The sequence below is a fragment of the Pempheris klunzingeri genome, chromosome 22, assembly GCF_042242105.1.
Source record: "Pempheris klunzingeri isolate RE-2024b chromosome 22, fPemKlu1.hap1, whole genome shotgun sequence".
Lineage (NCBI taxonomy): Eukaryota > Metazoa > Chordata > Actinopteri > Acropomatiformes > Pempheridae > Pempheris > Pempheris klunzingeri.
Window position 1 is genome coordinate 16,318,947 of NC_092033.1, and position 72,089 is coordinate 16,391,035.

The 72,089-nt window shown below is 43.6% G+C and overlaps 1 protein-coding gene across 1 annotated transcript; it reads left to right on the plus strand.

The window, feature by feature from the left end:
* The first annotated feature begins 213 nt into the window (after nucleotides 1-213).
* lmo3 (LIM domain only 3) lies at nucleotides 214-42,389 on the plus strand. Its single transcript, XM_070853966.1, has 4 exons — nucleotides 214-238; nucleotides 3,614-3,827; nucleotides 33,672-33,797; nucleotides 42,284-42,389. The coding sequence occupies exons 1-4, from the start codon at nucleotides 214-216 to the stop codon at nucleotides 42,387-42,389; spliced, it is 471 nt and encodes a 156-aa protein (XP_070710067.1).
* Nucleotides 42,390-72,089: the final 29,700 nt, after the last annotated feature.

Genomic DNA, 72,089 nt, shown 5'->3' on the forward strand with positions numbered 1-72,089 from the left:
GACGGCAGCGAACAGCTCGCTCTCGCTCCTCCGCCTGCGATTTGTTGCCCGGTGTTTCCCCCCTTTCTTTTCATTCCACTCTGGTCGCCGTGCTGGATTGTTGTTCCCCCCTCTAACAAAGCCCGATCCCAGCCTGCCTGCAGACAGCTGCTCTCCGGACCAGGCGGCTCCGGGTTGGATGGTGGTGCCTCGGCTGCTTCAGCGGTTCAACAAATGCAGAAAAGGGAGAAAAGTTTCGGTAAGATGCTTACTTTGCGCTTCGGCATTGTGTGAAGGGCACGTTTCGTGTGTGTTTAGTCTGCTCTGCGACGGCAAGTTACAGCATCTCTGCGTCGAAGGCGACGTGTCCAGATCTGACCTGCTGCCGCTCCAAAACCCGATCCACGATCCGCGCTGTTCACTGATAACCTTTCGTTCACACATTACGCAGATATGCTCTGATGTTACGTTGGTGATCATACAGCTGATATGTGCACCCGTTCACCACGGCTCCGGGCTCTGTTGTGTGCTTGTGGGAGCTGCATGGCAAATTGAGTCTCCGTGTTAAATCCGTTATTGGCCTTTACCAGCACTCCGCTGCCATGGCAACAGTAATTAAACTGATAGGGTGAAATGTCAGCATCTCGCCTGCCGAACAGCTGGGACTGAAATAGCAGACTATTCCCCGCTCCATCCCGTCCTCCGTCATCCTCCACCCGCTCCGGGCCGGGGACGCGCAGCGGCGGCCGCCTGGAAGCCCAGAGAGTGGAGAGGAGGAAAGGGAGGATACGAGCCAGCGCGCAAACAAAACAGATATCATTAGGGCTCCGAGCAGCTGTGGTTTCCCTTCCATTATGGAAAATGAAGCTTTTGTTCGGCACCACCCCCCCCTCCCTCCCACCCCCCGGCAATCGGAAGAGCGAAGTGGTCAAATTCCTGCCTTGCTTCTCCCCCGAGTTGATTGCACAGTAACAAGGGGAGTCGAAACTCTTCCGTCTTTTGGCTTGGTAATGAGTAGCGGGGACTTTGTAGTGTTAACGAGGTTGGACGGATCAGTGCCGCTGAACAGGCGCAGCGGAGAGCAGCCGGCCGAGCAGCCGCGCGCCCCGCTCTCCAAATCCAGCCAATTAACAAATCAACAGCCCCAACGCACTGGAACAAATGAGCTGAGCTGCTCGGCGCAGTTCAACCTGTTCGAAGCTGTCTGCAAATGATTTCTTACTTAAGAGACACAAGTTTGGGGGCGAAGAGAATGATCTTTGTGTGTAGTGACAGATTTTTTTTTTTTTTTTTTTCCCCAATTCAGGGGCCAAGGCAGTGCTTTTGCATGCTTGAAGCTTATTTCATACAACTCAGGTGCAGTTCTCCTTCTCTGAAAACACTTGAAAAGACATTCTTTCCTAATTACCTCTCAAGGTTTTATCAGTGGACCGCATTTTAAACCGCAACACGCACAGACTTGAAACCTGAACTAGGTCCATCCCAGTGAACACCAGGTCTGGGTTAGTGTTGTGTGGTCAGCACAGACACTCTTGAGATCACTCTGCAGTGAAGTTACAACTACACACACACACACACACACACACAACAATAATACATGGCACTACTGAGATGGAACAACATTTAAATTCCAGTGACTTCCAGGAAAGAAGAAAAAACACCTCCAAAGTAAAACGCCACAGATTCCTTTTAACAGTAATACTGAATAGTAAATGAATGGTGGAAGAGCTAGAATATTAAAGAATGTGTGTTTTCATATGCAGGCGTGATACAGATTGAACGATCAGTGATTTGATTCACCTGGACTGACATGTTTGAAGAAAAATGGTAAAAAGAAAGTTACAAAACTACATCTGAAGACACACCGAGTGTGTGTGTGTGTGTGTGTGTGTGTGTGTGTGTGTGTGGTGAATGGGGGACAAAGGGGAGTGGGGGTGTGCCTCTCTTCAGGGAATGGTAGGAGAATACTAATTCCAGCCTGGTGCGAGGCCACATTGCCCCCCTCACCTCCCCTCCCTCCCTCCCTCCCCACCTCTCTCCCCTCAATGGGCCAACAAAGGCTCTCCACAGTCAGCTCAGGCCAAACAATGCAAAGCTCCTCGCCTGTAGCCACGCCCCTTCAAACACAGAGGAGGTCAACGTGGAGAGAGAGAGAGAAAAAAAAAGTGTCCAGGAAGAAATGTGAAACTGTGGCTTTGTGTCTGTGTGGGCTGCTGCCGGTCTGTTCCTGCTGGTCTGTAGCGATCGTACTGGTCAGAGCACCGAACCTGCAGCCTGCACTCACTCGGTCCCTCTGGCTTTCTTCTTCTTTGTCACCATCAGCAGCCCGCTGCTGTTTTCAAGGACCAAGTCCATTTCTTCACCTCTGTTTAAACAGGATTTTTGTCCTCACCGTTTCTTTACTACGGGCGCCTGTTTTCTCCGAGTAACAATGAAACGACCTGCAGCCACTTTGGTTTAGCTGTCAGTGACGTGATAGGAAGCTTTCAAATAAACAGCAAACTGCTGAAGTTGAGTATAAACATCGGATGTGACTAATGAGTGACGATTATAAGGCGAAACAAAATATGGGACCAAAATTTGGTCTTTCCACGAGCGTTAAACACACAGCACAGCTTCTCTCCAGCACACTGCGTTATACTGTACCGCCGAGGACATTTACATCTGCATTTTGACTTTGGTTGAAGCTCACACCGACTGTTCTGTGTATTTAACCTGAATGTATTTAGCCCGAACTGTGTTGCAAATTCATACCACATATAACTGTAACTCCATTTCCTCCAAATTTGCTTTTCTTTTTTTTAAACTGCACCACGTTTTAGTGTGCCGAAAATCAGTGTGCACAATTGTGAGTGCACTTTAGTACCATGGACTTCACACTTCCTGCTCACACACACTACTATGTGACTTGTGAACGCCACTTAAACTTTTTTGTTAAAAATGGGCGTTCTTTTGTTTGTGTTTTAAGATCTTTCTGTCACAAATGTGTTACTTACTTGTGTCCATTTTCCAGCACGAACACATCACTCTCACACACACACACACACACACTCGAAGCCTTCAGAGAACTGTGTAGTCTGGAACTGGGACACAGCTCTACATAGTCTAACAGTCGAAGATTTGAATCTGTGTTTTCGTACATATGAAAAGATGACATTTATTTTCACTCTCCAGTATGTTGTATGGTGCCTAATTTGTTATTTTTCCTTTTTTGACAGTTTAGATTTATAACATGTTCTAGTGTATAAATTCTCATTTTCACTCGTCTTATGTAATTCTAGCGTTATTTGTCTTTTTTTTTGTCAAATACATGAATATTGTTCTCATACTCCTGCTTAAAGGTGAAAACCAGTGAGAAACTGTATGTTGCTGTCCTCGACTATTCAGCTGAGGTGTTATCTGGCACCATTTCACTTTTCTTCTCTTTTCTCTCGGAACAAAACTTGTTAAAAATCGTCATACGGCCCTTTTACTGCGTTGCACACGAGCATTTAGCTTCTTGTTGTCCCTGAATGTTTGTGTGTTTCTTTCTTTCGCCATAAGGGCGTCACCATTGAGGAGACGTCTGCCTCTTCTTCAGGCGGTTCGCCGGTGTTGGACGAGTGTTTGAAGCTTCTCTCTGTGCTTCTCCCAGGTATACAAATGCTCTCCGTCCAGCCGGACACCAAGCCAAAAGGCTGTGCCGGCTGCAACCGGAAGATCAAGGACCGCTACCTGCTGAAGGCCCTCGATAAGTACTGGCACGAGGACTGCCTCAAGTGTGCCTGCTGTGACTGCAGGTTGGGCGAGGTGGGCTCCACGCTCTACACCAAAGCCAACCTCATCCTGTGCCGGAGAGACTACCTACGGTAAGAAAGACAGCCGACATCTTCACAGCGTCTGCGCGACGTTCAGCAAACACTAAACTCCATCAGACAGCTCATAGTGTGGTCACAGCGTCCACGGAAGTGTTCGCTCACTGAAATCCACTTCACACACATTCAGAGTCCAGCTTGATTTCTACTTCTGCTCTGCTGAATGGAGCACAACCTGATTTTTATTTACACAAGCGCTTCCTTTGGCCTTTGGCCTGTGACCCTGCAAAATTTGGCAAATTTGCTATCTAAATTACGGTATGACATTTGTTTACTATTTCCAAATTCTTTATTTGTTCCATTGAGTGTATATTTTGTTGTTATCTTTTTGTTAGTTTATTTTCAGTGGGGTTTTTTGAACAGTGGGACAAACATCAACGTAACTGTCTTAGCAGTCTATTGTGACCCCATTTCCATACATAGTTTTTTTTTTTTACTGTTGTCCATTTATTTGCCCCTCAAAGTCCCTACTTAGCTTCAAACATGGTTACTTTATTCCAGGATAACCAGGGCAGAAACATTTAGCGTGAATGGTTGAAATCAAGATTTATATGGACTATAAGCGCTATTTATGCTACACATGTGAAATTTAGGTTTGTCTCGGAAAATCCAACTTTAAATGTGACAGCTCGTTGACAGAACATTAAGCCAACTAATCAGCAAAATCTGTGACGTGTTTTTTTTTTTTTTTTTGATAGTGAGAGCAGCTACGATCCCCCCCGACAGCACCATAAGTAGCACATCACACAAAGAGCAACAAACATTTAGTTTTATGCAGCTTTCACTCCAGTCGAGCCGTGTCATTGAAATTTCTGACTTCAAGGGTTCACGTCAAGAATGTGAAAGTATTCACACTCACAATCAATACATAGCATAGGAAGCTTTTTCAATTTACAGTAGTCGTGATAACAAACTCTTCACAGCCTATTTGGGGAGACAGGGACATAACCAAACTGATGCTCCACTAGCAAAATCCAAGGTGTCGTTACAGCCTATCAAGAAGATTCAGCTGCTGCTAAGGAACAGCGCTGTGGGTATGTTGATTGACAGCTAGATGCACCAATCGGCTGAAGCACAACCGTGGCTCACTGTGCAGTGGGTGGAAGTGCAGCGTTCTAATGGGACTGATTCATTGGATTAATTCAGGTTCATACACATTTGTGCGCACGAAGCAGCCGTTATCAGTGCCGTTATAGGCCAGCAGACATAGTAGGTATACTCAGGTTGGTACAATCCATGATCTAACCCAGGGAAGCCACACTGCTCATTTAAATTACATGGTTGGGACCGACCACTCCTTTAAAACTAAACTAGTCTGTAATGTTTTCGCTTTCCTAAACGAGTCATTCAACGAATCCAAATTGAATTTTTTTGCATTTATAAAAGCCCTTTCAGTTAAAACATGTGAGCAGTTTATATGGTCAAAGGTCTTCTAGAAAAACATTTCAAAAAAGAGCACCTTTAACAATCGTTTTTAGCACGACTGGTAAAGCCGGAGATTGTTTCCAGGCAGCGAGTACGAGATCGCTCGTCTCCTCAGAGCTGCCGGTGTGGTGGCGGTCGCACCGAGGCCTGCTGAGAGACAAACAGCCACGGGCTGCTTTAAAGTTGTTTGCATATGAAATGAGTTTGTAGTTTTTGGAGGCGTGACACACGTAAAAAAAAGCTTTGCTCTGACACGGAGAACACATGAAAAGGACTCGTTCTGCTGGAGAAAGGTTTGAGACATCCAGAACTTGACGTGACGAGATAAGAGTTGTCTTCTCCACTGTTTTTCAGTGTAAGTACACTGCAGTTTGGTAGTGACGAACATGTCTGTATTAGAAAGGGGTGGCAGATCGTTCTTGTATGGTGTTGTTGCTGACGCAGGATCATTTAGAATCTTTCTTGCCTTGATGTTAAAAATGTGACTATTCGTGTTTAATTTTTTATATCGATATTCACCAGAGCAGGAAATGTTCCAGACGAATTTCCTGATCGTGTCCACGTCTCCGCTGTCCACGGCCTTCACTGCAGCACGGCATTCTGGGAACATGTACCGTGTACTGTAGCTAATGTATGTCAGATTGTGGGTGTGTGCGCGTTGTGCGCCCGCTGCAGGCCCCGGCACACTTCATTTCATTTCAACATTGGTGATGAGAGAGTCCCCGTTAGGTGCTGAAGGCTTTGAGGAGAAGCTGCTGTGCCACAGAATAGCCAAAAAAACGTTCTGAGCCTTACTCTGGGATTATCAGCCCTCTCTCACTGAGAGACTCGGCCTGATGATTCACACTAGCTGAGTGTGCAGTCGGGTGTTGGTGGAACATCATTTGAAACACTTTTCATTATTAAGTAAGCTACGTTTCCATCTACCTGTTTTAAGCACTTTTTACTCAGAGAAACACGATCGAAAAAAAAGGCGAGAAATGCAGCAACAGCTGCAGCTGAGTTGGAAGCACGGCTCATCCATTAATCAGAAAGCTGGTGGTTTGATACCTGGATCCCCCCCTGTACACATGGTGATGTGTTTTGGAGCAAAATACTGTATCTCCAAATTGTTCCCAGTGTGTGTGTGTGTGTGTGTGTGTGAGAGGGTTAAAGAATAAGTTGTTTTGGAATGAAGTGACTACCTAAAGCCACGTCAGGTGGAAGGTGGAGAAGGAAAGCCACAGTTGCAGGTGCTCTCTGTGTAACGTGTGAATGGAGCCACCAGCCTTTGGGCCCGAGAGGTCAGGGGTCAGACTTTGAAGTGGCTGTTTACAACGAGATCCACGATATCGTTGTTGAGTAGTCTGGGGCTCAGGTCAGACGTTAAGATGATACTAAAGGGTCTTCCCATTGTGAGCGCGATCGAATAGTTATTCATGTTATACTTTTCTTCCCACGATGTACAGCTGCGCTGAGCGTACTCTGGGAGTCAATGTAAGGTTATGGTAGAACTAGTGAAGCACTTCAGATATTCGACGGCAAGGTAACTCTGCCCTTAGATTTCCTCTAGTGGTTTGCAGGAATGTTTAGTATTATGTCATATATGATAACTGTGTGGTAGAATGTCAGCGTGAGTCTGCAGGAAGCTCCAGAAAGCAGTTGAAGCAGTTTTTTTATTCATCTTTTTTTCGTGTTGCAGATTTTAATTAGTTCCTCAGTTTCCACCAGCCAAAAGTGGCTAATACATTTCTTCACGGAAGCTTCAGTCAGCACCACAGCTGACCCAGGTGCCAGTCTGACGTGACACCCTGACACAGAGACAGTGTAACAGGGTTTTAATGTTTTGATTGCAGTGTTCAGTTTTAAAGAGAAAAATGGGGGTTTTGAAGGGAATTTGGAATCTAATTGATGTAAACTATCTTACAGCAGGGTAATGGAGTTTTTTTTTGGACAACGTTTTAACGTCTGCACTGCCTTTGGACAGAGATCAAACATTTACCTCCTCCCAGTGACAAAGCTCAACTTAAACCTGCTGTTACATTGGCCGACATGTTGCCACGCCGCTTACCATGAACACACATATTGTAGTTCTGACTCTGTCGCACAAACACTGTCCTGCTGTCCCCATACACTCCAGAAGGCACCAAATGTGTATTAATCCACCACTGGAATTAGGTCCCATATAAATGCACTCTGTCTTGCTGTTTGAATAAAACTTGATTCAAAACTACTGCAGCCAGTTTTAGGAAACCTGTATTAGGACTTAAAGACTTTGGTCTTCAGTAGGAACCAGTGGACTTATTGAGGTGAATTGCTGGTTTGGGTCTTGTCATGTGATTTATTGGAGGACTGGATATGGTAGTACTGTAGTGTCCCACAAGCTGCAGATACATACATTCTTTATTCTTATTCTGATTCAAATCGGTCCGACTGAGGATTTCGGGGCGGTCGCTTATGTAGAATGTGATCTAACAGAGCGTGTGTGACAATAATACCTCATCATGCGTCCGTCTTTTGTTGGTGGGGTCAAATGCACTTTTGCTGTTCTGTGATTTAGCCTCATTCATCTTCTTCTACATTTCAGTCTTGGCTTTTTGGAATTGTTTGAGTGGGTCCAGTTCAGCTTGAAATCACTTTGGGCCTGTTTATGCTGACTTAGGTGTTCATGTTGAGCATTTGTATTCTTTCTGGGCTTTCATCATCGGGGAAATTTGGCTCCATGTAAACGTGGCTAATCTGATGTCTCATGCTAATATAACCACACCTGAAGCCGAGTGCAAAGCTCACTGCAAAAGCGCCGGTCCACCCAGTGGCGTGTGCCCACAGGACTCTCTCCTGCCCTGGCGGCTGCTGCTGTGTGGCAACGCTACAGAACCAAAACTGTATCATCAGTGAATCAGGTGATGTGGACAGTGTTTGCCCAACACCAATGCATACAGGAGCAGTGCGGCCGGGCCGAGCGTCTCTGAACAGGCGTGCAGGGTAAGAGGGAGACCAATTCCAACATGTTATTCTTTCATCTTCAAAGTTCAAGGTGACTGAATTGATTTGACGCTCGCTATCACGCGAGTGGCCTGCCCGCGAATGCGCCCTGACATCTCCTCACTGCTGGCTAATGAATGGCAAATACAGCAAACCGCAGCACTCCACATCTGATCTGCAGAGCAACAAAGAAAGCCAGCCTCCATCACTGAGGCAATCAATGACTGCAACATCACAAAGCAATGCAATTTTACACACACACACACACACACACTCATACACACTTCCTTACTCAAAAACCTCAAATATATTATTTCTACTTATGTTTATCGCAGTGAGTCAGACCAGGTTAGCGACAGGAGAGGGGAAAAAAATAAGGATGACTTCACATTTGGTCCATTTTTGTATTCCACCAGCTTTAGAATTAAATTATATCACTACACACCCCCACACCCTTCTCCAAGTCAATCCTTTTCTGCTTAGCAGGGTGGCATGTTATTAGGCCTGACATAACCAGGGTTAATAGAATTCTTCAGGGGTCTACAACCATGAGCAATGTGATCCCACCAGCAGAGAAATAATAATCCTCTATCGCAACACATGCACGAAAAAAAACAAATATGGGGAGAAAAAAAAAACTTCACCTGTCCCAGTGTGATCAAATATGATGTACAGAGAGGAATTTGTGTGTGTGTGTGTGTGTGTGTGTGTGTAACCAAGCCATCCCTTCATAAACCTGCGACTGCAAACATAATTACAGGTATTATCTCCTAGAGCTTGATTTGTGCTTTGCTCTCTGTGAATATGGAGAAATGCAGCAAGAACATTTTATAAACAAATGATCCCTTTGAAACCAAAGCCTCTATTGATGATACTGGTAATAGCGCGACGCCACTGTTTATGCTGATGTGTGATTTTGCACAGCGCGGAGCGATAATGTTTGAAAGCCCAAAGGAGGGAGGAGAGCAGACAGACTGACACATTTAAGTTAAAAAATGCTGAGAAAATGAAGATTGCAGCGCAGCGGCCTGCTGAGTGCCACCGCACACACACACACACACACACACACACACACACACACAACAACCAGCGCCGGCTCCAAGGCCGGGTGCAGGCGTGAAAAAGCTGTTGGGCATCAGTTAATGGAAAACTGTAAATTCCAGGCATCCATTTTAAAGACAGCACCAGGAGAACACTTATTTATTTATCTATCTATTCATTCATTTTTTTAATCCAACTTCAATTTTCCTCTACAGTGGTTTTACTAAGATTGTAAATGCAAGCAAACTCACAGAGCCGTCAACATGGCTGGATTTATTAACGTTTTGGAAAGCTGGCTATCAGCGAGAGATAACCAACATGTAGAGCATGGTTCAGTGTAATAACTTACATTTCTTCCTCCTTCAGAATCAACTTTGTAGTCCGCGGCTACCTTGTATAACTATGTATGTAAATGTAAATGAAAAAAATGTATCTTCTTCATCTCGCATCGGGCTCGTGACGCACTGTCAGTTTGTCTGTCGGCGTCAGACGCGACTGTGACATCAAGTCAAGCTCTTATCTCCGGGGACCGGCAGGGGAGCGAAAAAAAAAGGCTCTGAGACTCATCTATTCTTTTCAGAAATCTCATTTAGATATATTCTTTCTTATGAACATGTGTCACGCCTTTAATAAGAAAAAGTAGCCGCTCGGTGTGTGATTACTCACAAAGTGGAAAAACAGAGTCCTCCTCAGGTCAGACGCTCACGTGATCCAGAGTCTGGGTTGTGCCGCCGCCTCTGAATTGTGCGCATCTAATAAACTAATTCATTTATTTTCTAATGTGCTGGCTCATGCTGCTTCACTGTGAGCTGACATTAACGTGCACATGCTGTCTATTATTCTTCTGTAACATTTTCGGCCTGTGTGTATTTTTAATATTTCCCTTGTTAAATGGGCCTAATGAGCATTCAGGCTGAAATCATTTAGTGTGAATTTGGACCAGATGTAGCTGACTATAGTAGCAACGTCCACCCGCTGTGTGTGTGTGTGTGTGTGTGTGTGTGTGTGGAGTTTGTTTGTGTGTGTTTGCTTAGAATCTGACTGATCTCAGAACTCACCAGGAGCTCCAATTCCTCGTGTTATTCCGCTCCACGCCCCTCTCACCTTTTTGTTAAAGTTGAACACTTTCGGTGCACATGGATGCAGCTCTGCCTCAACTTGTGCTACCCGGAGCAAATTCACCTCCGCTCGCTTCTTTTCATCGGCCTCACAGTGTGCGAACCGTCTCTGAATTAGAACGCTCCTTTAAAGTAATGCAGCCATTTTTCCAGAGTTTCAGTCGCTCGCTGTCTAAAGACTTTTAACGATCTTCTTCCTTCTTGAAGAACAGAGATTGTGGTCTGCGTGACCTCCCGCCACACTGGTAGTTTATTTTTATTTCATTTCATTTATGTCATTTTCAACTTGTGCCACTCAAACGCGCATTTAAAGGAATATAGATAATGAATCATGAGTCATTAGAGACAGTGACGAATCAAATCAAAGTGTTTTACACTGCCATAGCTTATTACACCTAACCTTTTTACAGCAATCATCGATACCTTTAGATTTAGACATAGAGTATATATAAATATATATGCATTTTACATGCATTCATATTTTTACAAATATGTATTTTTTCCAGTGTCTAAATCTAAAGGTATCTGTACACACACACACACACACACACACACACACACACACAACTGGTGTTCATACCTCTGTTTTATAATGAACATTTTATTTTAGAAGCAAAGTTAAAAATGTCCATGGACACTTCCCCGACCACTCCTGCACCATAACTCACTCCTGCTTCCATAAGCAGCGCCTATATATGTGAAATGCATCATTCATGGAGCCACTCGTGATCGACCTGAATCCAAAGCGAAGACGGACGCTAAGGAAGGACTAAACTACAAAATAGATAAACAAATACATCAAATCTGCCTCCGCAAAAGAGCCGACAGCCAGACTGAGCAATAAAGCGATATTCAAAATGAAGATCAAGCGACAGACGCAGCGTAGTTCTACCTAAATCGCACAGAGCAGATTGCAGCCGACTCCCAGCTAGATCAGTCATTATTAAGGCGTCAGTGGACGGCAAACAGCTCCACAAAGAGCTGAACGCATGTGATTTCAGAGTAGCCACTGCACAACATCCCGCTAACTTGAGGATAGCCATGCTCCTGGGAGATTTGCAGGAGGCTCGGTGTAGTTTGTCATCAGCTCTCTCCTCCCTGATTCTCTGCAGGCTGAAAGATTCAGGCCAGCTCCTCTTTCTCTAATGACTAGCGCAGATGTTCAGCTGTTCTCCCAACTAACACTGAAGGGCACAAGGACATCCTCAGCCAGGCCGTTGGTCAATGACACCGGAGCGTACTTTTCCTCAGCTGCTCTGCTCTCGCTGCAGTGTAGTTTCTGCTCAGAGAGTAGTGTTGTACATCTTTTAGTCAATACTTTACATTACTGCTTTTTTGTTTTTGTTCTCCCGACACTTAAAGCCCACGCTCGCCAGGAATAATGACGATATTAATAAGTTACTAAGAAAAAATTGCAGACATGATGTTCATTGATGAAAATCCAGACTCTGAATGGAAATCAGTGGCTACAAAAACCACTTTAAATATCTGAACTGCTCTCAGCGCCTCGGAATATGATTGGCAGCACTGTAAAATACACATGATTTATAAATGGACCTAACCATGCTAAACAACGGGCTGTTTGAGGGGTACATCAGCCCACTGCAGGGCAGGACTGTTCAGAAGTCAGCGATTGGCTCACAACATTTGCACAGAATCCCAAGCTTGAGAAAGAACACGTTTGAGCCACCAGCACAGTCAAGGGTGTCAGGAAACAGGGTTTTTCTCCTTAATACCATGAAACTAACAACATAAAGCTGGAATCTGGGACTTTTACATATAAATGAATGTTCGTTAGGAGCAAGTCTAAAACCCTCAGGTAAATCTCTCTGTATTTCACAGTATACCAGCTTAAGTCTTGTGTCTGGTAGCGATGACTGGTTTGCCAGAGCTGAAGGGGGAAGCAACCTAAAAAAAAAAAAAAGTTTCTGATGCTCCAGAAGAAGAAACTCCGCATTCAGAAGAAAGATAACAGTGATTGATGGTGAGGGTCTGTATTTATAGGTCATAAGCATGCGTCGACAGTGGTTGACTGCCAGAAGGCAAAAGTTCCGCGCTGCAGGTTTAAACTTAAGTTGAGTCTGAGATGAGACCAATTTTGGGGCCTCAACAATCTTGAGTCAAAATCAAAACTGAGACAACAAAGCGAAGCCCATGCAGTCATCTTCATACTGTCGTAGGAGTGAGTCGGTGAGCTCATACCTTGTTTCAGTTGTGCACGAAACAACACGTCTAATATGAGGACGTTGTTCCGTGGCAGAAATAGACAAATAGCCAAAATCAGAAACTACCAGTCACTGGTATAGAATTATGGAAAAGCAAGGATGGAACGGCAGCAGGCGGAGTGTTGTGAAGGACAACTGATTAATTTAGTTGGCTGCTCAGTTTTGGTGCATCCTCCTCAGTCCCCTGTTTGAGGCCTGTGAGGTTAACTTTAGACTTTGTGTGACATCAAAGATAATGTTTCTTTCTCTCTCCCATGACTGCACCTGTGCTGTAATTGTTTTTTTTTTATTTTTGGAGGAGAACGGGAAGGGTTTTTTTTTTTTTTTTTGTTGAAGGATGTGGTTATCTAAAAGGTTACAGTGCCTGCTGTGCCAGTGAATGCCACCATCATTACTTACTCTGTCCTTGTGCCTTGCAACGTTTGTTTTTCTTTGGTGTGACAGCAGCAGAACAGCGCTCTGCTAAGTTTAAATCTAAAAGTCAAGTCAGTCACATACTAACAGACCAACAGGCTTCAACTCCTTCGCTTATTTGATTTCTCAAATTAAGTGCATTTCCCGTTTTCAGTCGCCGTCATTAATTAGAAGCTGCCGCAGATTTACCCCGAGGTTAAGTTTTAAACTGATCTGCAGAGGTCCTCGTCTTTAACTCAAAAGATTCCCCCTTTGGACAAAATAATTTTTTGAGGCCTCAAAAGGAAGCAGCGTTCAATTTTGTTGAATCCCTTGAGCACTTGAGTGGAGAATTTGCCAGGAATGCGTCGGTTCATTCAGGCCCCAGATTGAATCCTGTCTCTGCTGCTTGTTATAACAATGGAGCACTCTGCATGCACAAAGGGCCTCTCCCGCTCAAGCTTTTAATGGGACTTATAGGTGGAGAATGCAGCACTCAGTCTGTCAGCCTTGCCACTTTACCTTCTTATTCCTTCATCTTTCTCCATCACACACACACACACACACACACCTCTCCATCTCCCTCTTAAGTCTCAGCCCTCTTGGCCCTCTTTGATGCTGCTAATCAGGCTCTCCATCACTTTAGAGGGGCCATAGATGATTACCTGATTCTAATTACATACAAGGGGGAAACTTTGTTTGATGTCTTTTGTGTGTTTCTCCCTCTGGCTTCCTATAGCACCCCCCTCCTCCCCTCCCCACACACACACACACACACACACCCTTCTCCTCTATCCATCTCCCCACCACCCCTCCCACCACCCTGGAGACTCCCCTGTATGAGGCTAGACATACAAGCAGCGAGCGCACCTCAGCGCTACAAGGTGAACTATTCCCCGGCACGTGTTATTATTAATAACTGCCAGAGAGAGGGGTCACCCAAGACAACTCCTTGAAAAGAACCCCAGGCGAGGCAAGTAGGCCGCAGCTGGGTGTGTTGTAAAACAATACCCCCCTTCCCCCTTAGGAGACGCGCTGCTTAAAACAAGAATAATGCATGGGGGAGAGGGGGGAGAGCCGCACAGCCACATTTTCCGGCCCTGAAAAATTAAGATGTCACCACCTGGCGCTTTTAAGCATACCTTTACCACTGAGCTGAAGGTATTAGAATATGAATAGGTCGGGGCTATAACTTTCAACGCCCTTTCTCTCCATCTCCTCCTCTGCATCCCTGCTTTGTCATTAAACTTCTGATGGCAGCGTTAAATTGAAATGGCTGGTGAGTGCAGAGCCACCGGGAGGAGCAGAGATGAAAATGGGAGAAATGCTAATCACCAGTCAAATTATGGGACATCTCTACTTAGTGGATTCATGGGGTTTTATAGCCATTTTGGCTGTGCGGCACAATAGTGCAGTTTTGGTGAAAATACAGTGGTTTATTAAGTGATAAAGGTTTGAAAGCGTGGTCTAAATGTTTCCAGTTATGAGTAAATACAACATGGATTTCTTATTCATTCAAAGCAAGACAGTATTTTGCACCCAGAAATTGCTTTACAGCGTGGCTCATACCAAAGTACAGTATCTGAATTCTACATGTTCCTGTTTCTTTTAGATATTTCTTTTGACAGAGGGAAATATGTGACTGCAATTTCCCCCCTCTAACCTCTTCATGAGGTTTCTTTAGGCCTCACTCAGTTTGCATGCATCAAAAATCCAGCTTTAACGTCCCCGCCACAATTCACCCCTCCATCTCTCCAAATGAAATTGGTTTTGGTGGGGTCAAGGTTCACAGTGCGGTCTATGTTGTGATTTGATCTGATCTCTGCTGAGGGATAGAATGGGGTAATTCTCTCCGTGCAGCTATCAGACCAGTAGCACTGCATTTTCATGCCTCAGTACAAAGGCCTAAAATTGCTGCATGACTTTCTCCTGTTTGTTTTGGGGATTTGAAGAGAAGTGAGATGTGTCCTGCTGCAGTGATTCCTCCCACACGGTCAGCGAGAGGAGAGTCTGATGGTTCAGGCTGTTACAGTGAGAGGGATGATCTCAAAGACAGTCACAGGAGGAAAACTCCCACATTATTTATTCTCTTAACTCTTAGATCTCTGAGAATGGAAGTTGATTTGGATTTTCAACCATTTGTTAACACGGCTCAGCGTGTACGCAGAGTAGTGATGTAAACGCATGCTGGAGGTAGTGAATGAGCAGTCCTATGTGCCATAAACTGTAGAAAAAAACTGACTGACCACTAAAGCAAAGTTTGTAAAATGATTGTTTTGAATTCTTTTCCACATTATATTCATGTAATTACCTTTTTAATATTATTCTTTTTTCTAAATTTACCTCCCTACATGATGCACCCTCACATTGCTTATGCTTTGATCTGAAATAATCAGACGAAAAAGATAATGACTCAAGCAGTTTTGAAAAAATGCAAAAACCCTCATACAGATACGGTGGAATGTACTGAAATATAGTCAACTTAAATAACTGAATGTAAGAAAATAGAGTAACCTGGTATAGTTTATTTTTATAGAAAGCGTAAAACCAATACAAAAAACAGAAAACATATGTTAGAATATTAGTTAAAAGCATAAAGCATAAAAATTTATTTTGTTTGTTGACCTCGAGTTGGCTGCAGGGCCCAGGCAGCCACTTCTGTGACTGAAATCCTGGAAACCACTGAGTTTACTTATAAGGGGATGTGCTCTTCCCCCAGATGGTAATAAACAAATACATGCCTGAAGAATCTGAAGATTCTACTTTGCCATTTTTTTGGACGCGGTTAAGCTACTGTCAATGAAACTCAACCTGTCCTGCAGATGTTTCACATTAAAAGCTTATAAAAGGATGGGGATTGTGCCCATTGAACTGAGTCACAGTTGGTATCCAGAAACATGGGAGGGACCCAAATGCAGCCAGAGGAGGAGGCAGCAGGATGACTTCAGTGATTTATTGAAGGGAGGATCTTACAGGGAAGTACACTGGTAACAGGCAGGCAAGTCGGTAGGTACAGGGCCAGATAAACAGAAGTAACAGGCACTCACACAGCAGCAGCGCAAGGCCAGAAACCAAAAAAAAAGGCAACTAGGATGAATTGACAAAGAGACAAAGGATCTGGGCTGGTATATGTAGTGGGACTGATGAGCGAAGTGAAGACAGGTGAGGCTAATAAGGAACAGATGAAGACAGGAAAACACACAAAGACAGAAACAAGAGGACAGGAGACTACTACTACAAAGCAGGAAACAATGAAATAATAACACAAGACACACAGAAACACTGGATCCTGACATTCCGGAAGGCTCTTAATGTGAAGCATCTGTGCAGGAAGTGTTGGGTTTCACTGACAGTAGCTTAACGCTGATCAAAAAAATGGCAAAGTAGAATCCCAGCGTTTTTTCACATCCCTTTGTCATATTTTATGTTTTTTTTGTCTTTTGTGTAGCCCATATTACAGCCATTCTAACATATCTTCAGAGCTTACATTCAGCCCACTGGGCAGTTTGGGTCTATCATATCATGTATGCAGTTGGTCAAGCCTGGAAGCCCGTGGACTAGCCTGGAAAAATACCACCTGTAAATCTAAAGGATAAACTGCAGCATCACCTCTGTTTGCCTCCAATCATGTCATTAGACAAACATTATTGTTGTTGTTAGTTTTCCAGGGATATGGCCTCATGGACTACTCTACGTGGCTAAAAATATGATTGATTTTCACAAGAGGTAGTTTTGGTTCTCCTGATGGCGAGTGTGATCAGAAGGCGCAGTGACAATGACCAATCAGTGGTGAACAGACAGCTCACACTAGCTCAGCGTGGCGTTCGGTGCAGTGGTTCAGCAGCAGAGTGGGCCGCGCTTGTGCAGCCTTCACTTTGTGCCTGTTGCTGGTGGTGTTGTATTGATTTTTCACAGCCACATATTCCTGGTTGTGTTATGTAACTCTCCAAGGTTTGAGATTGCTCAGCCTACCAGAGGTGTCGCCTGGTTCTTCTTCTCACTTGCCATCCAACTACAGTAATAATAAATACTTTTATCTCATGTCAGAATGTTGAAATCCAAACAAATGGAAGCCAGTTTAGCTTAAAAAAAAAAAAAAAAAAACGTTTTAGGCGTGCTCACTTTCAGTTTAAACATTTTTTTTTTGCAGTTTAGACAATCTGGATACTGTTGATTTGTCTGATCTTCTGAATGCTGATATTTCCTGACCCATCATACTTCTTTTAAATGATGTTGCGTTCTCAGATGTCTGCTTTTGGCTTTGAGGGTCTTGTTATCATGACCAAAACAACAAAAATAGGACAGTAAAGGGCAATGTCCTTATACCCTAGCAAACTGTTGCCCGCCATCTTAACATCCTGGAGAAGCTGGAAAAATACTCCTTATTTTCTGAGTGTTGACATGAGGCTAATGGGCCACTTTTTCTCTAGCTGTTTCAGTGTTGCCACGGAGCCTTCTATCAGCCATTATAGTGGAGGTTAGGGCTGTTCAATTACAGCCCTGCAGGCTTTTGTTCCTCCCGAGTCATAAGTTACACCTGGTTGCAGGTAGATGCTGGACAGGTGTCGCTTATTAACTACCAGGATAGAACAAAGAGCTGCAGAACTTTGGCCCTGCAGGTCTGCAGCCCTCCAGGACATCCTTGAACATCCCTGGTGTAGGTTGTGCTTAACTATACACATGGACACCATAGTATGCAATCCACCCAAAGCTGATCATATTTCTGTATCTCCTGATATCCCATGAGTCTGTTGCCTCCTGCATGGCTCTGGGGGCTGGCTGATACACAGCCTCAGCTCTGTGTTTCATCAGTGGGCTTATCTAATGCAGTGTCCCAAACACATCAACCAGGGTAATGAAAAATTCATTGAGTCAGTTACTTTGTGCAATTGAACACATCCATCATCTCCTGATACTTTGTAATATTGTAAATCATGTGACCCACCCAGTCATGAACCCCCTCTGACCAGGCAGACCTCTTTGTAATGAATATTGACTCGTATTGCGTTAAATCCATTCAAGCAAATCAAGCCTTTTAAATGTCTGAAACCCACCGCGTCCCATTCTGGTCACAGGCTCCAAAGCGTCAGCATTAAATTTCTTTCAAGGTTTTCATTTAATTTTCAAACGGTGTAGAAGTTGATGTTGGTAACTCCATTACCTGCTGACTGGACTCAGGGCTAAATTTAACTTCCTTCCACAGTGGTCACTCATGTGGACTTCTTTCCTCATCTCAACTATTTGATTTCCTCTCTTCTTCCAGATTAACCTTTATGGCCCTAATAAATGGTCTATATTGACATCAAAGGGATGGGAGGATGGCGCTTTGACTTATGGGAAGGGGAACACGGGCCTGCTAAAAGAGCCTGAGCCCAGCTCCCCTTCTCACTGAACAGTAATCGTGCCTGTCCACTCCAAAATTATGCTCTTCTTTGTCTTTTTAATTAAACCCAAGTGCAGTTTGGAGGCTATTTGACCTTTGCTGCCCCCTCTTTATGGGGAGTGCCGCAGGTCATTTCCATGCATATATTAATGGCTCACCCTCCTCCCTTTTCCTCTTAGGCAATGATCCACAAGGCTTTAAAGATTAAGAAGAGGTTTGGGTCTCGAGTATGGCCCATTTTTAATCTGCTACGCGGGAAGTTCTTTGATAGAGAAGAAGCAAAATGTTAGAGCTTTAGTTAAAATGGTTAAGGGAAAGTATATTTTAAGTGATTGTGTTTGTCTGTAGTCATGGTTAACCTCCTGAACCCTGATTTTCCTCTGAAATTTTCTCGTAAGTAGCTTTAAAAATGAGGAAGAAATTCTTTTTCCTCACTTTGTGGCAAAATCACATTTGATATGCTCTGTGTCTGCTAGTTTTAATGTGTCACACAAGGTGCCACATTTGATGCTTTAGTAAAACACTCAAATCCGAATGATCGTGCCATTATTCCATCAAAAGGAAATATTCTAGATATTTGCCAAGCGTTTCCCACACCAGAACAATTTGTCATTGCCTTCAAAGTTATTAGTTATTCCTGATCTCGCACTGCTACGATTACAGTTTGGTTTAGTTTAGGAAGCTCAAACCACCTGGTTATAGTTATGGAAAGATGGAGACATGAGCATTAACAGTTGGTAGGAGACTGGGTATTGACCTTTGTCTCTGGTGGTCCAACACACACGACTACAAGAGATCTTTGCTACCAAAACAAATTTTCTTCTAAGCATGTGGAATTGTATTTTAGAAACACTGAGGTCTTGAATCAGTGCCACACCATCCCTTGAATAATTCTGACCTCCAAAAGATTAACATTTATTTTACTGCATCCATTTATTTATTTTTGAAAATGAGAATCAGACAATGTATGAAATATGTACGATGGCTTGTGTCACCACAGCAATAGGGTTAGGGTTAAATAAGCGGCACCATCAGCGGTTTGGATAAAATGTAGAGCAAATATTCATTGCATGCAAAAGTATTTGGATAAAATTTACATATACGTATGTGAAAATACAGGAAATGGAGGTAATCGAGGCCCTGAAATGGATTTAGCTGTTCAGTTGTATTTTCTCTATATTTCAATCCCTCCAGGACTTAAATACTTTATACTTAACTCCCTTTATTACATCTTACTTTTTTCTTTTTATAATTTTGTCCTAAAACACTGCAATTTAAAAAAATCTATTCTAAAAAAAAACAATTCAAACCTCGGTGTTATGAAAGGCAGGGTGTTCGCAATCTGATCCCGCGGAAGTAAATGAAGACATTCTCTTGCGTTTTTGGTCACATCACTGCCGAGCTCCCCGCGTCTTGTGATTTGTCGGCTGCGGCTTGTAAACACAGTGTTCAAAGTTGGCCCCCTCTCCCTGGCTCGACGGGTGCGTGCTTAAGATCTGGCACCTGTTTATTATGTTTTTATAGCGTCCAAACCTCACACACTGTGTGCTGTGATTGGCTGGGGGGCTTCACACCCAGTTGCCCGAAGGTTGATGCCCAGAAACCTCCAAAAACAACTAAAAAAGGTTCCAGCAAAAGGTGTCTGCAGACAGACACTGCCACACACTTCCAGTAGGTCAGAAGTGATGACTGAGAGGGGCTGTGTTTGCACCAGTCTACACAATGTATTTTAGGAGAATCCTGCTTGTTCTGCCTTTAATATTGTGAGCATATAAAGGGCTGTCTCTGGTCATTGCCGCTGCAGCGCCGCCTCACCTGGAACACACAGCTGGCTGCAGCGCCGCCACATATTTGGCTGTCACCCCTCTTCTGCAGGCATGTGAGAGCACGATAACAGCCCTGCTGTTTGACACACAGTGATATGTAGCACCCCCTCCCCTCCTCAGCCCCACAGGCTTTGGCACACATCGGTTTTGTTTTGTTTCAGGCCTATGTGTTTGGGAGTCATCCACAGTTTTCTGCCTGTATGCAATCACACTCTCATAGTGAGCCAAGAAAAAAAAAAAGAAAAAAAAAACTCCCCCTCACCTCTGGAAAGTTGAGTGTGGTGGAGGGAGAGGTGGAGCCCCTCTGATGCCTGAGAGGGAAGACAACGCTCTCCCCTGTGAACTTGCACTTCTCTCATCCTTAACTATTGATGCTAAATTGCTACAAGTGACAAAAGCAGATGTGTTGTGGCGGGCAGGATCAAATGCGGCCATGCATGATTAATGCCGCCTGCCGGAGCAGATGAAGCCGGGCGAATGTCTGGCTTTGTGCCCAATGATGAGAGGACGGAGCGAGAAGATGGAGCAGAGGAGAGAGAGACACAGCGAGGTAGAGGACAAAGAGTGAGATGTAGAGCACCTGTTACCCCCTTTGGTATGACCTTTAACCTCTGCATGTGTGCGTCTCTGTGCAAACAGAGTAGCTACCAGCACAGTGAGGGTTCGGCCTGATGCAGCTGTAGGGCTGAGAGCACCTCGGAGACCAGGGCCCTGGTCTGGGGTCAGCTGAGGCCTATGAGGCTTGGGGCAATGAGGGCTGCTGCTCAAAGCACCTCCTGCTTCTACTTTGACCTGCTGGACTTATTGTAGGTACACACATACCGTCCTCCTCTGACCCTCTGACTCCAACTCTCTTTTTGATCCATTGGACTTGGTGAGTACAATCTTACTATCAGTGATAGAAGTGATGGCCAAAAGTAAGAAAACATCACCAAAGTTTGGATAAACTAGAATGATCCTTAGGGTAAAACTGTAAGTGCAAGACTTTAACGTGTGATGGAGTATTTTTACATCATGTTAATATCTAAATACTTCTTCCAGCAGTATACTCTGTTAGCTTCTGGCAGAAATTTGCATATTCATATCTTACTGTTGGTTGTCCTGCTTGTGTCAGAGGCGGCGTCTAACATTACAGAGGTCACCTCATGTTTTTGAGATGGAGTCAAGCTCTAGTATGGAAACACGGAAGCACCACGTCCGCGTGTGTTACACTGAACTTGAGATGCAGTGGTTCAGTGTGTGTGTGGGCATGATTGGTGAGTGTGTGTGTGTGTGTGTGTGTGGCGGTGTGTGTGTGTGTGTGTGTGTGTGTGGACGTGGTGAGCTTCAGCCAGGCCTTCTGTGCCACCCCCGGTTAATGAGGCCTTTATGGAGATGAAGTGGGGGTGCAGGAGAGGAGGACGTGGAGATGAGTGCTAGCCAGGGAGGCTGGAGCTGGCTGCAGCTGTTAGAACAGTGAGAGGTGGAGGGCTGGGGGGGCGGTGCGAAGGGGGGGGTGGGGGGGTGGATCAGGAGCAGCACTGTGGAAAACAGGATTTCAAAATGCTGATTGGTTGGTGTCAGCCCCACTTACAGGCGTTATTTGGATTGTATAGGCAGAGCTGTGAGGCCTGCGCTGAACCCCTGAGCGACTTCTCAATTAGTGGGCGGCCTAGCGGAACTGCCAGACACTATGCCCCCCCCCCCCTCCGTCTCCCACCCTGATCCAGCCGCTGCCTCCCAGGCCGCACAGAAGCCAAATCTCTCCAGTGATCATCGCTGGTCAAGTTATTCTGTGCTGACTTAGTGAGAACACGTTATGATATAATCCCTTTGTAAGGACTGAAAAGACCTTATCAGGCTCTTGTTGTTTCTATAGTGTGAAAGCTTTTTGCAAACATCATATCACATTTCTGATGTTGTGCCCCTCTTCATTTTAACCCCAGAACTCAGAGGGGAGGAGTGCGGCGCTTCGCGACAGGTCGAACCTGCATCTCTGTGATAACACGCGCCACACAATGAGGAAGGAGAGAGCTCGGCTTGCGTAACCAAGCCGAGCCCGTCGCAGTTGCCGTGCCGCGCGTCTGTAAAATGAGATGTAAATGCAGCAATTTTAACAGCTTGATTTATTCATGAAGAAGCCAAAAGAAAGAGAGGAATGCTAATGCTACACACTGCTTTGCCCTTGGCCAGGGCAAATCGACAAACAAGTCACTCAGCACAGGAATTAACAACTTCATTAAGTTACCTGACAGCGTTGGCACATCCAGCCCTGCATCACTTTGGTCGGACTCAACATAACCTGAGAACAGTGTTCGCTTAAGCTGTTTTTAAGGCATCATCTCGGGATGTTTTTCCAAGTCAAGACCCTAAATGTGACAGAAGTCAGTCGGGCCAAATCCATAATGAGACTCATTATTGAGGAGACATCCAATCTATAATTGGTTTTGGGGCATAAAAGAATCAATGCGGCGCCGAGGTCATGCCTGCCTCCTGTATATCTGATGTGTATCTGAGCACATGGTGGCGAGAGGCTGGAGGACACAGCAGCGACTGCAGAGGGGTTGCTGCTGCTGCATTGATTGTGCCTCCCACCAGTTTTCCATACGCTTTTTAATCTGTGAAATAAAGAGGCAATCAAAGCGATCTGCAGCCGCGCTGTCAAAGCTGCGTCCATGTGTCAGTCTGGTGATTTCTCAGCCACCTCAGCTGCATTAAGGCCCGATCAATGGGTGGGAAAGTCGGGCCTTCTGCTGCACACAGACAGACAGACAGAGGCGGCGGGCTGCAGAAATCAAACCCACCAGCCGACTTCACAACGCATCACACAGGCCCCTAAAATAATAGCACCGTGTCGTTTCCTCTGTAGTGTGGGGATCTGACCATGACGTGCTTTTTTTTTTTTTTTTTCTGCAGATTTGGCCGATTTAATGGTTAATGATTTTTTGAAAGAAGCTCTTCAACAAAATAAACCATACAGCACAGACTGATGACAGCTTAACAGCAAACAATGTGGAAATGAAGACAAAGTAACAACTGAATGAATCACTTAAGCACCAAATTTGAAGATATTTTTTTTTTTAAAACTGCATTAATGATGACATTTAAAAGAAGAAACTGTAAAAAAAAAAAAAAACACCACAGCACTGACCAATGGATGACGAAGACACAATAAAAATACTGCAGATACAAACTGCTCACCTAAAAACTGATATAAAATAAATACATAGTAAATTAAATGACAGCACTAAACTCAGATCAGAGTTGAAGAAGAGTGAACTCTTATTATAATCACTACTGAGAATGTTAGACCTCAGTTGAAAGCCCAGGAAAAGGTTAGTGAATGGATGCTGCGTTGAGCTTATTTTGTTTGAATTAAAATAAATTGATTTGTCAGTGTGGCATTCATGAATATAAATGTGATGCACTGCATATTGAGATCATTGAGATTGAGGAACGTTCGGAATTGGGGGGGAGGGGGTTCGCTCCTGTTTTACTAGCAACATCGGGTAGTGCAACTTAAAAGATTTCAAATGTCAGAACAAAAGCAATGAGCGAAGAAACATTGACGCTGGCATCAGCTTTAAAAACATCATTCACATACAGCACATTTGTCCTTGTAGTGTGACAGGACAAGTGGTCTTAATGATGGTTTAGTCATGCTTTCTTGCTCATGATGTAGCAGCTCTCCCCCAGCTGCTCCCAACACAAACAGTACAAAAAAAAAAAAAAAAGTTGCTCTACATCAGTGCTATAGAAAGCTTCTCAGACTTTTATGGTTTTGCATATTTGGACTTGGCCAGACCTGAGGCTTTTTGTAGGATCTCATTAATTTAATTGGCTGCACTCGGTCCATTCATTATCAAGGTCTCCTTTGTTCCACCGCTTGCCTGGCTTCGTTTTCACACATTTTTGCCGTATCACGTTTTTTTTTTTGGTTTTTTTTAAACAATAAAGAGCCATTACACCCCAGGAAATGTAGGTGTTCCTCTACATAAAGCCTCACTGTGATACCCCAGACGCACTCAGTCCTAAAGCAGGGATGCGTTTGATACTTATATTGATACCACTTATCTATCACGTTGCTTGTGTATGTATAATGAATTGCATTCATCTGCTTTAATGAATTTGAACTGAGTAACTCCACCATATCGGTGACTAAATGTATTTCAGCCGAGGGCATAATCTCCACCTGAATCTTTTTCCCTCCACTTTTTCATTTATCCCTAAAATGTGATTGGTGGACACCACTCAGTTTCACTTAGTTTTAACTGTTAACTGGGAAAATGATCATTTCATCATGTATGAGTGAAAATAAGATGTAATGGAGATGTAATCAAGACAGTAAAAGAATTCTTGGCAAAGATGAAAATAGATAATTATCTATCCTGATGTGGTAAATATATTATTATAATCACCTTATAAGTAGATTGACGCTAGAAAATAATCACACACAGTTTTGCTAATTGATTGACGATTAAAGCACCCTCTGGTTCTCAGATGCAAGGATTGCTGCTTTTCTCTTTTGGGGGCTTTGAGGTGTTGGTCTGGCCAAGAAAGCTGTTAAAAGATGTCGCCTTGGCTTCTGGGAACTTTTCTGACATTATCTAAACTAAACAATTCACAAACAAATACCTAATTAAGGGATCATCAACAACGATGCTCGTCATTGGTCACAGGCCTACTGCTGTTCAAAGCATCACAACCAAATTCATCATGTTAACGGCTAATACAGGAAATATTGTGATTTCAGTCACTAAAGTCTGAAGTTGCCTTCTGAAATTTTCCACCTAGTAAAAATCCTAGGGTGGTGTATTTTACAGCTATGTAGAAAGAGAGGGGATGAACATTATATTTCAACGTTAATGTTAAGTTATTGCACTTTTCATCAATCTTTCCTTAAAGGAGACAATAAGCCACGGTGTTTATCAAAGAACGATTGCCGGGAGAAAAATGTTGACCTTTTTTGACAGCAGATTGTTCAGAGGTTTCCTTTGATACGTAGCAGATAGGATAATAAGAAATGCGATGAATATGAAAAGATATTGCTGCTGACAGCTTGTGACAGTTGGCTTGGAGACAGCGGTGGGAATATTTATAATATTCCTATCCATGTCAGTGTTTCAACAACGTGTCAATCAAGCAGATTTCACCTGATGGGCCCCACGTGTCATGCCCACATCTCCCAGATGCTGATTTTGACGTGTAATAACATGCCTCAACCCTGGTTGTTTGGGAATCCAATTGTTCATCTGCTCTGCATTCCTTTTCTGTCAAAACTATTTTTTATCTTTAGAAAAAAATAATTTAATTGTTGAAAGTCAACCAGAGCAAACATTTAATTTCACCATTACGAGCTACAAACCGCAACAGAAAGTTGCCAAAATGTTTTTTTTTTTTGCATCTTCTGTTGTTTTTGTTGTTGCATAAGTATAATGTTTGTAACACTTCACTTGCTTTTATAAATTCTCAATCGTTATATTTTTTTTGGTGTCTTTTATAGGTTCAGATGGCTAGATGTATTACAAAGAAATGTCTGTGTCTACGTCTGCAGCCTCCACCTCGGTTTGCAGTTTAATGAGATGGCACATAGATGTTAAAAGCTCTGAAAGCACCCTATAATTGTTATGTTGTGCTTAGCAAAGCTTGGTTGCCATTAACCTCCCAACACCACAATTCACTTCACACGTCTAGCAATTACCTCGCCAATAATGCCCAAGCTTGCAAATGCGTGTGTTCTGAAGTTCCTGTAATTAAATTGGGCTTTTCACATGTAATCTGAAAATGCTAAGAGGTCAAACTGGGTGGCAGTTATCACGAGTGATTGAGTCTGAAGGAGGGTCACACATACTGGAGGGTCTGTTTCCATCCAGCGCTTAATTGTCCCGATGAGAAGGGTCACATTTCCTTAAGGAGAGGTCAAGAGTGGGGTGCCTTTGTTTTGTTTCCCAAAAGCACAGAGGGAATGGCATTTGATGGAAAAAAATTAGAGCTCTTTAATGGCAATATCATTTAGGCTGCATTGGAAGTAAAGCTTATATGATTTTGGGAGAAAGTTATTAACCACAGCTCTTATTAGTCTTGTCATTTCCAATAACCAAATAAAGCAGCTCTCCTATTAATGAATAAGCTAACCCGTATTTAAGGTGATGAACATCCAGTTATGGTGATTTATGGCTAACTAATCTCAAAAGCTATGCAGATTAATTTCTGTATGCTGAGATAAAAAATAATTAGGAATTTCACACGACTTCTGCTGAAACCTCGCACAGTAAAAGTCTAATTAGTATCACGTTGCTTTTGTCTGCCATTTTTCCAAGTCTGATTTACAACAGTGGCCAGGTGCCCACATGAAGACGGTAATCAGACCGTGCCTTGTAGTCGACTGCTTCCTAAAATGCGTAAAATCCTAAAATGCACTGTCCACCTGACCCATAGCGTGGCCTGTGGTCGCATTAGCAAACCGGGCTATTGAAAAAAAATTGGAGAACAGCTCAGTCGTGCTGAACAGAATCAGTGACAACATTAAATCAAGACGCAGTTTTAGATTTGCCAGCGCAGATGGCAAACTTGTGGAACACAATTTGCCTACTCAGCTGAAGCAGATATCAGCGTCATTTCCACAACGCAGTAAAAGGTAAATAGGCGTTTCATTCAAAGACATTCGAACGGCTAACGTGTTAATTTGAATTATTTTGCAGAAGTGAGTAGTACAGTACCACGTGCCTGATGCTGGAAATAATCACTAGAGCACCAAGGTTAAATCCCTAGCAAATGAAGTAAAAAAGTAAAAAATGTATTTCTTTCAATTAAACTGCAAATTTGTGGGCTGTTTTTAAAGATTTATGCCTTGAGGAGGAATCAGTGGACTTGGGGTCAGAGAGTACTGAGTGGTAAACTAACATATTGCTGATCCCGATCTCTTCATGGAATTTACTACTACTCACTGAATATAGTACAATGCCTACCTTTAAGCGCAGATACTGCATTGGCTCAGTTCTCTTGCGGTATCTCCCAAAGCATGTTTCCATTCTAGTACAGCAACGTGCTTTATTCTTTCTGGTTAAACACACGCTACTTTTCTGCACTCGCAGATTTTAGATTTTCTCTAACTTTCCGAATTAACGAGGCCACCATTCTGTCTCTATTCTGGACACAAAACTGGCATTTTGATTTTAACTAAAATGCTTCAGTTCAGTCGTCTGGACACATTATTTTTTGGACCGTCCCCTCCAGTTGAGATTAGCTAAATTAGCTGTGAAGAGCAATGACTCGTGGGACTGTGCATGTTTGGTGCAGATAATTGCAGGGCTAGTGTGCCACAGCCTGGCACCCAGCTTGGGATTGCAGGTGGGTTGGCGTGGGGAAGTGCCTATCGAACTGCACATCTGGCTCCTGCGGGGCTCAAAATCGTTCATTACACCCTCTTCAAAATGGAACCAAACACTGCGCTGCCAAAAAACTGTAGTGAAAGCCTTTTCCTGGTTACTTTGTTTGGAATGTTTTTTTTTTTTTTAAGGAGTTCTTTGTTGTTTAAGGACAGAGGGACTTTAGTAAAAGTGTGAGTCGTTTCAGGACAAGAGGTTAAAGGTTAAAGATAAAGGATGGGGTCAAGTTTTGAAAAAAATTACATTTCAAAAGTCGATGCGCTCACTTTGGTAAAGCTAATATTTGATGGTAGTAGGACATGTCTGCCACCAGTACTTTATCTCTTCCTCTTACACTTTCAGAGATGCGTGATGTTAGATGGTGAGTGTTTTTCAAGCATTTCGAGGAGTTTCTATGGGAGCTAATTAGGTAGCAGTCTGCTGCTGCTCCTCAGGCTGACAGTTCAGGGGAGTGTTCCTCTGTATGGGCGGCAGTCTCTCAGAAAGCAGGCCATAATTCATCATTAGGATATCAGAGTCCAGGTGTAGATGAGAACTGATAGAGCCGGCAGCCAGGCAAGTCGGAGCACTCAAGGAGGAAAATCTTATCCCAGGGACAATTCCCAGGTCATGCCCGTGGTAATTGAAATAATTTTGCCCCTAGAGTTGTTTAATCACTGGCAATCACACATGCAGGGGGGACAAAATTGAGGAACGCACGAGTCTGATTACATCTGCCACCCTTAACTGTCTCCCCTCCCCCGGCTGCCTCGCTGCACATCAGCACCTCGGATTTCTGCAGCCCCACCTCCCTGTCTGTGTTCTCCTGCTCGTGTCAAGATTTTCTTGAGATGAAGCACCGACGGACGAACCATATCAACTATTTCCTGGCTGGCTCGTCCCTTCTGCGGACAGACTCTTGCTTGCACGGCCAAACTTTAGCTTCGCGTCACTGTTATTAAATTCCAAGTGGGATAGCAGCGTGGCTCCATTCCGGGGTGAATCATCAAATGGACAAAGCGCAGTCCCATTAAAAACAGCCTATGTTGAGATGCAACAAATCATTTGTCTGTTATTAACCCTGAGCCTGTAATTATGCAGATTGCCATAGATTTTCTCTGGGTGCCTGAGATCCAGGGGTTGTTCTCAGCGTGGCAGGCGGACGAGGGAACGGCCGTGCATTACTGAACTTGCCACATTCATCATGTTGACTGATGGCACAGGGAGTCGGTCCCCGGGTCCCGGTGGTTAATGTAGTGGGTAATTAACTGTCATTTGCCTAGTAATAGGCCGATGATCAATGGTTTGTGAGGAAACAAATTCTAATCCGGCAGCTGATGAATGCATGCCGAGGCTGGAGCAATTGAAGTGGTGGGAGGGATGGAAGAGATGGGGGTTGGGGGAAGGAAGAGGAGAGCAAAGCTGCCACCGGAATTTCAAATGGCAACCAGAGCCAAGCCCCCCCACAACCTCCTGCTGTCCAAAATGGATTAACCCAAAAAAGGCTTCATTTGTTGCTCTCAATCATGCTGGAATATACAGTCAGGTGACTGATGGAGGAGTTGATTGATCCTCTTGAGCAAAGTTTGCTCACTTTGCAGCAAATCATTGTAAAGGGTCAGTTCACCCAAATGACCCAAAAACACATCTCCCACGAGTGTAGATAGTATTGGTTTTGTCTGGTCAGGTTTTGAGGCCGTCAACACAATGAAGGTGAACTGAATTTAGCGTGTGCATTGAAAACAACATTCAGCAGCAACATCTCTCTCCAGAAACAGCATCCATGTCTTTCCTCACAGAATAATCCACAGAACACGTTGAACTCCCATGAAAACTGTTCAAAGTTCGTCATTAATAGCAAAACGCCAAAAACATTTGCTGTAATTTGTAACTCAAGGTTTTTCGCCCACACTGAATAACGAAAGTGTGCTCTTACCGTTCACAAAGTGAACCTAGGTAGAGAGTTTTGGTGCGTTGACAGAGCAGAGATTTCTAAAAGAAGGGACATCGTTCCTGCAAAAGGAATCCAGTTGTACAGAAGTAAAATATTGTATATATCTCAGAATAAAAAATGTTTTATGAGAGAAGTTTTACAATAAGAGTAATTATATTATACGTATAAAGCATGATTTTAATAATCTAAGTGCCGATAAATGTGTTAGCTGGAGAAGCACTGAATTCTAAGTTGGGTTTAACACCTCGACATGTCATTTTAAATAATAAAACAGCTACAGCCAAAGACTTACAACAGGACCTTAAATGCACCGCTGTTTGTTATTACTGAGTAATGAAAAAGATAAGAGCATTTCATCCTGCCTAATCATGGCCTAGATGTTTCCCATCAGCTGTTAAAGGGCAGATATCTGTTTTTCCTTCTCTTATTGAGCCATGATCAGATCATTTTCAGAGCGTCGCAGCAGCAGCTTTCCATCCGAAGTGATTTACTCTTTAAAGCAGCTGGAGTTAGTTTTTTTTTTCAGTGGCAACGTGTTGTCTGAAATATGAAATACTGATATTAGAACGTAAAATGCACCGCTTCACCATCGGACGTTTTTGCCTTTGTACAGTATGTGGCTCCATGTATATATTCCAGGATAATTTATGTCCTACACCCCAGTCGTGGGGGGTGTTGGGGGGGGGTCATTGTATTTTGGATTTAGCTTCACACAGCTGAGAAAAAGCATTGGCATGACACCACTCCTGCATTTTCCAAAGGAGGCAGGGGGCCTGCGCACTCAGATTGGGTTTTGGGGTCCACTGGGCTAAAGCCTTGTGGAATAATTTAATTGGTGTCTGTTTTTCTCTCATCAAATAGGTACCACTGAGCCGTACCAGGATGTAATGCACAGTGAATGCCTTTTGACTGAAACAAGGTGTTGGGCACTGACTGCCTCTATTCTCTTTCAAATTCAGATTTGAGCTAAGCATGAATTTTAATTCCATGTTGTATCTTCAACCTCTTTAAATATACATGCTATCTTGTCAGCCATGGATATGAAGTGTATGTCAAGCCCACTATTCTACATATGTTATTCTGTTTTCTTTCTTTTTTTGAGTCAGTAGACCCACAGTTAGGCTTTCTGGATAGGGCAGACAGCTGTACCACTGTCAGCCTGAGAGAGACGCATTAGAAATGTATATATTTATTACCAATTATAATCCAGTGCTGAAAGCATTGAGTCCCCGGCCCTGGGTCTTGCACACAAGGCCTCTAAACCGTCATCCTCTGATTGTGTTGGAGCCTGTGCCTTTGAATTCATTACAACCAAACCACGCTTAATTTGCCTCCTCCCTTGAGAGCCATTAGCGTCTGTGGCATCAAACTGGCGGAGCGGCGAAAGACGAGTGGCAGGTACGCTCCATCCATCTTCCCTCCCCGCAGGGTGAGCCGGGGCTTCCTGTGTGCTGCCGCTTTGAGGAGTGTTTGCCACACAAGAGCCCAGCAAGCCTGGCTTGCTAGATGCTAGGTGCTGCCACAGATGCAGCGTGGGTAAATCTCTGAAGACTGTTATCAGCCACTTCACTTCTTCAGCTCAGCTTGTTGGAGACACGCTAAAGAGATTGTTTGATTTGAGGAGGCAATGTATGTATTGTTCCCACTAGTCAGCACAGGTTGGAGGTGGTGTTAAATCATTCAAAGCAGTGGTTAAATCAGCACAGGAAGGTACGGGATGAATTATGCAGCAAACAAGTGGATGAGCGGCAGCCAGGAGTTTGAATGTTCTTTATGGGAATCCTAGGGGTCTTTGGATTTTTTTTTTTTAATTCAATTTTAGCTTATTGAGTGGGTCTTTTACATGGATTCCGTTTCCTTAGTAAAAACTCAGGCATGTACTGTCTGTAAAAATATTCTCCAAAGCAGAACTTCTCTTTTTCAACTCCAATACTTGAAACGGTACAATGTTGGTGTCCACTAAAGGCCTTTATTTCTGTGGGCAGTAATATTACTAATACACTTCTACAACTTCGTGTGACTGAGGCTGTCCAAAAACGACATATTTCACTGTTACGGGCAAACCTGCTCTGACAATGAGATGTAAATATTTTATCGCAACAGCGCGAATGGCATTTTTTATAAGAATTAATTCAAGTTGTCGCCAAAAACTTCTAAAACGTATAATCGTCTGAGTTGTTTGTGTGGCCTGACTTGTTGAAAGGCAAGCAGGCCTGGACAGCAGAATATAAGGGACATTTATTCACCTATTCAGAATATCTATCTTGGACCACATCTATCTATGTGCTGCACTAGTAAATGTTTTTGACTTGATGTCTCAGCCACATAGCATCAAACATTACACACCATCTGAAATATAAATTGTTTTTTTTTCCTTAAATGTGTGATCGTGCACGATGTGCAAACCTTTTACATTAAGTGAGGTATTATTGGTGGTCTCATTCTGGCTTTTTACTTTGTCACTTCACCTCAGAAGTAATCAACCTCTGAGGAAAGTACTGGGCTTATTTATTGATTCAAGTGCCTAGCAGATGGGAGACTGAGACAAACACTGGATGCTCACAGGTACAAGGACTTTCAGCCAGGATTTCTCAGAGCAAAGCAGTGTGACAGTCCTTTTTTTTTTTTTTTTTTCCAGTCCAGGCCACCTTAAATTTGCAAGAGATGAGAGAAGAGCATGGACAGACATGGCAAACAGTGAAAGAGAACACCGTTTTGATTCATGCTGACAGGCAGAAAGCTTAAAACATTGCTTTTTTTACACAAATACCTTCTATCATTTATAATCCAGAACCTTGAGTGCATGCTATCTGAAAATGATTCAGGTTACTGGAAGACAAGGACATTTGCCCCTGTACAGTGAGAGGAGGCTGCATCGTGACTCTGCCCTACAAAGTGCTGCTGTTATGCTCAAACACTCATGCTCATTATCTCACACTAAATTTATCATTTTCTTTTTTAAAGGTTTTTTTTTTTTTTTTTAGATGAATTACTCGGCTTTGTAAGAAGGCAAATCATCATTTTACATTTCATGTGAAGGCCTTCCGGCAATGCACATTTGCACAGAAAAGAGAAAGGACAAGAGATACCACAAATGTATCTAAATTTAGATTGCTCAAAGGAAAAGGCATAATTCTTTTAATTAAGTCAGCACTAATCCATCGAATTGGCCCTCTTTGTTTTCACCCACCTACCATGTTACAAGAGATATCCTTCATTGTCTCAAGGTGTGTTGACAGTGGCTCTTAATTCTGTAGGTATTCATGAGGGCACAATCTATCTGCTTCCTTTGCCTCTGGGAAACATACTTTCTGAAGGTTAATAAACAACCCTGCATATCCCAAGCCCTGAGATCATTTATCAGATTGCGATCTCTTACAGACTCTGAGAGTGGCATGCCGTTTTATCATTTTAACAACGACAGCTAAAAGTGCCTCAAGAAGTCTGCCTAATAGGTTATTTTGTTATATGATTTCGTTATCAGATATTTTTTCCCTTGCTAGTCTGGTCTAGGTCGCTGTGTAGTAGTAGCCCTGAATCCCTAATGAACTCACATTAATGTCCCCGGAGCAGGCGAAGAAATAATAGGGTCCTCCCTGGGCAGTAGTGCTAGCCATGTCCCATCTATTTCTATGGCACAAGCTGTGGCCCTGCTATTTTTTACTGTGCTACTGTAGCCCGGCTCTGTCCAACCTATTTTTGCGACTGATTCAGAGACCATATCTGTCTCTGCAGCTCATGTTAGTGTGTTTACCACAATCTCTTTGACAGCTGTCACTCTCATTCGCAGAGTCACCGAGAAGTAGCAGAAGCCGTCATACTCTTGTAATTCTGTTGGGTGTATTTCTGGTTATAATGGGATGGAAAGGGACACAGTGGTGGGTGGAGTCAAAATTATTTTAAAAAAAAAAAAGTGCTGTGTTCATGTCCCCTGCATCTGAATAATCAAAAACAATCTAATAATACAAATATGTTCTACCCATTAGGTCTTGAGGGAAAACATTCATGAAATAAGGCAGCATTTCCGCACTGTTTCCAGTCCTTGCGATAACCTAAGATAGACACCTCCTGTGTACTGAGGTTTCAGGAATGACATATATCATGTATCTTCTTTGTCTCTCTGTGTGTGTGTGTGTGTGTGTATGGGTGGGTGGATGGCTCAGGTTGTTTGGTGTTACAGGAAACTGTGCAGCTTGCAGCAAGCTAATTCCAGCCTTCGAGATGGTCATGAGGGCCAAGGAGAATGTCTACCACCTGGACTGCTTCGCATGCCAGCTCTGCAATCAGAGGTGAGTGATTGGACCACACTCCCGCTCCCGTCCCATGCCCTTCGTACATGTGTCTAGGCAGATGGCCGGTCGGGGGATGCTACATTGCGTCGAAGGGAATCCCAAGCGCTGCTTGGCGAACAAGATCCCACATCAGAGGTCTATCACTCTAACCAGCGACTAAGTAGACGCATCCAGGGCCACTGAGACACCTGATGGACCCAGCGCAGTAATTATAATCCTGCACTACTACTGTACAGTGTCAGCCTAGAGCTACAGGTGCACTTTCATGTCCATACATATGCTTCCCATCGGTCTTCATTACCTGCATCCTGTAGACAGGAAGTGGTCAGAGATCTTTCAGGATTCTGCATTTTACCACAGCACCAGAGGAGAGGGAGCAGTTTGGAGGCACTGAAGTCAGTGATAGAAAAACCCTTCTTTAATAAACTCCAGTGTCACCCACACTGAACTTCTCTACAATGACTTTATTATGTACACTGGTGCAATGCATTGCAATCCAACAGCCCTGCAATATGTCCTATCTCTGTGAAGCTTGTAATATTCAGTATTTGAGTCCATAGTTACTGGTGGTTCTTCCCATGATTCGTGCTTCGTTTTCTTTTTTCTTTGCAGTGGTATGCGAGTGCTCTTAAGGCCTGATTTTCCTGCCAATTATTAGTATGTATCACACATCCTCCAACCACATTTAAAGGCAACAGTATCCATTCTTAATGGCCAATCTCAGAGGCCAAAAGGCCTGCCATCGCAGCCTTGTACTGACTGCAAAAGATCCATTTTGCAAGACAGTAGTCGTGTTACTATGACAGAATGCTGTAGAGACTTTCTGGGAACATGCGTGGAGCTAATGAACAAAACCAGAATGCTATCAAAGGTTTTTTGAAGGTTACACTATCAACCAGAAAATCTTAGGGGAACATTAGGAAGGTTATGTGTTGGCTGGCTGTCGTTATTTCTCACATCTCTTTTCCCAAACTTGGCTGTGCTGCAGACGCGCAGACACAAGCACCCCCATGCACACATACACAAACCAGACACATTGTGCATGCTAAAGGCAAAGGACCTGGTTACACACAATTAGCACTCGGTTATTGTCTTGCCACTTCAGCTGGCTGCACCAGACAGCCTCTCCTAATGGAAGAAGTCAGCTAATCTTCATCAGCCAGGCCCAGGCAGGCCAACTCTGCTCTCCCACATTAAAACCCATTTAAGCGCGAGCAAATCTTTCTTTTTACATTAGGCCAGTTGATGAACTGTTGAATAAAATCGACGTTAGTGTGTTTCACATGGTCCGCTGTGGCCTTGCAAGCACCGTTGAGATGCCCATCACAATTTCACCGGGGTCTGGCCAAGATTTATGGTGTGGCACCGGCTCTAATTGAAGCTGTTCCTTAGCTCTGACTTTTTGTTTTCCATTTTGTTTCTTTACATTGGTAGAGCTGTTGGGGGAGAGATACCTGAGCAGGAATATAAATTTAAAGCATCGCAGTGTTTGCCATTACCTCTGAGTCCCCAGCCTAGAGGAACATCATTGCCCAAAAGTAGCTGAAATAACTAATGATTACATAGATGAATGGGCATATAAAGCTTGAAATCAAACTCTGATGCATTATTCTGTTATTCCCTCTGTCTGTTTCTAGACTGCAGGCTGTGGTTTTATGTCACAGTAAGATTTAATCTCTGAAGTCATAAATCTGGCATTTATGACAGTTAATTGATGTCTATCTCTTAGAAGATTTGGGATTCAGAGCAGGTTTAATGTATTCTCAGTGATGACCACAGCATTACTAAATAAATCTTGTCTAAGTGGGTTTCTCAACATTTGTATCCAGATTAATAGAATGACCTTTTATAAATTTTCTCAGCTTCAGCCTGAGATCTATCAAGAGATCTCACTTAAGATTCCCTGAATAGTTTCTCAGCATCTTGTTGCAGCCGGTCTGGAAATGGGCTCCTATTCTTTGTCTGGCATACCGATCTGGTGCCTTGTTCATCTACACCAGCTCTGTCCCCTCTCGTTTCCCAACCTCAAACAAACATGAAAGCCCTCATCGACCCCCTCCCCCAACGGGCCCTTCAATAAAGCAATCTAATCCATCTCACAAATGGCCCAGAGATTTCTCTGCGGAACATCGTCAGAAAATGTGAAATCTGATAAACAGAGCAGGCGATCGCGAGGTCAGCAGGGGTCACGCAGTGTAATTATCCGTCGCTCCTGCAGGTCAGCCGCAGCCAATGTTGGTGTTTGAAGGTTGAATTGCTACAATCAAGTATGTGCACACAGCCACCCCCATTACACACACATGTACTTGCTCATGCATCTATCCACGCCATCAGTTGCTTTGTGGGTACCATCCACCCTACTGTATCCCACAGAGCAAAGGCAGGGAACTCGAAGCCAGTGATTATTCTGATTTCATCAGGGACTCACTGCAGGACTCTAATGGTCATTGCCATCCTAAGCTATAAAGAGCCTTGCTTAAGTTATAGCCAATTAGTGGAGGGCAGAGATAGAAAGACAGGCCTGTCTCTGCGATCGTGACCTGCAACCGATTTCTTGTTCTTTGTCATCGTCACCATCAGATTGGCAGGGATGTCTTGCTTGCCACGAAAAAGAAGCATCGAGAACGGAGCCTGCTTCAGTAATAATATAAATGGAAAAGCCTCACCAGTTATCTCACTTGTGTATCTGCCAGAGAGCAAAAGCCTTTTTTCCCCCCTCTGTCTTTGCTCCGTGCATGACTTTGAAATGGTATCAAGCTGAGGGGAGTGAATAGCTCCTGTCCCTGGTCTATCAGTGAAAATATAAGATCCTACATTGGCTCTGATTGCTCATGTCTGCACCCAATGTGGCCTTACTCTGTTAAACTGGACATAAATCTACCATCGTGACCTTCCCACTAGCCAGACCTGTTATTTTTCCTACCTGAGCCGGGGAAAGGAAGCACCACCGTGGTCTTTGAGCCAAAGGGATGTGGGGCTGGTTCTGAGGAGGGAGAGGGTGCCGGTGAGGGTGGGGGTGTTGGGAATAAGGACGGAGATATGAGACTCCATCCAGCAAGCAGTTAGCCACAGATCAGCCCTGGGGGACAGCTAATCGATGAGGCTGTCGTCCAGCCTCATCATCTCGCCAGTGCTGGCCCAATTTCCCCCTGATGAGCTGGAGGCCACAGTCTAGGGAGGCTGGAGGAAGGTTAGAGTAGAGGGGAGCTGAGGGGAGCAGGATGGGTGACAGTGCAGGGGAAGGTCAGTGCTGATAAGGGAGGATGCTCCATACTGGAGCTTTGGAAGGAGAGACTGACACCAATTGGGTTCAGCACAGCTTAGCTCAGCCACTGGTGCCTTGTATGTCATGAGTTAGGCTTGTTAGACAGGGGCCTAATAGCCAATAAGGGACACAGTTGTCACTTTGTGTATGATTGGTGTTGAGAACTCAGAGCCTGTGCAGCCAGCCTACTAGAGAACACAATTTAACTACCTAATCCTGCACTACTGGAGGAGAAAAAATATCACAATTTAAAGAAAAACTGACAAATTTTATACAAGTAAATGTCACTTTTTCTCCACATGTGGTGATGACAGAATGGTGTTTCCACCAATAGCCAAGCATTCTAAAGATCCCATCTGTGTCACATCAGAGGTCACATCCTCCCTTTAAGACTGAACTCATCATATTGGGTTGACTAGTATAGTGCATGTCGCTAGCTTAATTTTGAGTTCCACTTCAGGGACGACCCATTTCAAAGAATACAAAAAGGGGGCGGCATTTATCGGCTTTAGATTGAATTAGCTTTGCCAAACCATTCATTTAGGCGTTTGGCCAGGTAAAGTGAATGAATTCAAATGGGACACTGCTTCATGTCAGGTGTCACTAGAAAGTGGCACAACAACATGCATGAAATAGTGTGGCAAGTTTGGTGATGTAGTGACTGCTTGCACTCGCAGTCACTAACAAGTAATCCAGCATAGATTACTCAATGCCATTTGTGCCATCATGCAGACAAATGGCGCATTCCTTTTTCTGGAGTTTATATCATATATTAAAGGGTCATATTAAATCAGATGGTGCAACACTGCTAATATGATGGCTTCCTCCATTTGTGGCCACATTGTTTGATTAACAATCTTTTCGGTGGTACAGTACAGAAACCAGACAATCGTGTGTGCTTAGCATCACAGTTGGAGAAAAGAGAGAATAAAAGACCAGAGCGTTTTAAAACACAACCGCAGTGGATGTTTAGCAGCAAAGACGGGGCCAAAATAAATAAAAAAATGTCAATCTCCTTTCCAGATGTGAAATTATATTCTCGACATTACATTCCCCAAAGAAAAATTCATCTTCAGTGTGTCCTTGTGCTGCTGCTGTCTGATTGCCCAGCAGCAATCTGCCAGAGAAGATTTACAACATGCTGTTACAATTAAGCATCAGTGTCATAGGGCCAAGTGTTTCTGAACCTGTATGCATCCTAACAGTAATTAGATTTGGTGCAGTTGAGACTATTTTCTCTCTTTGACAATCTCCCTGTTTCTTCATTTGAGTGGAAAGTGAATACTCTAGTTAACACGGGCCTCCGAGGCAAATTGCTGGCATCGCAATACATCTTTTAAGTGTGTGCCTGTGGAAGCCATTCTTTCTCTTCCTCCTACAACAAGAGGTCTCTAAAGACTCATTAGTCACAGTCACCTCTAAGTAAAGGAAGGAAGATGGAGGGAAGAAAGTGAAGGCAGTGCAGGGAGAGAGAGGAAGACAGCACCAGCAGAAGCTGGCTGACTCTAGAGGTAGAAACCATGACATGACTGCACACAATAACATGAATCCAACTATATAGATACTATACTCGTAACAGATGTGATGTTAAGGGAGACCTTTAAAGAAGATTGCCCAATAGCTGGCTCCTATGATGAGTACTGAGCTCACGCAGTAGCATGTGTTGCAGATACAGATGGGTAAATAAGTGGAGAAACTATATAATGAAAGCAGATGCTTCTATACATGCCATGGAAATAAAAAATGAACCATATGCAATGGTCTTGACAGTCACCAGATCTCAACCTAAATGAACAGCAGCATGGTAAGGCACCAGTATGCATCAAACTACTTCATATGACAACATCTAAATGGCAAAACTGTATATGTGCTTTGGATGACCGCACAGTCATAGACATAGACGGAGCTAAAATGCGTCACAAGTGGGAACAACAGTGCACCATTTTGGATAGTCTCTCCTCAAAGGAGTCAAGGAGCACTTAGGCTAACTTGCCTGGTTCACTGCCCATATCTTAGAATCTTTAAACATTTTAAATAGATCTGCTGTTCCGCTCATTAATGGGTGCCTCTCTCAGTTGGAGAAATAATTGAGCAATTGCAGCTGGGATTTCACTCTCCTTTACCAGAGCCAGGAAATGGCTCAGCTTTTGTTGAAAATAAATAAATAAAAAATGAACAAAATCAAGAATAAGTGCGATTGAAATTGCAGGATTTTTTCAGCTGTGCAGCTTAGAAAAAAAACTATCCACCTTTAAATTGACACATTTTAATGATCGTAGAAAAAAACCCCATCATTTTATCTACTCTTAGCTTTAGCCTGCGTGTAAACTGAAGATGACGTTGGCAGGATAGCAATATCACTTGCTAATGAGCCATTAAGGTATAATAAAACAAAATAAATCCCCCATCCAAACAGCAATCCAGTTTTATAGGCTTATACTGCTGAGACTAATTTAATCAAATTGTGTCCTTACTTATTATATTAGCAATGACCAACACAAACGAGGCATATATTCAGATTTTTATTGAAAGTCCAGCTGCAACAAATCAATATATCAGTGTTTTGCAATTGTTTTTAGAAAGTGGAAAACTAAAGCAACACACAAGGTCCTTTACTAGACATGCCTGTGATGGGCCCAGTGTAATATCCTCATCATAATTGGTGCACAGATGTCACATATGCTGTTGACATTTCACCGAGCAGAAACAATTTGGTCGTATGAAATAAGTGCAGTAGGGCAGGGATAAGAGCTGTGAGAGGAGAGTGGAGAGGAGGAGGAGGAGGAGGAGGAGGAGGAGGAGGAGGATGACGAGGAGGAGGGAGGAACACGGTCCTACTAGTAGAGAAAGGGTGTAAAAAAAAAATAAAAAAATAAGGGGAGATAAAATTGAAGTGGGAATGGGCCTGGTGTCAGTAAAGACAGACACTAATAGATTCTGGAAGAGAATGTGTTATTTTAACAGGGCATTTTTATCAGCGGGACGACATTGTTACATTAAGCACGGCTCTGACTAACGACTATGTCAAACAGCCCAGATGAATGGATATTAATTGTCTTATGTTTAGCTTGCTAATATAGATGTTAACCACAATAGATATGTAGGAAGTAAATGCAAGTGTGTGTGTCAGGCTAAACTTTTTTTTTTTTTCTGATAAAAAATACACACAGCTAATCATGAGTTGCTGGCTTATAGGAACATGACGTACAGTGTAGGGATGCATCTAATGCTTGTTTTAATCTGCAGATTATTTTCTCTATTAATTATCTCGTTGTTTTGTCAATAAAACATAAGAAAACAGTGAAAAATGTCCATCACAGCATCCTAGAGCCCAAGATGACCTCATCAAAGACATTTGATTAGACAAAACCCAAATATATTCATATATTTCATATGTTTGGATATTAATATTCCATTTATTAAAATGTAAACAGCAACCAAACGGAACAATCCAAACATTTTTGGATATTTGCTTGATAAAGTACTTAAATTACTAGTTGCCAATTCATTTTCTGTCCTGCCCAGTTTTGTAGTTCCTCACTGTTGTGCTTACATTCGCTTACTTATACCTACAGCCTGTCCAATATGTCTCCAGTCAAAGGTATCTCAAGGTCATGTTATCAGTGTTGTGTGAGGGAATGTGATTTTATTTCCACAATTACACACAACATTACACTCAGATTCACCAGTTAACCTAACCTGCATGTCTTTGGACTGTGGGAGGAAGAGAACCCATGCAAGAAGAGGGAGAACATGCAAACTCCACACAGAAGGGGCAACAGTGCTACTCTAATGGTCAAAATACTTGAAACTTTAGAAAAGAAGGCTTTGCAAACTCACACTTGCTTTGGACCTAACTGTGCTAAGCCCTACGTTCTGTAAGTAGAAACTTTGGAGAAGTTATTTGTCAAGCATAACTGTGATAATACTCTGGTTGCATAAACAGTAGCTCGGCGAAGCTGATTTCATGTGCAAATTCTGGTAGGGTGAGTTCAAAACATGCAAGAGTGCGAGATGAATGCACACCTTCAGGTTCTTGTCGACTGGTTCGTAGGAGAAAATGTCCAAAGCGGGCAAAGAGAAAGCTCCAGCACACTGTCCCTGTTATGTGCAAAAAAACATGCAATGTTTCAGTCTCTTAAGACCTTCATCAGGTCGTGAAGTTGATGAAGGTCGAGATTGGTGTCGCCTACACTGCGTACTGTATCAGCGTCATCCATTACTGCCACGTTCACGACTTTAAAAAGCTACATCATAGTGTGCAGCTTTACATGATATTTCTTTTCAAAATCAGCGTCAACTCTTCCTCGGAACATTTGGCAACACTCTCACACTTTTTGGTATTTTGTGCCAATACCTACGGTGTATTTGAATCCTGTTAATTGGTCCCAAATGGATGCAACAAATCATGCTCTCAATCTGCCCCGCGGCCCTGAATAAATGCTATGAACAGTCCAAGCTCGTCAGGTACCCGAGCTCCTTCCGCTGCGTGCAGCTCCCAGCACCGAACTCTGCAGTCTTAACATCCAGTGAAGTCAAAGGAGGCGAGGTTCACTGTCCCCCCCCCCACACACACACACACACACACACCAGCTCCACCTCCCCCCTGGTAAACACTGGCACCGCTGCTCGCCGACCTTGTCCAACCTGCACATTGAGAAAGATAAGCGGCCCTCAGGACAATACAACGAGAGTTACTGCCCTTACGCGTTCAACATAATCTCCACTTGGCGCTGCGCTGAAAGGTCAAGCATAACTGTGCCCCCCCTGGCTGGAGCAGGACGGGGCTGCTGAGGTCGGTGGGGGTTTCTGTAACAGCTGCAGGAGGAAAGGAACCCCTGCCTCAAACAGAGATAATTCTATTCGTATACCCCAGAGCCACCCCCCCAACACACACACACACACACACTTACACTAAACCCCACCCCCTAAGCCTTGCATATCCCCTTTTGTAATTGAGTTGACTGTTTCCTAGAGGAGAACTCCTCGTCTGCACGGCAGCATTGCAGCTGAAGGGGAGTGTGTGTGTGGGGGGGGGGGGGGGGTGGCGCCGAGGTTACGGTAGCTTAAGTAGAGATTTTGCACCATAGTTAGGAAGCTAGTGCTGCAGCCGGCTAGGCCTGCTAGCCTTCAGCTCAGTACTAATGATGAGATTCTTGCTTTGATGCTTATATAAACCCCCCCCCCCCTCCCTCTTCTATCTCTTTGTGTGGTGCAGGTTTTGTGTGGGAGACAAATTTTTCCTGAAGAACAACATGATCCTGTGCCAGACAGACTACGAGGAGGGGCTGATGAAGGAGGGCTACGCTCCCCAGGTCCGCTGACCCTCGTAGGCCAACAAGGAGGCGAAGGAGGAGGAAGAGGAGGAGTGGGAGAAAGAGAGAGACTAAAGGAGAGCTTGTAATCACACAACAAAAAGCACTATTGCCTCCTGTCCAGCTCCTGTCCCCCACATGTACATAACTAAGCAAGCCTCCCTGGGAGGGGACACACTGCTGTACAGAATAGCCATAGAGATGCCAGTGTGGCAGGGAAAGGCCCTGGAAGCCTACAACAAACTACAAGTATGAAAAAAAAATGTTTGTCCATTTCTTTGTTTGTGACTTACGGATGCTGCCTCTTTCCTCCTGGCCGACAAACACCTGCCTCAGAGCAATTTCTAACCAACAGCTGATCCCGGTTGTTGGGGAAAAAAAAAAAAAAAAAAAAAAAAGGAACCAACCCAAAAGCAGTCTTGTGTCATCTTATCTGACAGGACAGACAGCATCCCACCTGACTGCACAGTCCAACAACTTCTACTTGAATCTAAAATACTGAGGTATTGTCAATCAATGTAATTTTGAGATGAAGACATTTTTATTGTATGATATCAGATTAAAAACACAGTGAATGTAAACTGAAGAGCGGTAACAATAATGCTGAGTGTGTGTGTGTGTGTGTGGTTGTGTGTGCGTGTGCGTGTGTGTGTGTGTGGTTATGAACATGTGGATCCCTCTTCAGGCTGAGGGCTGAGGTCTCCCGAGGCTTGGTCTGGTCCGGTTCATGTAGTCTCTTCAGAGCCTCGAAAATCCCAAATCTGAAGGTTTTGACATGCTTCCAACTCACACAGCTGCATCGTCCAACACGCAACGAATCAGAGATTTTGAAATAATCACTGCTTTTCTCTGGATGAATGAAATCTCTCACACAATCGCTACATAGACGTAGTTGAGACCACTAAGGTAGCGTTTCCACCGGCCCTAGTACCTGGTACCAGGTACCATTTTAGTACCTCCTCGGCCGGGGTTCCAGGCGAGCCGAGTCGAGCTGTGAATGCGACGTCAACATACTGCAGGCCACTGATTGGCCAGGGAGCGGCGTCACTTGATGAGTCATGAGAGCGACTCGTTCACAAAAATCAAACCCGCTGTTTTTTTAAAACCCCGGAAACAGAGACCGGGCGTTTTTATTATTTCTGTGAACGAGGTAAACGGATACACGCAAACCAAACGCTCCAGGTCCTTAGTTGTGTTTGTTTGTGTCGTATACAAATTACGCCACCGGAGTTTCGGCCCGCCTTGCTCTGACGACCCCGCCCACTTTGAAGTGGTACGCTACTGTAATGGAAACACAAACAAACCGAGTCGAGCCGAGCCAAGTAGTTCTAGTGGAAACGCGCCATAAGTAACTAGAATACCATTGAGGCTTGAAGACTAGTGTCACATACGTCTTCTTTTTTTTGGTAGCACCATTTCAAAATCCTCAAGTACAAGTGTGACAGGCTGTTTTGGATGTCAATGTAAATACCTTTTCTGGATTTTGAACACATTAAAGCTTCACTAATCAGCATTTGTTGTTATATGGTCAACGGTCAAAATGACTAAGCAACATAGATTCATCACCTGACTTTGAGCTTTTTAGCCTCACTAGTGAGTAATTGGTGAACAAAGTGGAGCTTTTAACAGCTAAAAGCCAGACATTTTTCAGAGGAGTTGGTGGAGACCAAACCAGAGCTCAAAGGAGATTGAATATTTGAATTCCATTCATCAGGTGGACACAAACACAACTCCAATACGATGCTGATGTTACTCTGCGTCTGCTGGATATGTAAATTGGCAACTGTTTGCCAAGGGGACTGCCCATTGTTCCGAAACCTCAACAGTCCAAAAAATGTCCAGTCAGGCCTTTCCTCCCCCCAATATCGTCCCTGGCCGGCCGCTTGGTAGTGAGACCAATATGCCGCTCCTAGTGCCCGCTGCAGCCCCAGAGCAGGGTTCGCTCACACCAGCTCACGGACGGGTAGGTGTCCACACCAATGGGACATGTTTCGGACTGTTGTTTCAGAATAATGGGCCACCAGAATTATGGCATGGCATTTTTGCCTACACATTAGGCAACATCTATATAAGGTGATAATAAATTATATCACATATTGTGTTTTCAGCTTGTTCCATCCAAGTGGGCAAAAAAAAAAAAATCAATTGAACATTGTGGACCAGACCAACATGTGGGTGTGCGAGACTATCTTTATTGGGATGACAGAGTGAGTTCCATTCCTGAAATGCATTCCGTCAGAGCTACTTTCAGCAGTATTTGGGCAGCCTGGGTTTGGACTGTGACTCCAGGCTCTGTTCTTGTGAAGGAAGGCTGTGTATTTTTGCTGGAGACAGTCTTTCTATTTATTAAAACCTTGCTTTCTCACTAGTCAAACCGAAATGTGGGGAAAAATGCTTGTGGAGGCAGGTTGTTGTAGCGGTTGTAGGGGTGTAGGGATAGGTCGGGGATGGTGGGGGTTGGTTACTTTTTGTACACTATTTATTTGATAAGCATTGAGTGCATCACCTGTTGTCCAACATTTGGCATTGTTTGACATGCTTGAATCCAATCAATGATTTCTCAATCACTGGCTTGCGTTGAGGATGGCTGTGTGATTTTCAACACAGCTTTGGGTTCAGTTACTGCTCTCTGCAGCGGGTCAGTCACCTTCAGAACCGCTCGTCTCGGGCCACGATGGCACCCTGCTGCAGAAGAGCTATGTCCTTTTTCGCCGAGACAAAAATAAACCATTGATCTTTCAGTATTAGATATCAGCATCTGAGCGTGCGCAACAGCGCTTAGCAACATTTCTTAGCTGCAAAAGAAAAAAAGCCTTCTTTAATTTGTAAATTGTAGGTGTACATAAAAGAAATATTCATTTTTGCTTGCTATTGTACAATGATTTCTTTTTATGTGTCATCCAGCATGAGATGTTTATTTTTAGGACAACGCTTGTAAATACTGTAATTGTAATAATTTTAAGCACAAATGTAATACAGTTTTATTGTGTTACCAGTGAGTGTGGTGTCTTTCTTTCTCCCGTTCTTCTAAGTTTGACTGTTATTTCGATAGTTGTCAGGCTGAGATTCATATCTAAAGAAAGTTTACTCTTTCTTACTTTACATATCCATTTATAAGTCACTGTGTTTGCTGAAGCAACTAAGGTTAAGTATCTAGCTCAAGGGCACAGCATTAGATGCGAAGCAGCCACCAGAAAGGGCCTGTTCCCTGTCCATTACCCTAACCAGCAGAGCATGTTGCAGCTTATGATATATGACTGATCTGGAGTGCAATCATTTCCTCAGTTTGTTGTCTCTGCTGCTTGTAAAATGCCCTTTTCGATTTTGTTTCCGATGAAAGGCAGTCCACAAAATCTGTGTGCAAAAGAGTGAAGAGCCTTGGTTGCGGGGTTCAAATTTCCCCATTCAAATGAGATCTTCACGTATTTTTCAAATCCATCTTTTGCTCGGCTCTAAAAACACAATAGGCTTTCATCTTGTAGAAGGAACGAGTGGGTTTTCTATTTTGGTACCGTCATGCGTTAGACATGGAACAAGAGAAAAACCAACGCTTCATTTATACTTGGCCGTCAGCAGCTTTCAAAAAGGGGCACCAGCTCTCTCCTCGTGGGTTGTTTCAACTAATTACCTGGATTTCAATTTAGAATGATCTGGAATGTCGAGGTAAAACATTAGGATTAAAGTTATTGCTCTAATTAGCGAGGTGCTTCTAAAGTGCCCTGTGAAGTTTGTCGACACCAATGCTTACATCACATTACAGAGCATAATATCCAGGCCAATTAAGCTAATTGAATTTCCTTATCCAGAGACACAAAGAAGAGAGAGAAACTCTTTGATTAGGCTCAAGCTGTTGAAAGTCCTTTAGTAGATGAAAACACTCAGAGTAGATGGAGATTACAGCCTAGTCAAATTAAAAGAAAGTGTGGCAACCATAGGGAGAATTCTCACTAATGGCAGGCATGTGTCATGTGTTATTATAGCTCAGCTGCTCTGGAGTCAGATGTTAACTCCGAATCCCTTCAGCACATAATCACCATCGTGTTTTCTGGTGTCAGAGATGATGCAACACAGGCCGTCTGCACCAGTACAACAAATGCAGCTGAATGAAGGTGATAGTTTCTATGAATTTTCACGAGCCACAACAAACATGTCATGTCCTCCGGCCTGAAGGAGAACTCATGTACCCATATATAACAGCCTGTGTAATGATCTCTACGGTAGAAACAATGTTCTCATATGTACACAGGGCCTATGCGGGTCCTTACAAAGAATACAAACATCTTCAGCCAAAAATGTAGTTTAGTTTTTTAGTTTTTATATTATTAAACCTTTTGTTATTTGTCTTTTGCCTCTGAATGAGACACGCTGACACGGCAGCGCGCAGTTGGATCAAACGGTTGAGACTATCAGCAGCTTTTGGCAATGCTGCTGGACCCCTCAAAATCTGTTTCTACAAAAGCTGAGAGATCTGTGATGGATTGCACAAGTCAAGAACGTTATTGGCAGTTTCAGATCAGCCCACCTACACACAATAACAGCCAATATTCTTATTTATATATTTGATTTGGCTCAAAGCAGGATGTACTGTCCTTAAAGATCGCATGTCGTTCTGCCCGAACTTGTAAAATTCACACATATTAACTGAAACATTTTCCAACTCACTTCAAGCGGTACGTGCAGATACAACGTTTGACCAGGGCTTTGAGATATTTACCTCTGAACTTCAGCTTCCACAACCACACAGCGGTGGTTCCACTCACACCAATGAGGAATTCCATTTTAAATATTCAGCACCTTTTTTTTCTTTTTTTTTTCCCAGAAACACAGACAGAGTTACAGCTACTCTGTATAACTTCTTGTGTATATTTCAGATAAGATAAGATAACGTTTACTGATCCCTCAGTGGGGAAAGTCTGCTGTCACAGCAGCTCAAGGGGACGGACAAAGCAGGCAGTTAAAGAAATAGAAAATTAAATAAACGTAATATATATAGCGAAAAAAACAAAGAAACATTATGCACACTGAATACAATAATTACAAAGAAACAACAACAGGGTGGGATGGGATGGAATCATGACGTGGATTATTGCACAGTTATATAATAATAAAGTGCATTAGGTGGTGGTTTTGTCGGAATTAATTTATTATTCTACCTTTACTTTTTGTCATTCATTGTACGGTGTCCTCTAAATAAAAATGTAGAATTATTATTATTGTAATTGTTTCTGTAAAGACAAGCTGAGGTGGTTTCACGTTGCAGAGGGTAAAGCTCGCCACATGGTGCAGTATTCTTTGCCATCATCTCTGAAGTGGGTTAGGGTTTACTTTTACATGAAAATGTTGATGTTTGCAGTGAGAGCCTAAATTGCCTCATCTTTCTCACTCTAGCACTCTGTCTACTCCTTGATACAAAATCAGTGCCACAAGACAGTAAGTAACACATACTGACGCCTCGACCACAGTGATTACTGACTACAACAAATGAAGTGGTAGAACTATGTTCAGGAACAAGGATCATGCCTCAGTCCCGCCTCGTTTCTGTACCAAAGTATTTAAACTGCACATATCCGTATCGCCATCACTCACCCCCACCGTGGATCAGCAGATCTTCCTCGACCCTCCGAAGATCAGCCACCTCCTGAAGTTTCCTCCTGAGTCTCCTCCATCCTCCTCCATCCTCCTCCATCCTCCTCCCACTGGGCTCAGCTGTCCGCACTTTCATCCTCCGACGTCTCCTACGATGTCGTATCTTCACCCGCCAACACCAGAAGAAGATCCCGGCTTCGGCGTCCGAGAGATGTCGCTCCCTCCATGCGCCTCTCTCCGGCCCGCTCAACATCCGGGCACCGACAGGTGAAGCACACCTGGCCGCAATTCCGACAAACATTTCCCAGCGGGCCGTCGCTCGCCAGAAGCAAGCTGTCAACTAGCGCAGCATCCCTCTCCACCGCCCTGACAATGAGGCAAAACTTTGTAAACTTTTCACAGACTCCCATCAAAACAAAACTCTCCCTCTGCAAACATTTCGAGCACTTCCGAGTTCCCGCCCGTGACGTCATGCCGCATCCCACCCGGGCCGAAGAAGCCCCGCCCTCCACATCAGCCCTCTTCAAGGGCCAGGTGGCATCAAACCCTCCACAAGCTCTCCCTGTTCCAGAGCCTCCTCATCCCTCTGTTTCCCTCCAACCTTCACTCACAACCCGAACACATGCATCCCTCCATCCCAGCATCCTTCCTCTTCCCTTTCTTTTGCCCTTCCTATCCCTTCTTCCGTCACCACACCAGCCTTCTCAGCAGCACCAACTGCACCCACTACAACAGCCTGCAGCAGTGCCATCAGCCAAAATCCTATATTTTTTTTCCCCCTCCTGTTTCTGCTAGAGCTTCTCTGAGCTGCAATCTATGTGGTGCTCCTTCCCATCCCGCCACAACATGTTTCCTCACAGCCTCCATCCGTCGCAAGTAAACAAAGCCCTGCCATTTTCCACAGCCTGTTTGCAATCAGCTACCTTCCTACCGGAGCCCAACAGTGTTGACCAACTCTTGGCCAAAGAAGTTAAAGAAGGCTTCATGATCGGTCCTTTTTTCCAGTTCACCCTTCCCCATCTTCAGAGTCAGTCCAATTGGCATAGCAACTAGAAAATCAGGAAAAAGATACTCAGTATATACCTTTCTTCCCCCCATAGCTCCACCATCCCAAGCATCAACAGCCTCATTCCCAGCCCTGACTTCTCAATGCAGTATACTACCATCAATGACGCCATCTCCCTCATCCGTCTTGCAGGCAGAGGAGCCTGGTTGTCCAAAGCATACATCACTAATGGCATCTTTTCGGTGTCCTTTGGAAGGGCTCTTACTATTTTGCCATGCGCCTCACCTTCGGGTGTATGAGCAGACCAAAAATATTTGACTCTTTATCCGACGCACTCTGCTGGATTTTGACAAACAACTACAAGCTCCCATGCGTCATCCATCTCCTTGACGACTCTCTCTCCGTCTCACTTGCATCTTCTCCCCCAGCACTTGGTCTCAACACTTTAAATGGGGCATTCCATGAACTGGGAGTTCCCCTCTCCTCAGAGAAAATTGAGGGTCCCAGTACATCCCCAGAGTTCTCAGCCCAATGGCCCTCTGAGTCCTCCGCTCTCGCTCCCTCCTCTGCCATCTGTGAAATGCACCCAGTCGTCATAGCAGCCATTCTTTGTGGACACGAATGGTCAAAAAGACCATTGCCATCCACTCTGACATCAGTGCAGCCGTAGACAGTTTCCTGAACCGCTCAGATTTCACAACTTCAACCCACGTCTACGATCCATTTCGCCATGCATCCATATCAGATATTTCCTTTTTTTCCTCCGACACGCTCGTCTTCAGGCTTAAACGCAGCCTGACTAACCAGTCAGGTGCGCATCAACCCTTCTATCTCTCATCCCTCTACCCATCATCCCTTCATCCCTCTAACCTCCATCCATCCATCCAGCCTACCTACTCCAGCTCAGCCGTACTTCCACACCATTTAATAAACCTTTTGAAATCGACAACTTCATTGGCGTGGTCTTTGTTAGTGAAATGAAGTTTTATAACTAGGTTCAGGAACAACGAACACGCCTCAATCCCGCCTCATTTCCGTACCAAAGTATTTAAACTCCACATATCCGTTTCTTCCCCCTCTGAATCTGTAATCACATCCCTCCCTCCCAAAACCTCTCTCTCGCGCTTTCTCTCGCGCTATCTCCCCTCTAAATTTAGGAACCACCGGGGATCTGAATACCTAGATGACAAGAAGAGACGGTTCCCCCACCCAGAGTCTCGACACCCCGGTTCACTCCAGTCTTCATGTTGCCAGCCAACACGCTCCATCTACTTACTCCATCCAACAGACCACCACTTCAATCCCTTCATCCCTCAACCCCCTTCATCCCTCAACCCTTCATCTCTCATCCCTCTACCCTTCATCCCTTCATCCCTCTCGTCTTCATTGCTTCATCCCTCATCCCTCTTACCTTCACCCCTCAACCCTCCATCCATCCATCCATCCATCCATCCAGCCTACCTACTCCAGCTCAGCCGTACTTCCACACCATTTAATAAACCTTTTGAAATCAATAACTTTATTGCCGTGGTCTTTGTTAGTGAAAGCAGTTGCAGTTGTCACTAGTATAAATTTGTTCTTCTGATTCTCGCAGGCCTACGTAGAACATGTTGGTTTGACCCAAACAAGTTGTCATTAACCTTGCTGCTTTAGTGTTTCTTGACTAATTCAGGATGTAGCCATATAAGAAATATTTCTATTGCTTCATTTAGAAGCTACAACTTCAAACTCATTGTAAATTAACCCTTTAATTAACTAAAAATATGGTTTGATTTGTTTTCTTATTTACTTTAAATAAGTACGTTACCATTTAGATAGACAGTGGAGTGAAACACACTGAACATTTCCTGTGTCCTCAAGTAGCTCACTTGAGGAAGTTACTTGCGTCTGAGTCAGCCTCCTCTTGCTTCCTCGTGTCTTGGAGTAGTTCTCCACATAAACACTCAGCTTTACCAAAGGGAAGGCTGAACTGGGAGGCACATCACTGCGAGACTGTGTTTTATTTAAGAGTCTTTATTACAATATCGGCCGCTCACAGCTCACAGGGAGCTGTGCGCTCCCCTCCCTCTACACGAAAAGAGTGTAAAAAAAAAATACATTAAAGTAGAAGAAACCCTGATAAAAGTAAAGAAAGTGAAAAAGCAGCAACTCAACCGTGTCCCTTTCAGCTACAGTGAGCGGACGCAGCACAAAGAAAAACAGAGATCCCGAGCTCTCCCACATTAGGTTCTGCAGTCATTAAGAGCATTTAGAAAAAGCATTAGCTGCCAGGCTGCGTATCGTTAGCGTCTTCATCCCCGTTTTACAGCTGACCCTGGAGTTAGCGCTGGGTGTGTAGTTAGCCCTGCTCTCCTTTGCCAAACGGCTCCAGGGGCAAAAATAATGATCTTTACAGACATGCCAATGCTATCTGGACCAGATAACACTGCTTTAATGACTCCTTATCCTTTGCCCCTCTCAAGGAGATGGGCGCCCTGGCAAATATATTCCCGTTGTTGGGTCATTAGCTCTTTATTGCAGGGATAATGGACTTTTGTATTTTTGGTCTGATTTGAGTGTACTACTCAACTAAGTACAACCCTTCGAAAGATTAGTCAGCCTTCAGTAACAATGCACAGCACTCAGGTCATCATTACTGATTCACCAATCAGAGGCTGGTAGCCCAAACAAATTATGACATTTGCTCTATAAAAAGAAAAGACAAACATCAAGTTAGTATATAATTGTCTGGATAATGATTATTTATATAAAACTCATGGCTCTCTGAAGTTGTTAAAGAACTATATCACCACTGATTATGTAGATGTTCCGTCTGTGCTGGTAATCTATGTTATTCATTAAAACTAACCTCACTTTGCTACTATTCAGGGCCATTCAAAGCGGCCTTAATCAGATTTTGACCCCTCCTGAACCCTTCTGCTGTCACAAAAGAGAGAGGGAACAAGGGACAAAGAGCGGTATACTAATTTCAAACAACGTTTTAAAGCTCTATAAGCAATACTCAAAGATTATTTATTAACCCTAGAACACAAACGTGGGGTGATTCGTCGAGCTCCATTATTTTTTATCATTCACACAGTTGTCAGAACTGTTGTTCGTCGGGCCACCCGTTCCTGGGACATGTGAGCCTTGTCCGGTGAAGGCACAGTCTCCCTGCATCACTGACAACTGTGTGAATGATAAAAAAAATAATGGAGGTGGGAACCACAGTTGCGTGGGTGAAAATCACCCGACGTTCGTGTTCTAGGGTTAAGAATGCCACTGCTCAGTCATGGCTGTCTTTCGCATTCTTGACTGAGGTGTCAAGAGATCCCATACTAAATTTAACATATACCCTACCTGTGGTGGCCATATAATGTGTGCAACCAAATCTGGTGATCCCCTCACCCTTCCTGTTCCACAAACACCTGAGAAGATATCTTCAGAACTAATTGCTGGATATATGTGAAAGTTGCTGATGATATTCGTCATCTCCAGTGGAGGAAATTGAATGAAAAAATATCTTGTTTGTGATTTAAATGTTGTCATGTAGAATTAAGAATTTACTGAAAACAAGATCCAACATGGTTATATATACATTTTTTGTGCAGATTATTGTTGAAATGACCACCCCAGAGAGTAAAATGTAACATTCATTTAGCACTAACAGTAGGACTATATTTGACTTTGTACACTGCAACTAAGAAAACACTTCCTTTCATGTGTTTTCTTTTCGCCACCATCAGCAACAAAATGTCACACACGAGTTGCATGCAGGACATCTCATAATTCAATTGGCAGATGGCCCTCATAGTGTTAAGTGGGTTCATGCTCGCAATCGGATGAAACCATTTGAGTTTAATGGCCCTAAACTGTTTCCCTTAAGGCCAGCGTCTGGACAAAGTGTACACTTACACAGTCCCACAACTACGTCACTGGCATAGAAAACTTAGTTTTGCTGTGTGTAGTTGCACGTTGCTTGGGGAAGAAAGTAGTTCTTGACTACATGTGCTCTCAGTTTCATAACTGGACAATAAGTTAACGACACTCTGACTGACAGCCTGCATCTCTTTCGTAGAGCAGTTTACTCTGTCAGGGCACAGCTATATAAAACTACATGGAGTAGTACGGTTAATATTATACCTCACTTCACTCCTCAGTTTAAACTCAGTGGTGAAATGGCAAATTCGTGTCCAGACTTCTGTAGAAAAAAACGCTGCAAAAGCACCAGGTAGATGTTCTTATTTCAGTCCAAGATTTTGCTGTTATAAATTCTGGCATGACTGAGCTCTAAGAATAGCCCTTTGTTCAGGTTAGAGCAACAGCCCCTCAAAATGTCTCTGCATGTTGCTGTCTCGTCATGAACAATAAACACAATCTTCCATGGTCGGAATTGTAATTCTGTTCAAATTGCAAGCCTGTGGTACCACACATCATAAACCTGATGTTTGAATATATTCTCCACAGGTTTTGCAGCAGATGAAATGCATTGTTTTGTCTAATTATCAGGCTTATCTTTATTGCTAGGCTTTATGGTATCATGTTCTCTTCGGTAGACAAAAGGCATTTGATTCGGAGTCACGAGCTAACTCAGCTGATTATTGGCAGTCTGGATAGCAAAAGATGCCAATGTCCCTGAGACACACAATTAGCACCCTATTGATTGTTTGTCGTTACATCTCAAACACATGTTCTAGCACTAATCTGACCCAGTCAAATGATCTTCTATTCAAAGGACGAATTAGGTGAGTTATCATCGCTGAGGAATCTGTCTGTCATTACCCTCAGTGCAGTCAGGATGCGTAGCAAAAGGCTAATGGTCGGGGAGATGCAGGACATTCAGCTTCCTGGGTCTCAGAAATCTTTCTTTTGATGTAGCAGGGTAACCTCTACCAGATGGCCATTTAGGCCTCATTTCAACCATGCAAGGAAAATTACTGCAATCCACCTCACACACACACACACACACACGCATCTTAACACACATACACACACACCATTGCTGACCAGCAGAGGCCATACACCGCAATGTCATTTGAAGTGTTTTAGTGATGAAATTAGGCATCGAGTAGTGCTAAGAGAAATATTAACGTTCTTCTCAGATGGCAGCGCAGATGTCAATACTGTCGTATTTTAAACAGTGAGAACTCGTTTGTTTGCTCAGATTTGATTTACGTTGAATCAAAAGAAACAGCCAAAGCCGTAGTGTGTTTACTGATCCAGCCACAAATCAAACATCCAATCTGGTCATGCTGCTTCAGGAGGAGGGTGGGGGGTCGGCGTCTCTCTTTCTCCCAGTTAGTAACAGAGATCTGTGGATTTGTGTTTGTTTGTTGCCCTGGTTTCTTCCACTGCCAGTGTCATGGCAATCAAGGCTGGATGCACCCAGAACAGGGGGAAACGGTGCCACCCTCCCCATCCTCCATCACCGGCTTGCCGACCCTGTGTGTTTACGATGTGCTGTTTCCATATGACCTAATCTCAAACAAATTGGAAAGATGATTGTCATCTGCAGGGGGGCAGGAGCTGCATTATTCTCTACAATAACCTTCAGAAAACCTTTCAGGAGGAAAAAAGAAAAGAAATAAAGAAGCGGATTATTCAAAAGGCAATTTTCTCTCAGTTTCCAACCCACCCAGCTCGTTTGGTGGAGAAGCGTTGTGTAATGAAACATCTTATTTTGTTATGTGAAATGACGGAGGAGACTCAGAGGCACTGCTCTCTCTTTCTCTCTCTCCTTCCCTCTCTCTAGAGGATGAGTATAATCAAACAGGGCAGATGGGGGATCTGAAGAGAACTGTGTGTATCAGCGATAAACAGAGGTGCAGTTTTAAAAAATACAGAAAGCAATAGGCCTCCTACCTACACACTACAAACAATAACAAACCTCCAGTTAAATGTACAAGCAGGTAATGGAAATCAAAAGGTATATGTGCAAGACACAACACATGACCAAAAGTATGTGGATAACCCTATGTGAGCTACTAATCCTGCTTTGGTCTAGACCCCTTAGTTACATGCATCCACTATCCATACCGCTTATCCTTAATGGCCACGGGGGCTCGAGCCAGTCCCAGCTGGCATTGGGCGAGAGGCGGGGTGCATCCTGGACTGGTTGCCAGTCAATCACAGGGCCAACTTTTAGAGACAGACAATCATTCAGAATCAGAATTACTTTAATAATCCCCAGGCGATCTAGAATCACCAATCAACCTAACCTGCAGCCTGGAGCCAGAGTACCCAGAGAGAACCCACGCAAGCACAGGGAGATAATGCAAACTCCACACAGAAGAGCCCTGTAATACTCTTGCTTTGAGGCAACAGTGCTAACCACTGTACCACCGTGCTGCCCTCTCCTTACTTCCATCCATCCATTATCTATACCGCTTATCTGTCAGGGTTGCAGGGGAGCTGCAGTCAATCCCAGCTGACTTTGGCCAAGAATTTCAAGAATTTCATGTCATTCTATGACAATTCAACAGTTAGCACTGTTGCCTCACAGCAAGAATATTACAGAGCTCTTCTGTGTGGAGTTTGCATTATCTCCCTGTGCTTGCATGGGTTCTCTCTGGGTACTCTGGGCAAGAGGCGGGGTACACCCTGGACTGGAAGAGTTGCAAGTTGTAGTCCCATTATGCAACTCAAAGAAAACCTTTTTTATGGTGGAGTACGGAGAATGAGTTGAGGAGTCTCAGCCTGAGGAAAGAAGCTGCTCTGTAGTCTGGTGGTACGGCAGCAGATACTTCTGTATCTCTTGTCAGACACCCGCAAGGTGAGCAGGCTGTTGCTGGGGTTGGTATGGTCTTTTACTATCCTTTGGGCTCTGTGCAGGCACCTCACCTAACTGATACCATTGTTGCTTGGTAGATGGGTACCACTGATGTTCTGGGCGGTTTTAATCACCTGCTGCAGAGCCCTTCTCAGCCAGAGTTCTCTTCGAATCTGGGGCTGTAGTCATGGCTGCACAGCCTGAACAGGAGGGGTCTGAGCACACAGCCCTGGGATGCTCCAGTGTTCAATACTTGGGGGAATGGGGAAGGTGTGACTGCCAATCCAGACTGGGGTCTGTTTGTGAGGAAGTCCACCATCTAGCTGCAGATTGTAGCACTCAAGGACAGACTGCTTAGGTTGCCAATCAGTTCCATGGGAAAGATTGTACTGAATGCTGAGCTGAAATCAAAAAATAGGATTCTGATGCAGGTGTTGTTATTTTCAAGGTGTGTCAACACTGAGAGGAGGGCAGTGGATAGGGCATCATCTGTCAGATCTTTTAGCTCTGAATTCAAACTGGTGGGAGTCCAGGCACCTCATCAGAATGGGAGTGAGTATCACAGGTCTGTGGTTATTTAGACCAGAAACTGCAGACTTTTTGGTACAGGGATGATGGTGGCAGGTTGGAACACTCTGCTCTGGTATGTTAAAAATGTCAGTGATAATATTAGCATGCTAATTAGCAAATGTTCTTATCATATGACAAGGGATGTTATCTAACCCAGCAGTACTCTCTCTCAGCTGGGCTTTCCTAACATCTGCAGTGGATAGTGACATTGGCCAGGCCTCTCGAGGCGGGGCTGACTTGGCAACTGACCTCATCTCATCATTCATCCAGGCTTTCTGGTTGGGGAATGATTTTATTGTCTTTACCTCATCATCAACAGATTTGCTGATGTATGATGACTTGATGTGCCTCTCCTAGGTGGCGTCATCTCTGAACATGTGTCTGTCTTTGTAGCTGCCAGGAATGTTCATGTAAAATGGTCCAAGGTATTGTTTCCCCTGGCGGGGGAGTAGATGTGTTGATGGAATTTAGTCAAAACAGTTCAGAGGTCGACTTGATTAAAATCACCAGCCACAATACAAATACCATCCGGTTGTTTTGAGGTTGTTTTGGCATGTGACTGCTGATGACCTGATCTTTTTTTTGAAGATCTTTTCTAATTAAAAATAAATAAAAAAAACACTGAGGGAATTGTCCAGGCAGATAATATGGTTGGCATCTTAAAATCAGAAACTCAACATCTGGGAACATTGTCCTTCTTTGACTGCATTTTTGCACCAAACATCATTGATGTGATGTCAGAAAAAACTCCACCTTGACCAGCAGCAACATTATATGGTGAAATGGAGAGGAGAAAAGCCCTACAGCCAGAGTGGAGGCTGTTGTAAAAGCAGATTAATGCAGATGGTTTCAGCATTACAACTATCGCATGTGGCCAGAATGTTCTGGTTGTATACATGCTTTGCTCAGGAGTCTACATACTTTTGGCCACATAGTGTTTGTACTTATAAGCAAACACAATTAGACTAAAAGTACATAAACAAACAATAAAAAGAAAGCACCTCTAACCCTCTGTTGAAACCCGTTGTGTCTTTATTTCAGTAGTGAGACATCCAGAATGTGCCCTGAATAGAATATTAACCCAAACTATCCTTATAAACCCTCAGCAATTACAAAGGCTGCAGACTTGTTGTTTTCTCAATAATAGGTCCAGTGCACCGCAAGGTCAGAATCTCTCTACCAATCACATCTCATGTAACATCACACGGAAGCCATAACCCCCATCATTAACTCAACCTGCACGTCTCACCCTGCTGACTGCAAGCTCTCGCTACTCAGTGCGTTATTAAGGAGGCTGTGGACTGAGGTGACGCTAACAACAACAGTGAGCTCCACAACTGAGCAGGCCTTGCTGTAATTGTGCAGCGGAAGAGCACAGGGGTTGGCTTGATCAGGACGCTGGGCCTCGTCCTAATGGGTCCTCTGGAGACTCTGGCGCTGATGCTCCTCCTGACACCATGGGATCTTGACGGGGGCCGGGGCCTCGCTGTAATTACTGTTCACAGTTCCGTCACAGAACCTGACACCCCTAATACCCGGCAAGCACCAGCCTGAAAGGCCAAGGTGGCCCGCAGAGGCCTGCAGAGGTTCATTTCTCATCCGTCAAAAAGCAGGAATGGTCAAAAGTCAGTTGAATTGTGCATCTGTCACTGAAAATCACTGAAAACCCAAGACTGCACTGTTATCTTGTATTAACATTGGATTCAACTGTCATTTGGAAGCTGCTGCTGTGACAATTTGTGCTCGTTTGCTGTTTGTATTTTGATATGACAAAATGTTGCTTTGCATATTTCATACAGTTGTTATCAGCGTGACTCTTCATCACGTCCCAACCTGTCGAAGTGTGATTGGTGAGATGTATTTGTATTGGTAAGTCATGAAAGACGTCTTACAGCCGCCTCCACCATCGACCCCTTGACCCCACTTGTACAATTTGGAAGAGCCCGCCCACATGCAGCACTCATACGGTGTAAATCACTTTGGGTTGAATACGTGGGCAGAGCGTGAGAGGAACAGAATATGAGAGAAAGCATGAGGAGAGAGACTGGCTGTTGATGAAGACTGTTTGTATTTGTCTCTGGAGCGGACCAGTTGAGCGGGGCGGTCTCTGGAGAACAGCTGGGCCAAAGCCATTGCCTGAGGCTCCACCCCAGGGCCTCTCAGCCCCATACAACACCACAGAGGCACCAGGACTTACCTGGGACTGCCTGCAGGGACAACAAAGGAACCAAAACTGTGAGTATGAATTATAGATATGTGGCGCAGAGGGAACTTGCTGAACAATACAGCAATTCAGAGAAGGCCTTACAGTTGTAATCCACATTATATAAGGGATTTCTTTTTAAAAGCACAGACGATGCACGAAAGGTCGATCACTGCTATTATCATCCTTAACTTGACCAGAAAATATGTGGAGTGTATACATTTCATTCAGAGAGTGATGCTTTGGAGTTGAACAGCATGTGTTCTACTTTTTGTTAAATTATAAGGCTAAAAATACTCAGAACCCAGCGCACTTCTGTTTGTTATCTTTGTTTGTCCATATCATTCGTGCAATCAGGTCAGGCTCCAACAGAGAGCTACGAGCTGAGCTTGTTGTCATGCAAAATTGGTCTTTTAGTAGTAAAATAAATGTCATATTATCTGTGTGTCAGACTTGAGCCTTGAAGGTGTTCCCGAAAGATTTGGAATTACACTCCCGTTCATCTGGGTGCCTTGAAAGACAAATGTTGAATTAAGAATTAGTAAAACGACATCCCCATTGGAATCATCAGGGTTATTTTCACAGATCTGTAAGCTCCTCCGCAGAGGAAGCCGTACTATACAACTATTTTCTGTAGTGCTCTGTATGACAACAAAACTGATCTTCCTTTAGGAGGACGTTAGCGCTGCCTGAAGACCAAACCCGGAGAGGATGAGGAGGAGTTTCTTCCCCCCCAGGGCCATTCTGTTCCTGACTCTGTGACTCTGCACAGGACTTTCACATAAATCAGAATTGATCATTACAACTCATCCACCTGCCATACATTCCTGTCATATTGGCGTCATCATCACCACTCATCACACAAATGATTATGTACGAGTTATATTGTTTCATTTTTCTCAACTCCGCATTGAAAATCACTAGCAATCATATTCTTCATCGCCTCACAGTTCATTTTTCTTCTAGTTTATGTGTTTCTAATCTACTATAACTATCTCCTAGATTCATTTTCTATTCCGTTCTTATTTATCATTTATTCATCCCACTGTTAGCGCTAGGCACCTAAGATTTGATCTGATTTAATGTGTAAAATGACAGTAGTGCCCCTTCAAAGCAAAGTTGTTGATGGTTTGCCAAGTCTCAAGCATTTGCAGTGAAACACAGATCAAATCTTAAAGCCACATAATGCTTCACACTACACAGTGTGCCTTTTCCTCCTCTTTCCCTTGTCCTCGGTATACTTTTGTCCCACCTATCCAATACTACCGAAGACTGACACCTGAATGAAAAACAAACAAACAGAGAAGTGCACAATGAGTGGTTTAAGGAGTTCTCTAAATGTAGGAGGTTTCATTTGCTTTACAAAACAAATGCAAAATTCATCCATCCATGCATCCGTTTATTGTCGATACCGCTTATCCTTAAGGGTCGCAGGGCGGCTGGAGCCAATCCCAGCTGCCGTTGGGCAAGAGGTGGGGCACACCCTGGACTGGTCACCAGTCAATCACAGGGCCACATACAGAGACAGACAACCATTAACGCTCACACTTACAGGCAATTTAGTCACAAATTAACCTGCATGTCTTTGGATCTGGGGAAACTTGCCATACACACACATAGAGCATAGCTTACATGCAGAGTTAGGGAAGAAGGGTGTAACTGTAGGTATGTTTTTTTTTTTTTTTTTTTAAGATTTGCAATTTTTATTTTCTGAGTTTAGAATCAACACACACAATATGTTAATAAACATACGAACACCCAAACACCCATCACCCACCCACCCCTACCCCAGAAGGGTCAATCGCTCACAGAAGTGGCTGGCATCTCAAGCAAAATATAATAAAATAAAATAAAATAAATCAAAATAAATTTTGAAACAAAACACATCTAATACCAGCTCATCAACATCTTTGCACATCCGCCTGATCTTTACTGTGACATCTGGATATAGTCGAGGTACATACCCCACTTTAGACAATATTTTTCTGTTCTGTCCAACATCCTATACGACATTCTTTCATAAGCCGCAGTTCTACCCAATTCAGTCGTGTAACTGTAGGTATGTTTTAACTAAAGCCCTATCTACATTGAACTAGTATGCCCTGGGGACCTCCAGTAAATTGTAATAATTATTGTGGAGGTTATTTAATTCCCTGTGGATCAGCCACATCCATGATTTGTAAATTAAACATTCCACTGTAAATGACCTGCCTTAATTCACTTTCTTTGTGCAACTTTAAATGAATGTTTTGGCAGTATTTTGGGTGAAAGCCTCATCTCACCACACAGCATGATGTGGATGTTACACAGAGCCTTGAAATCAGATCTGGGACATAATATGGGCAAATTCAAATGAATTACAAGGGGGGGGGGGTACTTAAAATCACATGAGGTCCCGTGGTAATACTAGTCCCGTGTGAATAGGGCTTAAAAGGTGCCTAGTGTATTATTACAAAGTACAGTAAAAGCTATGGAATATTTGGTGTTTGGAAGGATTTTCAAGAGAACCTATTCTGTGAGTGCTTTTACCTCCGCCTCCTCTACGTATTCTAATATTAAGGGGTATAGTAGGATCATTACTGAGCGACAAAGATGCGAGATTGGGGGAAGATGGGGTAATGATTTCGGTATCACTGTATCAATTAGCTGCAATTAATTACAAAATGTCCATACGAACAAGATATATTTATCTTTCAACGTTAATACAAACCAATATTTCAATGAGCATCACATGAATTTGCTTTTTAAAAAAAGCGATAAAGAGCAAACTGAGAGAAATGTGTCACTAAACATGTCAGTGCTCTCTGGGGGGACAAACCATGTGACTGAGACGCTGCCGCTAAACAACTCAAACACGCTGTTCGGCCTTTCAGTGCTGATATTTCTTACCAACTTATACTGATACTGATACATCTGTCAGAGGCTGAGATTGTCCGTTCGGTTCGGCTGTGATACACGAGGGACGCGGGGTCACGTCACACACCATGCACAGATCTCTGATATACAAGTTGATGACTCACAGGTCTCCTGCAAAGGCAACATTGCAGCAGACAATATGTTTCTCATCCCAGATTTCACAAAACACTGACGACAAAAATCCTCTACTTATGTTCAGCTGTAACAAACGTGTTCATGCGTAGTCAGCAGCCTGCTAAATTCATTATCATTGCTATTAAAGGTTGAACTGGGACATATGTTGCAGCTGTTCTCCACCAATAGAAAGAGTTTTGCAAGGGTACCCCAATCAAAGCAACTCCTCCAAGACCTATTTATTGGGGCTGGCATTAAAAGGTATTCCTTTTTCCCCCCTTTTCCTCCCCTCCCTCAGCTTAATCAAGCGATGGAGTGAGGAAACAAGGGGTAGTAGATAAAAGTGTTGGGAATGGTAATGATGCCAAGTAATGATTTCCCTGGAGGAAATCTGATCTATTGCCACGGGGAAAAGATGGAGAAGAAAGGCCTGGGGGAGGGAGGGGAGAGCACATCAGCATTTCATGCAGGAGCACCTAAGCCATAGGAAAGGGAGGAGAGACCCAATAATGGAGAGGAAAGATTTTCTAGCACCCTGTGGGTGGCTTCATCTCCCTCTCTTTCTCCTCTCTCTCTCTCTCTCTCTCCATTCTCTTCATCCCTCCTCTGTTCCCGGAGCAGATAGCATGTATAAAGACAGAATGCTCGGGGGTAATGAAGGTCTAGCGCAAGGTGAAATTAAACAGCTGTAAGGTATGATTTAACAATGTTCAAAACTCAATAAGTGCAAGGTAAACAATAAATTAGACGTGTCTGTTTCAGGCGGATAGGAAGAGGGGGCAAAAATCTCTTTATTGATCCCATCGTCAAAAATGAATCTTGCCAGGGCCGGTGGAAAGAAAAGAGATCAAGCAGAAGAGTCCTTGCCCGTGCTCCGTTTAACCCTCCTATTTTCTCTGGATACAGTTTGAGACTTTTCATAAAAATCTAATCCTAATCCTGCAGTGACAGTTTAATTCAGGCACATATGCAAATATGGCCTGCCGCAGTGGTGAGATGAAGAAACAAGGAGGAATTCAAAGAAAACCAAAGATGTCGGAATAAATAATGACAAAACTTTAGGTTTAAAAGTCCTACTAGCAGCTTCTAGAGGCTGGAGTGTTCATTACACCCTGTGACACCAAAGAGCTGGACGGATCAAATAATGTGCAGATAATTTGATATCCCTGTAGTCTAAAGTCTGATATAAATTCTTTATATTACCTATCAATGAATCGATCAATCTTTATTTATATAGCCCCAATTCATAACAGCGTTATCTCAAGACGCTTTACATAAAGAGCAGGTCCAGACCAAACTCTTTCATTAGAGAGACCCAACTGTAACCCTGCATTTGGTTAATTTTATTTTTTTTTATCTCATTTTATTTTTATTTGCCCTGTGACCTCCAACCCCTTGACCTCCGTAAAGTCACGGGTCACAGAGTCACTTCCTCCTTTGTCTCCACTGTGGCTGTGGCGGGGTAAGGTCGGCGTCTCAAACTTTGGCATGAAGCATTTGGAATTTTGCACGTTAAACCGTCGCTCACGGAGTCACGATTGTACCATTCAATACTCCATTGATTGCCTGTTGGACCGCACGTGGACGCTAGGAAAATAATCACTCGTTTTCAAAGGTCAAAACTGACTCAAACTGGTTCATGAAGGAACCTCTCAGGATTACATTTTTTTGGTTTCCAAGGACATTAACTGAATTTTCCTCCTTTTTTTTTGAGAACTTATTTGTGAACATTTGAAAACTATTGCATTTTGCAATTAATTGTAATTGAGTATTGATTTATTTTTTTTGGGTAACCCATCCTTGAATGGAGCATTGTTTGTATTGATTGTTCCTTTTCCATGTAAATATTTTCACTAATACACACACTTAAATTGCACCGCTGTTCGACCTATTCATTTACATCCCAGGCTCCTTTGAAAGAACAGTCTTCTGTTGCAGCTATTGTAGCTGTAGTCACCACCTGCCTAGACTATATGCGTTACACAACGATTCAGGAATTCAACATTAAGGATTCAAGAATCCCCACATGAGCAGCATCAGATATTATATTGAGCAACAGTGGCAGGAAGAACTCCCCTTTAACAGGAAGAAACCTCAAACAGAACCAGGCTCAGAGAGGGGGGGGGGGGGGGGGGGGGGGGGCTTTCTGTCGGGGTCCAGCAACCAAAATAATAACAGCAACTATAGTACGGATAATAGGAATATGACTAATAATTAGCAATATGGTAGCAGTGAAGAACATGACAATAGTTAATATATGAATAATAATAACACGGCTAATCTATTAACATCCATACATTCTTTATATAGTGTTCAGACAACACTTGAGGTCTATGGCACAAAGGTTTATTATTCTAATAATAATAATTAGTAGTCTAAATAGTCTGGCTCTACTGTACAAAAGTACAAGTATAACCCTAACAACTGAAATCAATGATGATGGGACTCTAAATGTGAAAAATCACCCCAAGTACCAGGAATGGAATGATTTGTTGATTGCACTAATCTATATTTGCATACATGACAAATGCATCAGATGATGATCAGATGATCAGAACACTGAAGATCACATCTCACCTGGTTACAGTTTAGTTTCCAAAGTGCAAATGAAAAATCTAAAAGTCAATGCTAATTTAAGCTCTCTGTGGTCTCCGTGTGTCCTGTAAAACTGTTCATCATGGAATTTACTATAGATTTGACTGGACAAGGAAGGAAGGAAGAATTAGTATTGCCCCTTTGACTTTTCAGTTCCGTTTTGGAAACAAACTGTGTTTAGACTCATACCCAGGTGAGATATGATCCGCGGTGTGCAACAGAATTACTGTAAGTTGCTCTGGGACTAGAAATGAATCCCTGAGAGCAGCAGCTCTGTTCTTTCATCCCTCAACAGCTCAGCCTCTCTTTTCCTGTGCCTGTCTTTAGCCACAAATACAGCTCAGGAATTTACCTTCCTCCCAATACAGCTCCTGAGCACAGGTGCCCGAGTATTTCACAATCCTATCATGGAATGACCACAGTGACGTAAACCTCCCCACGGGAACGTTGCCAGGATCCAAGACTGAGTGTCTTCTCTAATTAGAGGGACAAGGGATCAGGTCACACCTTTAAGAGTTATTGTGACAGGGAGTGGGAGACGAAACTGGCAAATGCAGCATGTGCTGGAGGACATGTAAAACACTGACGTACGAGCTGATGTGTGCCCAGCTCACACTACCCTCCATCCATTCCTCAGAAAGGAGACAGGTGATGAGCAACTCTGGACCACAAGCAGCAATTTATTTTGCCTCCAAATGAGTTTTCCTCACCATGCTCAGAGTGTACGCTGCGTGTTGTAGCTATTATCCTTGTTCTGTTCAATTATTGATTTGCAAGTGCCACGGGGTGAAAGCCAGAGCACACCACGCACAGGCCAAATAAATCTGTTTGCGCTTTTTAAGGCTTTGTCTCCATCTTCCAGCCATTTCCAGCTACCCGTTTCACCCAGCGGGCTCAAACCTGCCGCTGGTCCGGTTTTCCCAGGAGCAGCATTGCAGTCCCACCCGCGGCACCGGTGACACCTCCGCGGCGTATGAGGGATGTTGCCTTGACAGATTCAGCCCTCATCTCCACAATCTGATCTGTCAGAGGCCGACAATACAACTAACAGACTGTGTGACATCCTTCTGTGCTCGTTCTCAGCAGGTCTGCCGCTGAAACAGACACCCGATCTGATCATAAAAGCTTATTGGCTGAGTGTCAGACCGGGGTCAATAAGGCGAAGTTAAATGGGTAAATCAAAGCAAAAACAAGATGCAGTTAGTGTGGAGGAGCGGCACGGTGGAAAAAATGGACAGAGCAGGGGAAAGAGAACAAGAGAAAGTAAGAATGCGGAGCTGAGAGGAGCAGCAAGACACTAAATGCAGATATGTTCCCGAGCATTTGACACTGTCGGGGTTAGGAAAACTAACCAACATGCTAGCAGGTGCCGCCCTCAGCTTGTCATAATGTCACAATTACCATACCGGTGCTGATTCTCTGCGTTTTGGAATTGCAACCACGCTTAATTCGTGTTCTGCAGGAAAGCGGGAGTTGTGTTTGCATGTAGAATGATACTGAAAACAAAGAGCTGTGAACAGGTGGAGTCTAGTCGGAGCTCCGAGGGAAACGCCAGGTTGAAAACAAACACTCCAAAAGAGCACAAACACGACACTCATGATCTATTTATTGAAGGCCTTGGATGTGCAGTTGACTAACTCTTGAAACTGAGCACCCTTTTTTTGTTAACTATTTAACTCCTTTGGATGTAATTGAAGGCCTTTTGTTGTGTGAAGTAATGAAGCTAAAAGTAACAAACACACTATGCTAGATCTGTTGTTTTTTTTCTTTAAATAAAAATGGTCAGATTTATCTTTTTATCAACTTGGCTTCCCATAATGACAACATGTATGTCTTGCCAACACCGAGCTGAATGATTAGCAGGTAATTAGCCTCCCTCCAGGTTATTGATTTTCCTCCCGCAGAACTCATTAACTCAAACTGGCCACCTGAGCGGCGTGGCTGCAGCTTGCTTCATAATACCGCATGGGACGCCCCGTTATTAATCTCAAGGCATTGCTTGAATTTTTCCGTGGATATTTCATTGGCTGTTTCTGATGCAAATCGGGAGCCTTCATTGCAGCAAGGGAAGTGTGAATATTGCAAGATGAAAAGGAATTTGAATCTCTGTCGCTTTTCACTCGATAAAAGGAACACTTGTAACACTAGTTCCGGGTTGTGAAGCAGGCCCGACCCAAACGGCTGTCGGGCCCCGCCCCCTGTGGCGACCGCAGGCTTCACCGTCAGGAGTAGGGGTATGTTTATATACACACACACCTTATAAATCACATTTACATACAATAAACGTTACAAATACGCCTCGACCAATAGGCTGCATTAAGAAACGCTAACTGTATGGACTATGGCAATGAGTAACAGCAGACTATGCTTAATTTGCTATTATGAATGACTTTATGTGTACATAGTATGAAAATGTTTTGGATGATTGCAATTTAAAAAAATGCAAATAAAAGCTGTCAGACAGTTTGGAACTTATTTGGAAGAAAAAACAAAGATGAGCCAAAAAAAATGCTCATCCAAACTGTCCAAGCATCCATCACAATTCACAAACCCACTTCCTGTTTCATGTTTGACCTCCTGTACTTTCTGTGTTTGGGCTCACACACTGATTTGGTTCTGATTCAGATCTCAGGTGCACTCACTTTCTGTTTGTGCGGTGTACTGACCGCTGACTTTTTTCTTTTGCTCTGCAGGACGTAGCACGTAGCCAGATTTCAGCTATTACTTCGGTGAGCATGTGCATAATCATAACCGGCAGAAATGTTGTCCACACAAATTTGTAATGAATCAGAGTAATCCTGCAAAGTTTCCACACAACCACGACCAAACGTGGCCCGTGTGGTCCACACCGCCTGCATTTGCAGCGTAATGGTGCACAATCTACCACAAGGGAAACAAGGGAAACATGGGATGAGCAGTCGTATGGGCAGCTCCAGCACCAGCATCAACATTAGCTTTACAGTACATGAGCATCTTTACATAAGAAAAGCGCAGTGGTCAACATAACTTCATCATCATTTAAACAAGGATGTTTTGACTGATTACCGAACACAGGTTCTTTGTTGAAGTGATAGCTGGATTAAGAGCTACGTATTAATCCTCCTCAGACACTCCCTGTGGTTTATGCCATGCCGAAGCAGGAAGTGAATGATGACACTGAGTGCTGGGCAGTTTGTCTCCCGCACTAATCATCACCACTGTGTCACATGTGTCTTAGCAGCCCAGTGTTCCACCTGAGAGGACCAGAGGATGAAATATGGCGGTTGAGTCTCCTCCACAGCCCCACCTCAGTGGCAGCTGAGGTGGGGTGCCTGACAAGCATAAATTATGTTAATAGAATTTAATAAAAAACACTTTATTCCAAAGGTTTCAGTACTTTGAAATGTCAAGATGATCTAGTGGGCTACCTGGAGAGAATTCTGAAGCTTAAGTTAGAACACTAAAATATTAAAACAAGAAATTGTGATCCCTCATGAGGAATGGCAGAGTGTGATGAAAAATGGAGAATGCACAAGTGTGTCTCCCAGGTGGAGTTTTCTCCGTTTATTAATTGATCTGAGTGCTGAATCTAGTCCCCCATTATGGCTCAGTATAATGAAGAAGATATTAAACAGATTTGGGAATATTTTAATGAAAGAATTGCCTTTTCTGTCAATTCCACTCTGTAATTTACAATCACACTGTCCTTGTTATCTAAAAAACACCAAAATTGTAATTAAGTAAGAAATTGGGCTTTTGTGTTAACTTTGGTGATTAGTAATGACGGTCTATTGAAGAGTGGAATTATCAGAAAATGATTCTTATGAATACAAAAAAAAAAAAAAAAACACTGTTTTGTGTGCCACCTCCCTTCTCCCCAGCCCTCACACACACACACACACACACACACACACACACACAATGGAAAAAGTAATGATGGTGAGACTGTAAATTATCCACTGCTGGTTGTTAATTGAACATTTCCATTGTTACCATGACAGACTGTCTATTGATTGGCTATTGGTGCTTCCACTACTTCCCTTAGCCTGAGGATACAGACTGACAGAGAGGCCTGCAGTTTCGCATGGAGACTGATGTGAACAGAGGAAGAATAGAAGGAGAGGCGAAGAGGCTGAAATAATAATAAAAAAAAAAGAAGTGAGCTGAAACACGCTGGGAAAGAGAGTAAGAAACACCTCAGAAACTGAGAAAATTAGAAGACGGGGGAGTGAAGTTGGGTGCTCGGCCGTGGTGTTCAATTACAGCATGCAGGAGGTTAAATCAATAACATTTAAATTGCTTATGGTAATCGCCTGCACTCCAATCACTAGGATCAGCATAAGCAATCTGCTGACCCCAGCCTCGCTCAGCCACAGATTGAAACATACGAGGAGGAGTCAGCTGGCTGGAAGGGTCAACCTGGATTTTCTGTGTGTGTGTGTGTGTGAGTGTGTGTGTGTGTGTGAGTGTACATCCACCAGCTCGGTCTCATGACATTTTTTCAAATGAGTAAGATGTCTTAAAATGCAAATTCCGCTCTGTGCAGTAAAAGTGAGAGAAATCCATTTCCCCAGCAGAAAGTAATGAAGAGGAGACCTGCTAGGAACAGACCTTCGCCGGGATCATTGAAATGCAGTGACGAAAACTGCAGGTTTTTGAGGTCACAGGGGCTGAGGTGTGTTTATATTTTTAAAGACAGCTATTCAAACCTAACCCTAACCAAATGTTTTAGCCTGCTCTCAAAGTGGTTCAGACTGCTGATTTACCCACATTTAAAAAAGGAAATATATACAGTACTGGTAGGTAGAGCTGAGAAACTTAAGCACATGTGCACAAATCTTTACGTTTTCCATGTCTACTTGGGTTATAAGTTGGGGGAGGGGGGCAAAAAGTGCAGGTAATGTTTGATGCTTTAGGGTTTATGGTGCACCTTCTTATGTTGTTCTTATGTTATGTTATGTTTGCAATGAAGCAAAACTGCACATTTCAGAGTGGCCTTTTATTGTGGCCAGCCTAAGGCACACCTGTGCAGTAATCATGCTGTCTAATCAGCACCTTGATCTGCCACACCTGTGAGGTGGGGTGGATCATCTCGGCAAAGGAGAAGTACTCACTAACACAGATTTAGGCAGATTTGTGAACAATATTTGAGAGAAATGGGTTGTTTTTTTTTTTGTATATAGAAAATGTTTTAGATCTTTGAGTTCAGCTCATGAAAAACGGGAGCAGAAACAAAAGTGTTGCGTTTATATTTTTGTTCGGTGTAGAACTCCCAGACAGACTGGGAGCCCTGATCAATCAATGGAGATGGTTATTAAGTTGAAAACACATAAACTGTGGGGTATTTGTGTGATTCAAACAGCTCTCTGTGCACTAAATGTAAAAAAAAAAAAAAATAGACCTGAAGCGTAAAATCCAAACGTCTCCATGTGGATCAGCGTGGATTGACATTGACTCATTTGATAAAATGGAAGCGTATCTGCTCCATGAGAAGTGCGAGTGACGGACGTCGAAAACACTTTCAAAAAGGCTTTCTAAGGGGAAACACTGACTCGGCTAATTCTCGCCAGAAACAAAAACACGGTATCGGTGTGGCACGGTGTACGGAAAGCCTAAAAACCAGGCACTGAGAAAGGAAGTGGCTAACTGTATTGTCGTATAGTTAAAAACAAAGAAACTTGGCTTTATCCGGTGATATTTATTGCCCAGTGGACACACGTTACAGCAAGCATGGTGTTGCTCCTCTTCCTCCGCCGGTGATCTTTGAAGACGATCGCTGCGTTAACTGAGTGCGGCTGTTGAATTGTCAGTTTCAGAAAGTTCCAAAAAGTGTTGGATGCAGCCCAGTGAATTCAGAGTTTTCAGATGCTGATGTTCTGAACCATTCCCATGGTTTGAATTTGCCCGCAGACGCTGATTTGAAAGTGGTTCGCATTTGTAGTTCAGATTTTTCACGTTTGTACATTTCACGGGACCGCATGCACGAGGTATTTACTCATAAATAAATGTAAGGGTGTGTATGTGAACGTGTAGCGTTATGGGGATGTGTAGAGTCATAGCCTAGCGCACGCTGGACCTGTGTTGTGCTGCAGGCTTTATCGCAGCAGAGACAGCTAGCAGAAGCTGGGGATGAAAGCAAGCTTAGGTCTGTATTGTTGAAAACGCTCAGGAGGATGGCGCGCTGCATCTCCTGCAACGGCACAAAGTCTTTCCGTGGCGAGAGGGAAGAAAATGTGGCCTCAAAATGTCCACCTGGTGGTACCCAATTCATTCATAATTCTCTTCCCCAGCCATGAGTCGGACTCCTTCTAACCATTCATTAATTTTTCATGACCTTGGGTGCCGTTGTACGATATAAATATCTGGCTCACCTCAGCAGCGGTGTGGAGTGTGACTTTGAAGTTGTGCCTAATTAAGCGGCTGTATAGTTAACCAGCCGAACAATAAGGCACGGGGCAGATCTTAGGCATGTGGATGACAGCTAATGAAATGCAGACACAAAGCAAAGCGAACAGACGCGCAGAGATAACATCTTCAACTGGAGACACTACTGTATCTAATCAGGCTGTCATACATTAAGCTCCTCAGTACAGTAGGCACACACTGAGTAAGGCAGAGACACAGACAAACACTGTGGAAGCTGCAGACTGTGTGCGTCCATACCAGCCCTGTCTCCTACAGGATGTGTTACCTGCTGTTTATTTGCTTTGTTGAATATGTTTTGGAGGAAATATAATTGCTGATGAGAGTATGTTCAATGCCTGTATATATATATTCTTTTTCAGTCCAGGAAGTGCGGCGTCCTTTAAATAAATCACAGCGCTCTTACGTTAAGCACGCCCCCGGTTTGTGTCCTTTTTTTTTCTACATGTTGTTTGGTTCAGGCCCAGTTAGTTTAGATTAGCAAGGAAAAACCTCAACATGGACGTAGCTAAGTAACGAGCTGGGGTAGATTGGCCTCCTGCTTGAAGTCATCAATGACTTCTAATGAAAAATGGGGAAAAAAACTCTTTCAGAGTGACATCAAAGCCGTTTGTATAATAGAAACACGGTTGTAAATTCTAATTGTGGTAATGGTTGTGATTTAGATTTTGCTGGATTCGACCAGCTAAGGATGAGTAGGTCCATAGTTTCATTTCAGTAGGCTTAAATAGGATCAATAGTGATCGGTCAGCCCTGGCTTCTGATGGGTTAAAATGCAAATACATGCTGCATCTGCTGGTTAGATCCTTAAATAAAGCTACAGAGCCTTGAGAGCCTTTGACTGTGTTTGCCGTTTTGTATTTAAAATCAGAAAGTCTCAAACAGTTGAATCAAGAAGATGGGCAATGGATTTTTATCGAAGCACGTGTCAACTAAATGCTTTTGACTCAATAGCTTAAGACATAATTAAAAACAGAATTTATTGTACACAATGCACAATAGGGTGCACAGTAGGAAACTTAACGAATACAAGAATAGCGGTGCCATGAGCTGTACAGGAATATCCCCCCGACGGTGTCTGGGCACCGGTGGTGACAGCTGAAGGGTGCTGGTTGCAAAGAAAACTGGAGGTGAACGAGGCGGAGGAGGGTTCTTGAGTGTGTTCTTCATTCTTTTTAGTGTCATATGCACAACAATTACAGCGAAGCAGTCGTTGCCATTTGCTGTGCGGATTCTCCACCGCCCTCTGGAGAGCCTCACCGCTGTGGGCTGGGTTGTGTCGGCAGCAGAGAAAAGAACAGTTTAAGAAAGTCTGACAGCGACAAGATGATTGGCTCGCAGAGGTTATAGCGAAAACTGGACGCCCTCAGTCGCCCGATTGAGTTGGAAACAGGAAAAGGAAGACGAGAGAGAAAGAAAAAAGCAGTAAGCACGGAGACAGACTTCCTAATTAAACTTCTGCTGAGCCTCATTTCCTTCCTGATATTGTAAATTCACTGGCTGAACAGGTGGCAGATGAACATAAGAGCTCTGATGTACTCTAAAACAAACACGGAGGTGGACAGCAGC

What these genes read in the sequence shown, in the direction of transcription:
- lmo3 (XM_070853966.1), top strand. Translation starts at nt 214, where the DNA reads ATGCAGAAAAGGGAGAAAAGTTTCG. An exon ending in GAAAAGGGAGAAAAGTTTCG is followed by an intron (nt 239 to 3,613) that starts GTAAGATGCTTA and finishes TGCTTCTCCCAG; the next exon opens with GTATACAAATGCTCTCCGTC. An exon ending in TGCCGGAGAGACTACCTACG is followed by an intron (nt 3,828 to 33,671) that starts GTAAGAAAGACA and finishes TGGATGGCTCAG; the next exon opens with GTTGTTTGGTGTTACAGGAA.